General features: G+C 49.6%; 12 protein-coding genes across 12 annotated transcripts; 4 read left to right on the forward strand and 8 right to left on the reverse strand.

The window, feature by feature from the left end:
• Positions 1-1,672: 1,672 nt before the first annotated feature.
• UCRPA7_5971 (hypothetical protein) lies at positions 1,673-2,685 on the reverse strand (the record flags this gene model as incomplete). Its single annotated transcript, XM_007918514.1, has 3 exons — positions 1,673-1,927; positions 1,994-2,356; positions 2,413-2,685. 3 exons carry the CDS (start codon positions 2,683-2,685, stop codon positions 1,673-1,675), a joined length of 891 nt encoding a protein of 296 aa, XP_007916705.1.
• Positions 2,686-11,442: 8,757 nt separating this feature from the next.
• On the reverse strand, positions 11,443-12,225 carry UCRPA7_5972 (putative mfs monosaccharide protein; the record flags this gene model as incomplete). The annotated part of the gene is made up of 4 exons (XM_007918515.1): positions 11,443-11,601; positions 11,665-11,801; positions 11,867-12,049; positions 12,201-12,225. 4 exons carry the CDS (start codon positions 12,223-12,225, stop codon positions 11,443-11,445), a joined length of 504 nt encoding a protein of 167 aa, XP_007916706.1.
• A 5,067-nt stretch (positions 12,226-17,292) lies between these two features.
• On the reverse strand, positions 17,293-19,677 carry UCRPA7_5973 (putative glycoside hydrolase family 94 protein; the record flags this gene model as incomplete). The annotated part of the gene is made up of 2 exons (XM_007918516.1): positions 17,293-17,399; positions 17,967-19,677. 2 exons carry the CDS (start codon positions 19,675-19,677, stop codon positions 17,293-17,295), a joined length of 1,818 nt encoding a protein of 605 aa, XP_007916707.1.
• Positions 19,678-22,243: 2,566 nt separating this feature from the next.
• Positions 22,244-23,341, reverse strand: UCRPA7_5974 (putative phosphatidyl synthase protein; the record flags this gene model as incomplete). Its single annotated transcript, XM_007918517.1, has 1 exon — positions 22,244-23,341. One exon carries the CDS (start codon positions 23,339-23,341, stop codon positions 22,244-22,246), a length of 1,098 nt encoding a protein of 365 aa, XP_007916708.1.
• A 1,997-nt stretch (positions 23,342-25,338) lies between these two features.
• On the forward strand, positions 25,339-26,307 carry UCRPA7_5975 (putative glycerol dehydrogenase protein; the record flags this gene model as incomplete). The annotated part of the gene is made up of 1 exon (XM_007918518.1): positions 25,339-26,307. The coding sequence occupies one exon, from the start codon at positions 25,339-25,341 to the stop codon at positions 26,305-26,307; it is 969 nt and encodes a 322-aa protein (XP_007916709.1).
• Positions 26,308-31,582: 5,275 nt separating this feature from the next.
• On the reverse strand, positions 31,583-33,165 carry UCRPA7_5976 (putative sugar transporter protein; the record flags this gene model as incomplete). Its single annotated transcript, XM_007918519.1, has 3 exons — positions 31,583-31,774; positions 31,828-32,511; positions 32,692-33,165. 3 exons carry the CDS (start codon positions 33,163-33,165, stop codon positions 31,583-31,585), a joined length of 1,350 nt encoding a protein of 449 aa, XP_007916710.1.
• Positions 33,166-40,053: 6,888 nt separating this feature from the next.
• On the reverse strand, positions 40,054-43,257 carry UCRPA7_5977 (putative gentisate -dioxygenase protein; the record flags this gene model as incomplete). Its single annotated transcript, XM_007918520.1, has 8 exons — positions 40,054-40,499; positions 40,554-40,727; positions 40,778-41,214; positions 41,902-42,154; positions 42,211-42,511; positions 42,564-42,948; positions 43,011-43,075; positions 43,129-43,257. The coding sequence occupies 8 exons, from the start codon at positions 43,255-43,257 to the stop codon at positions 40,054-40,056; spliced, it is 2,190 nt and encodes a 729-aa protein (XP_007916711.1).
• A 1,047-nt stretch (positions 43,258-44,304) lies between these two features.
• On the forward strand, positions 44,305-45,276 carry UCRPA7_5978 (putative quinone oxidoreductase protein; the record flags this gene model as incomplete). The annotated part of the gene is made up of 1 exon (XM_007918521.1): positions 44,305-45,276. The coding sequence occupies one exon, from the start codon at positions 44,305-44,307 to the stop codon at positions 45,274-45,276; it is 972 nt and encodes a 323-aa protein (XP_007916712.1).
• A 74-nt stretch (positions 45,277-45,350) lies between these two features.
• Positions 45,351-45,806, reverse strand: UCRPA7_5979 (putative l-psp endoribonuclease family protein; the record flags this gene model as incomplete). Its single annotated transcript, XM_007918522.1, has 1 exon — positions 45,351-45,806. The coding sequence occupies one exon, from the start codon at positions 45,804-45,806 to the stop codon at positions 45,351-45,353; it is 456 nt and encodes a 151-aa protein (XP_007916713.1).
• A 632-nt stretch (positions 45,807-46,438) lies between these two features.
• On the reverse strand, positions 46,439-47,425 carry UCRPA7_5980 (putative lipase esterase protein; the record flags this gene model as incomplete). Its single annotated transcript, XM_007918523.1, has 2 exons — positions 46,439-47,046; positions 47,137-47,425. 2 exons carry the CDS (start codon positions 47,423-47,425, stop codon positions 46,439-46,441), a joined length of 897 nt encoding a protein of 298 aa, XP_007916714.1.
• Positions 47,426-47,950: 525 nt separating this feature from the next.
• On the forward strand, positions 47,951-48,980 carry UCRPA7_5981 (putative aldehyde dehydrogenase protein; the record flags this gene model as incomplete). Its single annotated transcript, XM_007918524.1, has 2 exons — positions 47,951-48,396; positions 48,461-48,980. The coding sequence occupies 2 exons, from the start codon at positions 47,951-47,953 to the stop codon at positions 48,978-48,980; spliced, it is 966 nt and encodes a 321-aa protein (XP_007916715.1).
• Positions 48,981-57,211: 8,231 nt separating this feature from the next.
• On the forward strand, positions 57,212-58,209 carry UCRPA7_5982 (hypothetical protein; the record flags this gene model as incomplete). The annotated part of the gene is made up of 5 exons (XM_007918525.1): positions 57,212-57,521; positions 57,578-57,685; positions 57,736-57,806; positions 57,856-58,057; positions 58,124-58,209. 5 exons carry the CDS (start codon positions 57,212-57,214, stop codon positions 58,207-58,209), a joined length of 777 nt encoding a protein of 258 aa, XP_007916716.1.
• Positions 58,210-70,552: the final 12,343 nt, after the last annotated feature.

Here is a 70,552-nt window from a genome sequence, read left to right on the forward strand (position 1 = left end):
GTTATGATGAGTACTGGTAGCTAATAGTATAATTCTACATCGCAGAAAACCCGAAGCGCCTTTATTCCCAACCATCAACTCATTGGTTCAGGAGACGCAATATTTCGCACAACGTTTCCCAATGACTTAGTAGCTGATGTAGAAGGCTTGCAACAGGATTCCACTCATTACGTAAGTTGACTGAAGATAGGATGTTGGACTTTATTGATTGTATTAATAGCAAAGTCCGAATTCTTGGTTCTTTGGTACTCGAACGGGTACGTTGGTCAGAAGGTTTGACATTAAGGGTCAAGGCTCTATACGCTGACCCTCTAACTCCATTCAGGTTCTGATGGATTTGCCGTCACATGTAGCTTCAGCGTTGACCAGTCGGACCCTAATTCTAAATTTGGTGACATCGTCTGGAACGGCCCTGCCGAAGTAGATGATATACGCGAGGTATTTGAGGTGAGCATCCCGATTTACCCAACCATCTCCCATCTACTAATTTTCGTGTTAAGGACTTTCCACCCGTCATATCGTCTATCATTAGCAGAATACCTGAGGGGTCTCTCAGGAGATACGCCAATGTTGCGGGGGCTGCTCTTGACCAGTGGACATTCCAAGACCGTGTGACGCTCCTGGGAGATGCGGCACACACTCACGGCGGCGCATATGCTGCCGGAGCCTCGCTTGCCATCGACGATGCCTACGCACTGTATCTTTCCATACGAGCCGTCTTTGCAGAAGCACTGCCTATCGATGAGCCAGTGCCACGAAACAAGATCCGTCGCGCTCTCCATCTCTACGAAGCCACTCGTAGGCCGCACGCCGCCAGAGTCCTCGAAAGCGTGCATGATGGCCGACAAAAGCAACTTGCTCGTTTGGAGGTAGCCAAAAACTCTGGTAAGCCAGAGAGTGACGAAGACTTCTCAGGAAGGATACGAGGAAGAGGCGACCCTGTGTGGCTGAATGAACATGATGTTGAAGCTACGTTCCGGAAGACTCTCCTGGAGAACAGCGCAACGAAGATTACTAATGGTTTCCATTAGAGGTAGCTATGTTCTCACGTTAGTTAACTTGAATCGACAAAGGTTTCACATCATCCTGATAGGGGATTCAAGTATCCTTAGTCCTAATCTTCAAAGCGGTTCTAGCCCGTTGCCAATAGGAGACACTCCAGACATCAGTAGGAATTGTAACAAGAGCCTGGAAGCTGTCAGAACTGAGAATCCGCATATCATGAATGGATGATTCAAAGTGATCTTATTATAGGGTTATAGGGTATCTAATTTAGGTTCATAACTCTTTGATCGACACACGTCACTTTTGTGCCTCGACTTCCGGAGAAAGCGGTATCAGTCGAGCAGTTGTACGTGCCTAGCCCACAGCAGCAACACAACTATGCTGCACCTCGAGAAAGCCACATGCCATATTCGTTGACAATGAAGAGGATACAGCAGCTACACGCTGAAGCCTTACATGTAGTCCTTCACGACACAATTTCATTGAGCTTTCCCAGTTGGAAGACCAACCTTCAGAGTCAGAAGTAGTGAAGTCGTGGGAGCATGCTGTGGACAGCGCGCCATTGTCGATATATGAGTCCGCGCAATGATGAGGTTTCTAGTCGGCCAATTCATTAATCGTGAAATCATCCCGCCGTAACCGTAACCAGCACGGCTTGCTCAATAATCTATCGGGTCGGTATGAACTTCTTCGAGTCTGACTCCTGCTCGGCAAACGATTCAGGAAAGGCGGCAATGCCAGCAACGATGCCAGCGACCATGAACAATAGCGAGATGATGGACCACAACACTCCCCAGCACTGGGATGAGCCGCCGTATCTCTTGGCGAATACGCTGGCATCGGAACTATTCACTTTCCGCAGAATCAGGTCGTCACAGATATCCCAAACACTGTAGAGCGACGACATGACGCCAATAAACAGCTATCGAATCAAGTAAGCAGGTATTCTAAAACAAGGATGGGATCTCTGTCCTAGAGAGATGCTTACTATCACGAATCTCAGCGGCTCAGCATGGTCGATGAACCAGAAGGCAACGATGAGGCCGACAGCGAGGCCGATGGTCAGGATCGTGAGCCAATCTTTGCGGCCCCACCACAACGTCAGTAGAAAACAGACACCGACCACAATGCTGGCGATCTTGCTTGCGACAATATCGAAGCCACAGAAGGTGAGTAGAGCGCCGATCAAGGACGAGCCCAAGTAGCCTGCGGGCAGAGTAATGCCGCTCCTGCCGCCTCGCATGTGCGTGACGCCGCCCTCGTGCGGGTCGAGCGAGATAGACTCGACTTTACCGCCGGTCAGCTTGCAGGCGAAGGCATGGCCGAACTCGTGGAATGCAATAACCAGCATCTGCCGGGATGGTCAGCTCTGCCAAGCTCGTGGATCTCAGTAGTTGCGGGTCTCACCTTGAAGGGCCATAGGATATAGCGAACGTAAGGAATGTTCCATAGTAATGCAATGACTACGATATAGACGGCAATCATGCCCAGGGTGACTTTCTGGGCGTCAGAGGAGACGGAGAGGCCCCGGCGCATCAGTGCGGCATGTGCAGTGTGCTTAGCGATGTCCGGACCGGCCTCAACCAGCGCCCGCCGCGCGGCGCGCAGGGCGAGCGCGGTAGGCGAGCGCGGGATGTCAAGGCTGCGGAGAGCGTTTGCTGTTGTGGCTACAGGCACCATGGTGTTTTGATTTGCGAGCGACTGGACGAACGATGCGATGATGTTGAAGGGGAAAAGAGCCGCAAGGAACTGGCTGGTGTCTTCAAGATAAAATGCCGATTATCTTCCGCCAGCCTCCAGCAACGATTGGCGGTTCGTCAGCCCACCCGCGCGGCGTGCCCTGTGTGCGGCTGGGGCGCTGACGCGTATCACAATCTGCAATATGCTTGGAATGCTGGTGGTCCCCTTTTGGTGGTCCCCTTTTTTCGGACCTGAAACACGTCGCCCGTGGGTCCACAACGGCATTGTTGTGGCGATGGCTGTGGTGGCTTAGCTATGACTTAGCCGCTATTTTTAGCTGCCGGTCGTCTCTTCTCAATCGCGACTGCCGAGGGATTCTCTTCTTAACCTCCACACTCCACGACTGCACTCGTGTCGAATGGCGCTATTCATTTTCACTACTTACGACTCCTGCCCAGGAGGCCGTAATGGAATCATCACAATAGGCGATATTTCGATCAATGATACCGAGTCTGGATCAAACGGTTAAAGGCTTGATTCCCGATGATGCGGTTGAGCTGTCACCCCCTTCACGATACATCCGCGATATTGCAAGACTTGGTTATTACAACTCTATGGGGACATTACCTAGCTCTATTCATTCGGAAAATGGCCAATGCTGAACACATGGACATTGTCATCATACTAGTACCTTTCGTTTACGCGAATGAATGTATTGAACACATTCTCCTCCAGAGGCACTCGGCATATCTCTACTAATCTAAACCCGAAAGCTCACAAGGAATTTTCTTCTAATGTCGACATTTAAAAGAAACGCATGCCGACCCAATGTAACCAGCTGACCACGATTGGTTATCAGAAGGCTCTTCAGCTTGGCATGATTGTCAGGAAAGATACCATCCTCATGACCACACAGAATTATCACAACAGATGAGCTCATAGTTTCGCTAAACACCTGCGATTTGTGCAACCAATCATGCAACAGTGGTGTATCACTCGCCTGAATTCATGCCCAACCATATGCTATCATCCCCTAGGCCTTGAGTGAAGCTACCCGAAGCCACCTTCAGCAATTCATGCTTATGATGATCAAGACACCATATCCGAAGTTTGCGATGACTAGCCCAATGGAGATTGCAACGAACATGTGAAGCAAAGAACAAAACTAGGCTAGTACCTGCTCTGCGACCCTGATCTTGAGCAACGTGACACTATTGCTCTATCTAGATCTTTGACAAACCACTTGAGATTTAGTATGCTCGAAAGCTACCCATGGATTTAGAAAGCTCTCCGTTGCTCATAAAGTTAGATACCATCGAACAGGCCGTCAGGAGCGACTTCAAGGGAGTATCAGAGGTGCCGGAAGTTACGGCTTCGCTTTGTGTCCAGAAATGAACGCATCATGCGTGTAATGAAACTGTATGACATGAGTTGGGAAATGCAACCTAGGATGATTTCAACATCAACCCACGCGAACCAGCATACCAATGACGAGGTGATGATATATGAAAGCCGAGAAATGGAGAGCGTGGGAGGGCCAACAAGAAACTTCGTCCATCCTTCAGTATCACCAATGGCAAGACTGCTTACATATCCAATCGCACGAGCACACTAACGGACAGAGAACCAGAGTCCGACGGAAGTTTCAGTGTCGTCATGCTCACTCGACGGAATCGCGTAACCATAGGCACTCCCACGCTTGATGCCCACGCCTCATCCACGCTGGTGGTGGTAGGTTGAGGCCACATGCGAGGATGAATGTATGCACCCCGCGAAATAGAGAAGTATCAAGAACCAGTCGCTTCTAGGTCCGGGGTCTAAATCCCCACGTGCGGACGTGGGCGCGCGCCGTCGGCATGCCGTCGTCGATGGGTACCTACCTACCTAGCTGCAAAATCCGGACGCCAGGGCGCTTCAGAGATTTCACGCAATACCCGACGTGGCACCGTAGACGCTGCCCAAGAGCCAACGTTCAGCAAATCAATTCCCCAGTTTTCCATCGTCGCATCGCACGGTGCCGTTGAACGGCAGCGTCCGTTATGATCTCATCTTGCGTTGCGCAGCTCCCACTTTTTCCGAGTGGCAAACGCCTCACAGTTCGCAGCTTACACGGATCGGCACTCGTCTCACTCACAACCGAGCCGCCCGGATCGACTGATTGGCCTGCTTCCAACCTGAAAGATCTCGCTCGGCAACGATTTGGGAAGGGACAGCCAGTTTGAGCGAAAACCTCGCATCAAAATCTGCTCGAATTGGGTTGCTTCCCATCCCTCCATCGCCCCTTCGGCTTCGCTGGGTCAATAGGATAAGGCGGCCGGTTGTCGTAATAAAGCAGGAACATCTGCAAGTGGACATGTGCTGCTTTTCTACTCGTCCGATTTCGCTTCTGTTTTTCTCTCATTGATCAGGTGCCGTGGGGGAATTTTTCACTTCATCCATTGCGTCGTTGAAAGAACAACTTACGACTTTTGCACGGATTCAGGCTCGTTGGGTTTTGTTGGGAAGACAGCTTCGAAACAGTGAAGGCATTCTATTTAACCTACAATATCTCCCTTTAGCGAGATATCATTTGGTTTCTTTTCAACCATTTACATAATTCTTGCGTGATTTTATTAAAGCTGAAGAGACATCAATATGCGCAGCAGACGAGACAGTAACTCAGATGTACAAGACTGGTTAGATGGGCAGTATGAGTATGTCGGCCCCGAATACGAGACGGCACAAGAGGCAAAACCACCACAATTCTCCCGTCATGTCGAACCGCCGTCTACTAGCGGGATACATGGTCGCATTGGTCGTGACGGCTTCAGAGAGATGCCGCCTGAGGGATCGGACACCTCGTCAATAGGCAAAGTCCATCCTCGTGACCGCTATCGACCTCCGACTCCACCGCCAGATACATTTGATCAACCACGAAGGACACGTCGACGCGAAAGAGAATACGAGCGGGAGCGGCCCCGGCCTAGGGAGAGAGACATTGCTCGAGACGAGCGTCGTCCTTCACCACACCGCAGAGACACCAGGCATCCCCCACCAGCTAGGCACGGCCGGCCACTCGAGCGTCCTCACTTGGCAACAGCGACAACCGCGCCTCCAGTCAGCAAGAGGGAGGAGAGTCCCTACCGTCGGCGTCGCCATCACACACCATCACCTACTCGGCATCGGCCCTCTCGACATCATATGTCACCCCCTCCACCAACCTCGCACACACCAAGGCGAGGCAAGAGCACCAAGGAGCCCACACGACCACCGATAACCCGTAGCAAGACGACGAAGGACAAATCTATGGCTTTCATCGAGAACCCTCGTTTTCAGAAAGCTGCAGCGGCAGCGCTTGAGGCTGGGGCGACAACTGCCTTTGGCCTTCGCGGACAGAAAGGTCCTTGGGGTGGAGAGAAGGGCGCAAAGGTTGCAACTGCGGCACTTGGTGCAGCAGCTCTAGATGCACTGAGAAAGAACGAGGCGGCAAAGGCGAAGCCAGTAGCCGAACCACCTCCGGTTGCCAGCAAGAGTGCAGGGGGTGTTGAAATGTTTGGCAATGCCGTTGGTGGGTATCTCGCAGACCAGCTTGCGAGAAGACGAAGCCAGAGAAAGACTAAATAATGGATTTCAAGCATGAACTGTACAAAGATTTGCATGATAGCATGTACTTTAGCTTGAAGGATACAAGGGAGAATGATAGACTCGTCCTTCAGAAGGAACATCGTTGACTTCTTTCTAATATTTTTAAGGGAGAGGATATAGACCTGTAATCAATAGCATGTATTATTCGCACGACATGTCTAGACCACTAGATTACAAATACTGTGCTCTCATTGAATGATAGCATTTCGAATGATCCTGTCAATAGTCGTATCATATTATACTTTAGTGAGCTTAGAAAATACTGCTGTGTTGTCACAAGTCACATATTGAAGGCTCTGAATCGTGGAAGCAACCAAGTCATATGCTATCATACGTTCGAACTTGTCCGCGTGAAACTCGACCAGTACAGAACAGCAGACTACCACAACTCACTGGGTAGCTTGACCTTGCCCCACATACCTTTAAGTCACTCCCATGCAGACTTGGCGAGGTCGAACATGGCTACACCTCCCCGATAAATTGCATAAAACACGCAAAACCAACAAGCTACCACCATTATAGTCATGAGTAACTTCAACCGCCAGTCTCCACCTTCATGAGAGGCAGAAGTGGCACTTCCAATATACCCTACCTGCCGTCTTCGCGAAGAATAGAAGCCTGACCAATCATCGGATGTATGGCCTGAGCTGCCTCGGGGCAACATAGTTCCATACTGAGGCTGGGTAGGCGGCGCCGATATTGTGGTGCGGAAATTTGGCTGAGATCTGGGCTCAGTCGAATACACTCTCTGACCTGAAATAGCAGCATGGAGGTTTCTCGTAGCCGGGTGACGACTTGCAGCCACCGGGAGCGTAGATACTTGGTTATTCGTTGTTGGAAAGTGTCTTGTACTTGTTACAACCTGACTTGGTAGGTGGGTTCGAGTTCGGTGAGCTCCACGTTCGGCAGAAGATTCCAATCGATGGAGAACCGAGATTGATGCACCAAGACGGATATTACCGCAGTAGTTTAGCATGTCAACGTAAGATGCCCCCGATAAACGATAGTCTTGACCTTTTCCATTACAATCGCGTAAAATGTTCAAAGGAACTGTTCGGCGATTCCCTGTGTTGATATACGACGGCTTGTCCAGATTCCGGCAATGAGCAGCTACGCTAAGCAGAATCCCATTGTCAGGATGCCTTTTGCAAGGTTTGATTGGCAGGTACTGTTGTCTAATAAAACTGGCCTCGGGATAAGCCTCCTGTAGACTTCTTCCTCCAAAAGATGTCACCTAAATATGAGATCGTAATTAGAACGAGGGCCTGCATATTCAGGGTATTCGAATCACACTTACCAGAAATATCTCAACTATTCCATCATATGTTGCCTCATTCGACAAAATGACGACGGGGTGATCGTAGCAGCGCTGTGGCAACCCGCAAACTGTATTGTCCTTGGACAGTGGCGGCAGCCATTTGATACAACCATTTAACGCTACATTCGCTGGATCGAGAATGGGTGCTTCTGGATTCGAACGGTTCCTGTTGTCTGGGATCTTGATTCTAGGCATTTTGTAATAGCCACGAACAAAATGACATGAACGTGAATGGTATGATCAATGAAGTAAAATCAATTGGAAATAATCTGTGCTACTTATGAGGCCGAACAGGGTCTGACTTGCTAGGCAACCCGCTTGATTCTGCCCAAGGCCGCAAAATGGGCCAATGGTACGATGCGATAAACTCTCGTGCGTTAGTACTGGTGAAAGCCTCACCGCGATGGTGCAACCAACAAAAAGGAGTTTCAGGCAACCAATGACCGGTTGGGCAACCAGGCGGCTTACCACGAGCTACCGGCCCCTTTGACTCGTTATCCCGATGCAACCAGTACACAATCAAGTATTTGATGTCTCAGAGCCAATAATCTTCTAGAAAGAAATAGTAATACATATTTTCTGTATTTAACAATGATACTCCCTACAACGTTCCTGTCTCCGCACGCACGGCCTCCACATTTGACTGGTGCGCAGGTGGTCACATCCAAAACCAACTGAGCCGCCCGCGCTGATCTCCGAAAAGAGAAGGGAGGGGGTTTCCCAATCACCACCTCTGACCCAAGGCATTATTGGTCAATGGTCGTGTAGGCTCTGCTTTGGCTGATAGCGATCAGCGAACAAGCGAACCCCAATGTGCAACCGCTTAATCGAACTTAAATAAAGAAACGCCCCGTCACGAGATTATTTACCACCCAAGAAGACAAAATTGAATAATGAACCTTCTAGGTTATTGTGTCTAGTGTTTTTATAGCTGTACAATGATTTTCAAATAAATTGTGCGCGTGATGCTAGGTTGGAGACGGATTTCGGAAAACAATTGTGTGGTACCGATTACCCTGACAGGAAAGACAACAGGTACCTATCTAGTCCCACTATGTATACGACTAATGAAACTCTCATGGGTTACGGATGTGGTCGGAGACACTTTGGTTCAATTAGGGTGATAAGAGGACTTAAACTATGAGGAAGAAGGATAAAAGCTGTGAAGACTACAAAGCCTTGCCTATGATTATTATACCATGATTCAACCAACAATGTAGTAACAATGGCTCATTGCCTTCAGTGTTGCATCATTGTTATCTATCAGCGGTTCAATGCACACTGCCAAGTAGTAACACGAAGATGCGCAGGAGATATCCAATGTACTCGTTCTTATGTACAATGAATTAAGGTTTCTTATGAATGAACAATTTAGTGGTACCAGCATATACCGGCTTCAGCCAGCTTGATATAGTGCCAGCGCATATACGTGCGGGTTGACCATACTTAAATTGAACGGCGTGACATAAAGATCCAAATCTGTGACCGCCAAAAACATGGTGCCGTTAATGGCCGGGTCCCCTTCATAGGTCGAAACGTTGGGCTGGATCGTGTAGGCAGTGTTTCCACTCACATTCAACAGAGGTGAGTATGTGACGTTGAGTTGTGTCACCCAACAAGCAAACTTAGGATCTCCTGCTGAAGTGGACGTAATGTAACTGTTGTTCGGACCGATAGGTTGACCTGGTGTATCCCATTCCAAGAAAACCTCACGCCCTGGATAAGAGAGAGGAACAGTTCGGTTATGGGTGATAGCAGGGCTACAATCTTCGCCCACCGTCTTGTTGAGGCATGCCTCGGATTGCGTTATATTGGCGGTGCTCAAGGTATTTGTCCAACCACCTGTTGTCTCATTCCATACATCCGAGCCATTAATGCGGGCTGGATTTGGCTGATTAATGATATGTAGAGCTGGGAAATTCTGCCAAATCAGACGAGTTTGATTGGCCGGACAAGAAGAGATATAAGGAGCAAGAAGCGTCCAGCCCCAAGATTGCGGAATCCCTGTTTCGAACCATACGGGCATAGGAAACAAGCCACTGAATTGACGAAATATCATCTGTTGCCGAGCCTCCGTCGAAATGGATTGTAAAAGCATTTGCCCAACTTCACGCGCGTTGAGATGGTTGAGAAATCCGTAGACGCCCGACTCCCCGAATCTCGTCAGCTTCTGATTGAAGTCAATGTATTCCCGCACATTGTTGACGGGATAATTGTAGGTGCATTGCACCGGTGCCTCAGCACCCAGCATGTTCGTAAGCAACGTTGCATGACCAACTTCTTGATCCGCCATAAATTCAATCAAAAAACGATCTTCTGCTGTGAGGCCGGCTTCTTCAAAGTCCTCAACGGAGAAGGTGGCAAGTCCCCAATGAAATAGATCAAGCTCGATCCATTCCTGATAGAGCGCCAGAGCCAGAGATTGGTAATCAAAATCGCTCTGCACTCGGTACACAGGGGCTGAACCATTCGTACCAAGGCCGCCAGAAGGAGTATATGGTGCTGGTTCTGGGGCATGTAATTTGCCATCGGCAGGGTATTTGTATGCATCAGGACCAGGAGGCAGGGCTGGAATGGATGCAGCAATCACGCTCGTGGATAAGGCGCCGGTAGTAGTTGGTGCTCCAATATATGTCGCGTGGGAGGTAATGTTAGTCACCGAGGCCACTGCAGGCGTCACAGCTGCTGCTGAAGAGACAGTTGTGTGAGCCTTGGAAACGAATGGTGCAGCTAGAGATGGGACTATCAGAGCCAAAACGCTGGCGCCGGTGTGTGCGGTAAACGGGACCATTGCTAATCTTCACGTAGAGCTAGCGAAATGCCAAGATGAAGGAAGTTGCAAAGAAATTTGAACATAAAGGAGCCTCATATCTATATTTGTATGCATCATTGGTTTTTCTTGTCAATCCCGATCAATGTCCTGAGGCTCCATGTGAAAATCTCAACCATGACTACATCTTGACGACATGAATCAAACCGGTCAAGGTACATTTTGCTTAGTCAATCTGCTTCATGGTCTGAGAATGGTGCAGATTCAACCGGAATGGTACAGAGACAGGAAATACCATGCACCTCTTTCGGCGCAAGTTTCTCGTAACGTAGGAATCGTGATGTTTACTTGTCTGCTTTTTGCAAGAACAGTGGGGCCATGTGGCTAATAGAGCGTTTAGGTGGGAGTGGTGACGCTTCGATATCACGGCTCGTGAATGGGTAATTTGTTGACCATGAAATCTCCTCGTACCAAATGCTCCGGAGTACTTCTCGAGTCAAGCAACGAACAAACCATACATTACGTCATCAACTGTCATAAAAGGCTTGCATCCGGGGCTTTGAGGAGCAGGACATTCGGCAAATCATCCTGAGTTGATACTTTAGTAGATGCTTATTAAGATAGTGGCTGCGACCAATCGGTGACGTGCGGCCTAGCATTGTACTGTACTTTCCAGGTTTGCGGTCATCGTTCCCGGGATAGGTTTGATTTTATCGCAAGTGATTACGCTCGAGTATTTACGCTCGAGTAAGAATCTATGCAGGAAGGACCCATTCTCGATATGCAACTCCAGCGTTTGGCAGCAATGCGAGAAGTCTTAATGATAACATACTTCACTTGTAACGATCCTCATTTATTAGAGTACAGTGGTAGTAAACGTTATTAGTCTTTCAGAACAGACTTCGCAACCAGCATACATGACCTCTCATACCAGTAGACTCCTTGACTCCGCTATGTAAGCTCAAGCGTTGAGACATGATACGCGAATGCCGCTGATTGCCGTGGATGCGTTGCCTAGAATGCTACATCGAAGGATAGATTGAGTTTACTTGAAAATAGCATCCGAGTCTAGCTCCTCCAAAGTCTTGTTGGCCGTTTCAGGCACCAGATAAAAGCTGAAAACCGCCCCAAGGGCACAGAATGCGGCGAAAAAGATGAACGTTCCGTACGTGATACTCTCGATCATTGGTGGTACGACAACGCCCTAACATCAAATTGCATTCGTTATTCGTTGTCGCTCCACGCACCATGGACATGATTTACTCACAATGATGAAGTTGCATAACCAACTGACGGCGACCGCAAATCCCACACCCTTTGCTCGATAGACATTAGTGAACACTTCTGAGGGCAATGTCCAGATTAGAGGTCCGTAGGTGAGACCGAAGACAATAACATAAATATCTGCTATTTGTCAGTTACATTGTCTATTTGACAGAACTGAAAAGCCAGTTTAATGAATAACTTACACACGAATGTTACGCAAGCCCAGCCGGCAGAGACGTGATCGGGCCAGGAATTGCCAAAGCTGCCATATAGGGCCGCCATGATGACATGAGCAATTCCCATACCGACAGCCCCCCAAATCGCCAGATTGCGGCGTCCGATATTGTCCATGAATATCATAGCGGGTACAACACCAATCAGCTGGCCTATATTGATCATACCAGCAAGAATATTGCTACTATGTGTATTTTGACCCAGGCTGGTAAAGAGAGTCGGAGCGTAGTAAACAAATGCATTGATCCCGCTGAACTGCGTGAAGAAGCAAATGCCACAAGCTACTATAGTTCGTTTCCATACCTTTGTCTTGAATAAATCCAGCCATTGTAGCAACTCGAGCTTATATCCTGTCGCGCCGGAGTGCTGCTCAGTGGCGAGCTCACGCTGAAAGGCCACTTCACCGAGTACTGATCGCCATTCAGCCTGAACACGGCTATCGGTCGATGGTAGGCGTCGTAAACGAGAAAGTGCTTGTAGTGAATCGTCATGGCGGTCGACCATGACAAGCCATCGTGGTGAATAAGGGAAGAAATGGATACAGATCCCAAGTACCGTTGCCGGGACCATCTGAAGTCCAAACGGCAAGCGGAAGGCGCTGCTGCCCGAAAGATATTGGGTGCCATATGTAACCCAGTAGGAAACAATAGCTCCAATAACGATGGTCAATTCCTCTAAAACAAGCAAAGACCCACGCATCTCCGGTGGTGAGATCTCGGAGATATATAGAGGAGCGCCCATTGCTAGGGTGCCAACCCCGATCCCTCCTATAGCACGACCAGCGACCAGTGTACCGTAATTTGGAGCCACTGTCTGAATAATGGCCCCAACATCGAAGAAAACCACCGCCATACTCAACGCCCACTTGCGAGATAATCTGTCTGCGACATAGGGATAGAAGAGACACCCGAGAAACCCACCAAGCAATAGCATTCCTGTCATAAATCCCGTGTTGAATCCAGAATGAGGATGTGATGGAGCAACTTCAGGATATTGGTCTCGAAACTGGGGCATCACGAGAATCAGGGAAATCACGCCTTGGTCATAACCATATGAGAACCCTCCCATTGATGCAAGAAGCGCAGCCCCAAAGACGTAGGGAGAGCTTAGGAAGGCTCTGGCGCCAGATTGCCCTTAGTGAACTTCCTCAGCCGCGAGTTGTGCAAATTTGAGGGTGCCATTGGAGTTAAGCTTCATTTCTTCATGGTGTTCAATGTCGTGGTCAACGTCTTTGTCGTTTCTTGGTCCCATTTCGTTCAGACTCTTTAACTATTTTGCAAAACTGGGGATTTTATTGAACTTCTTCTCTTGAAATGGGGGTATACAGGCTGTAAGTAGAACCACCAGGCCTTGAATAACTGCGAAGAAGTTTATACCCGAGATATCTAATGTTGATACTGCAAATGCAGGGGAGGAATCCTACTAGTAAGGGAAGCGTGTACCTTATTAATAGTCCTCCCAACGACGAGGAAATAACCCTCGGGATGAGAATTTGATGAAATATTAAGCCAATCAGCTTTATTCCTATCACTTTGCAGTCGACAGGGTATTCGATGGAGGAGAGGATCTACTACTTTCCCCACACACATCACAGCTCCACTAGGGTGTCTTTGGGTGGTGAAACTGATATTTATCAAGACATATCATCATAAATATCTACCGTAAGCTCGCACTTATTCGCCATGCCACCGCGCTCCAGTATCTGGTAATTTATCCTTCGGGTACTTCGTTTCTAGAACTCGAGAGTAGTAAATCAAGCTCAAAATGAGGAATGAACTAAACCATGCACATGATGCTAGGAAACAGCCAAATCCGGGGATTCCCCGCACTTGCGGGGGAGGCGGGGCAGAAGGGGTGGAGTATCCCGCGGATTATCTTGCTATATCAAGAAGTGAATCCCCCACCTTGATGTTATTGCCCCAGCGGTAATGCTCTTGGTTCGACATGAAACCTCGTAGCGGGTGCGAGTCTTGTCGTCAACGCCACAGGAAATGTGTGTACCCGCCTGGGGCCAGCGTATGTTACGGCTGCCAGGAGTCTGGCCGGCATTGTTCTCGCGCTCCAAGATTCATATTCACCACCAAGCACAATGACCGGCGAGCCACTGAGGTGAGTACGCACCCTCTTGTCCGGCCCAAAGAGGCCGAGAACTCGGGTTTGGGTTTGCCGCAGCAGTATGTTTTCCATCGCAAACATATGGCTAAACATTAATATAGCGAAGCAGACCGCTCTATACTGGCCCGTACCAATCAATCTCAAGTGGTGGCAGCTCTCTCGGTCTGAATGGCCGCGATGCAGCGCTTTTTATGCTCTATATACAGCGCCTAGCGCCAATGATGGACTCTTGTGATGAACTCCGACATTTCACTTTAGTAGTGCCACGGCTCGCTTTGCAAAATCCCATGCTTCTATATGGTGTCCTTGCCCTAGCAAGTCGGTATGATGCGCTTCATCACAATATAGCACCCGGCTTGGAGGCCACGTCACACAATAGTCGATGTTTAGAGTTGATGATTGGGACTCTAGCACAACCACCCGAAACTTGGGGTGCCGAACTGCTTGCTGCAGTTGTTATATCTCGGTCATACGAGGAGTGTGACTTCGAGACCGACTTAAATCATCACCACCTAACCGGTATAAGAAATCTCCTAGATCACAAAGCGATCTCGCTCCTAGCCTTGAAAGGGGGTTTAGCAGAAGCCGCTTGCTGGGTGCACCTAAGGCAAGTAGTGTATGCGTACTTAGTTCACCGTCGGCCAATTGACAGCCGTCTGGAGTTGTTTGAAGAGCTGCCAATATTCAAAGAAAACGATGACGTGGCCATTGCAAACCACATGGTGTATAATTTTGCTCGAGTATTGCGTTACTTTTCCAATCCGGAGCAGTTTACACAGTTTAGCAACTCAGAGCAATGGAAGGCAATGGAAAGGGAAGTAAGGGCATGGTATACTTCAAAGCCTGCTTCTTTCGAGCCGATATACAGTGTCGAGGTTGAGCCTGATGGCCCATATGATTTTCCTATTATGAACATGATATCCGCTGCATCTGGTGCGTATTGATACATCTCCTGAAAGGTTTAAACACTGATGCGCAGAGACAGTCATGGGACTACAATACTATCATGCTGCCATCATAATGTTCTCGATGAGACAACATGCAGCAGCAGGGTCATATTCTAGTCTCGAGAATGCAAAACTGAGAAAGAAGTTAGAGGTCATTGAAGTTTTCCCTAACTCTGCAGGCTCGTGTTGCCAATATCCGCTGACATACTATAGCGCTCAATCGCAGCAGCTCTCTTCGTATTGATGGGACTAGCTATTTCTAACGAGCATGTGGAAGATGCTTTTCTTCTCCCGACTCATATGTTATCTCTCTGTGAGTATCATTACTTGCTTCGCTTTGGAGCGGTATCTGACTTTTCATTCAAGGCGGTTTCTGCATGCAAAGTGTTGCTGAGCGAATCAAGACGCTCGACTTTCTTAAAAAGGTGAATAAGAAGGTGTATTGGGAAACACGTTCACTGACTACCTCACTCTCGGAATATTGGCGAGAGATTGATGATTTCTCAAGCAACACCTTATAGACCGTCGTTGAAACGGAAATGGGCAAGCCAACGCTGGTGTGATGTCAGAAACGAGATTAGTCGTCGTGCCCGGAATGCTTACTGTGTCAAATTTCCTAGCAGAGTTCACGTATCTGAGGTCGGTACCAAGCCGAATTTTCCCCTCCGGGTCATGATTAATGGTAGATGCGTGAATCTAGGGCCAAATTGTTAGTGGAACATTAATGTTGTCAATTTTGGTAAAACCTGATAACTTACCTGATGTGGTTTATGAAGAACAACATCTAATGCCATTTGGAATTAATAAGTTTCTCTGATACAGTAAAGATAGTAGAGCCAAAGGAAGGAAGAGAAATGGTTAAGGCTTGCGCGAGCTTTTGGGCCCACGTTCAAAACCAAAATAGGGTCATGTCTTAGAAAAGATGATAATATGACTTTGACCTCAAGGATTGCTTACCACCAGCTTCATAGGCGGTCACAAGCCATCTCCGACTATATCTATGACTGAAGTCTGCTGGTCCATCACAGAGAAACCCTGTCTCCATCATATTTTTGTTAAAAGCGTACTTCATTTCCTCTTCGGTCATGCCAGAAGCGGCTGCTTGCTTAGCAAAGTCGTTTTCGATCTCCTCCCCCAGCTCGTTACCGCCTTCGAGATATATGATCCCACCTCCGTTAATCGATATGTCTCCCAGAGGAACCCAGGCAGTAACTGAAGTTGGTTCCCCGTATCGTAGAAAAACCTGGTCATAGTGGACACCGATTGCCCTGTTTGTAGGGCAATTATTTCGCAAAAGCGTGCGTTTGAGGCCAAGTATGTCGTTGGCCCAGCCTGTGAATTCCGCTACGAAATTGCGCAACACCGGGTGATTCACAAATCCTTGTATCTTACCATCTTCAGACCCGATGTACCACTCATCAGTGTGAGCTTTTACCGACAGGTCTTCGAACTCTGCTGCTTTACTGGTAGTTCCCAGGCGTGCATTCTTGGCAGCACCGGCACCAATGTTCGGGTAATCTCCAGGTTCCGCCGATTTGTTGAAGATGCCCTGGACTGGTTTGGTACCAGGCTCAATAATGCCGGTTACAGACATAGCTTCAAAATATGATGCCCGTGCTGCGAGAACATCTTCTCGGGGAAGGAGTCCTTTCAGGAAGAGGTAGCCATCCTTATCATAGCGTTGCCGCAAGTCATCCATAGACTCGGAGGGATGTGAAGGTTTCAGCTCTCCGACTTGGTCACTCTTCAGTGGACCATCATTGACCAAAAGCTGGGGAGTTTGTTGCTGTGGAGAGAAGATTGTAGACGGCATTGTGCGAATGGTGGCTGTCAAAATCTGAGGAATGGATATTGAACTCTTTACGGTAGGAACGAATAGGGACTAACGATGGTTTTAGAGGTATCACAACATTGAAGATGTTATCGCATTTCAATTATGGAAATATGTGATGTTTTGCCAAAGTTGCCAAAGCGATAGGGTCTGTGGAGGCAAATTTGGGCATCGATGGTTTAAACAATTGGTGCTAGTTGATCCCGAGGGGTATTTCCCCTATCTGGTAAGTATTCCGCGGGGATGCAAATACTGACGCCAACCTAATCGATCCGTCGGCAACTGATAATAGTAGTCAATGAAACCCTACATAAACCTAGAGCAAGATCTTTCTCTAAATATGATAGAAGTATCGTTTGAGCGCGTTCATGCACCTCTTAACTCACTTTACCATGTGGAGAAACCCCATGTGGCTGGGAGACCTTCTATCAATGACTATTGTGCATAAGGAAACCAGCCGAATTACTTATATGACATCTTCTCGATGGTTAACTTTTGACTTTTAGTTGAAAATCTTTTCTACAAAGAAAACCCCTACGTAATTAGTTGCCTGGTGGCAATTCCAATCGGCATGTGCCATCCGGTCACTGCTCTCCAACGTCTTCTCACCTGAGAGGCGCAGATCTTATGGTACTTGAACAAATAGTTCATAACTTAGTCCTGCTTTGATATTTGTTATGTGCGCTTGGGGAAGTATTTGACCATCGTGTTTAACAACTATCTTTTCGACATTCGCACGACGAACATCAATGTTGAAAGTTGCTCCACGGAACAACCTTGTGATTTTCATATTGTTCCATGCTGATGGCAATTGAGGTTGTATCCTTAGACCAGCTGCATCGCCACGAAGGCCGCAAAGACCTTCGATGAAACATCGATATGCCCACGGTACTGTTCCAGTATTGAAAAGGTGGCTGGAACGGCCAGCAGTCCGAGGATACTCATGCCACGCACCCCGGTAATAGTTGGGAATATACACTGGTAGCTGACCACGCTGCAGATAGTCAGCCTCGGATGGTCCAGGGAGCAATTGACGAAGGAACTTATAAGCTCTGTCGCTTTCTCCAATTGTATATAGACTGTAAATGTAGAAAACTGATGCATGGTTGTAGACAGCACCGTTTTCGGCAGACCCGGGGTGCTTTTGCGTGACACGGCCAACGTCCTCTCGCATACCTTTAAATGCTGGGGCAAACATGACGACACCGTATGGAGTGCTCAGTTGTTCATCGACTTGTGGTAATATCTTCGCACGTTGTTCGGCACTGGCGCCGCCGCCTAGAATGGACCAGGCCTGTGGATTTAACCAAATACGACCCTCGGGATCTTTCTTGATTCCAAATGTAACACCGTCGTCTGTAATTCCACGCGCGAACCAGTCGCCATCCCATAAGTGGCCGTTGGCAGCAGAGTTGACTTCCTTAGCACTGGCTCGGTATTGTAGTGCCAGCTCACTCTTCCCTTCTTGCTCGCACACAGCAGCCCACAAATTCAAAGCGTATGCAGTTGCCAGAGTGAGCCACCCGGAGACACCTTTGCCCTTGTAGCCGACCATGTTCATAGGATCGCACCAATCTCCTTGGGCAATATAGCTGAGGCCCCGCTCATCGCGTTGTGTCAAAAGGAAATCCATAGCTCGGCTGAGGCGTTCAAAAACGGTCAGGGTATCCCCACTCTTACTACGGACCTGCTCCTTGAGAAGAGCATAGTCGGCAGTCTCGGCGAGGTAGACTTCTAGGGCCACAGGAAGCCAGACACAATGATCTGTATGTGGAATCTGATTCACATACTTGAGCTCTGCCCCCTCTATAAGCAGGATGCCATCTGGCATTGCACCGTTAGGCCTTTGTTGCGCCAATGCTGTTAGGAAAGCATGGCGCGTGTATTTTGGGTTAATGAAGCTCATGCCCATGTGATCTTGCATATAATTGCGCGTCTGCGGATCAGTTGTCAGACGGTTGACATCGCCATGGTAGAAAGCCTGTCGCGGTAACCAGTTGTTCACGAAGTTGTCTAATTCCTTGTCTGGGGTCTGAATCCGCAGGCATCCTTGTCCTTGCGCCATGTAGCGTGCGTAGTCTTGGGCAGAGCTCTCGAAGCCTTGTTTGCTAAGATATCTCTCTTTCATAGTGTGGATCTCCGAATCATTCAACGCTGGGCCAAACAAGAATCGGAACTCACGCTCCTCGTCTGTTTTTAACGAAGAATGATACAATACAACCGCTGCGGGAGTTTCATATCTAGCATCGTGGCGACCTAAATCCAATTGGTGCAGGGCGGTTGGCGCGTGCAAACCACCCTCACCCTCGAACGCCTCTTGCACAGTCTCCCAAGAATCGGGCGGTGTCTCACACAAGAAATACGTTTTGTCTTTCAGGAGCTTGTTCCTGAAATAATCCTCGGTCTTTTGATAAGGTGTGATGCTGCTCGCTACTATACCGCCCAAATCCTCGCGATATTCGGCCGATTGGTTCATCCATGACATGTAGCCAATCGGAAAGTAAGGACAGACACCGATCTTGCGAGGGCGACCAGAGATATTTGTCACCTTCAGAGTCCAAAGCTCGGCTACATCCTCAGTTGGCAAGCTTAACTTCAACTCAACCCGGATGCCTAGATGCTCCGTAATCCAGACGATGTCACTTTTTCCGACAGAGAAGACGAACCGGTCCACCGGGGCGCGCACCGGCTCATAGGGAGCAGAAAACAATTGGCCAGTTTCCTCGTCTTTTACATATACGAAGCGGCCTGGGTGGTGGGCATAGTAATTCTGCTCTGGCTGCATGAACGTCTTGGCCTCTAGATTCGGAGCATGAGCGTACTTGGCTGGCTCCGGCTGCATGAACTGCGCAGTAGCATAACCACGGCAGGTTATTTGAATCATCATCTTTTGATTCCATAAGAAACCTCCGGCCTTTGGCATGGCCGTTGGGCTAGTGAGGTCGTAGCGGTCACCATCGTGAGTAGGGTGTAGCATTGTGCTATGGCGAACGTCTCGTCGGACGTTTGAAAAGCTTTCACCAGCTTGTTTGAACTGATCTGAATAATTCCTGACAGTTATTTAAGGTGAGAAGATGCATCACCGCCTCCTCTTGGCTGTTGATTCCTGTCCATACGACTTAGGTAAGGTGCCGGTCGGAAGGTCCACTTCTGTCATCTGGCAAAATACGGTTAAATGCCCCGGGCTCTTAGGCTCTTTTTGGCATCCTTGGTTGGGCCAATTCCAGCAAACTCCTGGGATCACTGGGATTGTCAACGACCGGAATACATGGCAGATAAAGCACCGGGCACCGAACGGCTTCCGTGGCCGGAAATTGGCATCGGTCTTTCCTGGACTCTCATGAAGCAAGGAGTCCTAGAGCTCCCGGGGTGAAGATCTAGTGCTGATCCGGCCCGGCTCCTCAACCCCGTCTCCGTAGCCCTTCCGAATGAGAAACGCGGGGTTTTTGTGTCAGTTGCTTTTGGCTGTTGGCGGCGTGGAGGATCAAAGGCTAGCGCCTAAACCTTTTCACTTCTTAACATCTACGTTGATGTTAGCCGGCGCTCTTCAGGCAGTCACCATACGGCTCAATGCATTTACAAAGTACTACTCCTGACTGGGTATTTTGTCGACGAGCGGACGATTACATGATATTTGTAGCAGGGACATTTTGCATGGTAACCTTTAACAATAGGTCATCAGCTAAAGTCCGTGTGGGAGGCGAGTATTCGAGAGTCAAGAAACTCACGACACATATCTATATCAGGAAGCAATCATGAAGTTCTCACCCGTCAGACTCCTCGCATCTCCAAGCGGTGTGATCTCAAGGTCCATTCACGGTTCGTCATTGTGCAGAGCGGACTCGGCACTAACCGAATCCGCTTATTCCTTGCACTTATGCTCAATAGCCTTTGCCCACACACACCACTACGATGAAGCTCCAGCTATTCCGAAAGTGCGGAAGCCCGCCCTCAGCCGCGGCAGACAAATGCTTGACCTATGTCAGAGTCAATCACGAGATACGGTCAGACTGTCAGCCATGCGTATATTACCATTGATATTGAGAGCGGGGTGCCGCCGCGACCGCAGATCGTAGCTGAAGTGAAGTGATCGGCACCGCCTTGAGCACCGAGCTGGTGTCAGCCTGGGGAATGCCTCTGCATAACCATCCACATTCAGCACTAGCTTGCAGCGGATCATCTTCCTGTACTGCTCCTTTCAGTGTACAACACCACGTCGCCGCATAATCTCGTATTACGTCTTGGCAGGTCCAGTCCGAGCCCATTCCTAAGCTTTCACAATTAAAGTCTGATGTCTAGAACGAAGAATTCTTCAATTGTTCGAACCTGGTTTCTCATGTTCAAGCTCTAGTTGCTGAAGGAAAGTAGTTCAGGATGCTCGGTCTCGTTGTTCCCGCCATTCTCTCAGCAGCCACGCTAGCGTCTGCATGTACTATACCCGGAGGAACATTGTCGAACAACATATCGCAAGGCTTTGCAATTCAAGTCCAGAATAAGGATCATCCTGAAATCCACAATCGATTGATGAATTTGTGGGAGGCAGGAGGTGGAGATAAGCATTTATATCTTAGCCCAGCTGGAGATGCAGCCAGTGACCTGACCCTCGTGAACGGAGTGATCACTAGAGGCATCATCCATGCTGTCATTAATGGAGAGGTGCGGGAGAGAGACATCCTTGACAATCGTGATGCTAACTATGAGTGCAGTATACACCGGAGGATAACACGACCAAGACATTTATGACGGAGCGAGGAGATCCCAAGGCTTATTATGACGTGAAGTACGGATGCAATCCAGACACAGATGCCGTCCAGACTCAATTGTCATTCAAAGCGCGGGACACTCTTCTGGGCGGTTTTATATGTGTTCGTACGGCATCTGGAGACAGATACGAGTTTCGGTATTCTCCTCCTGGAAATCAAGGTGAGCTTGCAAAACTGGCCATACAGCTCTACAAAATACACGACAGCTAAAATACTTGACAACAGTCGTCAACGCTGCACGGCCATGTATACCCATCACTATGGCTGTAATCCACCCTTGACAGCGCGACTAGTTTATTCGGATGAGAATGCTATGGGGCTGTTAAATTCTATCACGAAGCAACGACTATTTTGCATTTTGTAAGCATTCAAGGCATTGAAGGCATGCAAAAATGGCGAGCTACGAAGTAAATCTTAATCATTAGTGCAATATACTATCAAAATCTCTAGGAGCTTGAGTCATGATTACAATGTGCATCCAGGCAAGGAAGTGATAGAGGCAATAACTTGAGTTCCAAGGGCCATCAATAGAGCCACAAGTCTATTTCTATAAGGTATCAAAATGTCTAATCCCAGTGGATAGGCTTCTATACGCTCTATCATCACCGGTCTCTATGTCATTTCATGTCGTAATATGTCAGGATCTATGGTCCGAAATAACGCCGAAATCATGCGTATGCTATGCTGCCGTTAAACTTCGATGGCAGAAGCAACAGTCGCGTCGTGCTTGATAGGGTTGACTCCCTCGTCCCAGCCGAAGACAAAGTCCCTGCCCAGTTCCTTGCGGATAGCGGTCTGCACCGCTTCTAACACATTCTTAAAGACTCCAAAGTTGGCGGGATTCTCTTCGTCGTTCTCACCCCCTTGGAAAACACCGGTTCGCACAAGGCACGTGTTCCAGCCGTACATGTTGCCTCCAATGATGTCGCTGGCCGGGTTGTCGCCCACCATGTAAATGTTCGACGGGACCCGCTCGTCGTTATGAATCTGCTCCATCCAGGAGGCCATCACCTCATCAGCATACTTGTATGTAGCCAGCTCGGGCTTGCCGTATACTACTCGCTCCAGTTCCACGCCAGTGAGCGACTTGTACATGGCTTCCAGGCCAATGCGGAAAGCGCCCTGAGACATGCGGGGGATCGGATGCTCAGTGGGGCAGAGCATGTCGCCCTGGGAGAAGTAAATGGGGATGCGCTGGGACACCGGGTCTTTGGCCACAGTTCCCAGCCGGCCGTCTTCGCTTCGTAGCAGATCCATGATGATTTGCATGTCTGTGGCGTAGTCACGGCTATCAGAGAAGACCATGATGGCGTCAATGTTCACCTTGGTGAAATCGCGAGGGCGAGATGATGCCCGCTCCTCGTCGGTGAAGACTCGATAGGGAGCAATGGTCGGATCGGAGGCAACGATGTCGTTGGGAACGACAATGTCGCGGAATCCATACTGCTCTGCAACCTCACGGCAGCGATATCCTTCACCTCCAACCACAAGGACTGTGTTATAATACTCTGCCAGCGCTCGCATGGGAGTGTGTGACTGGATGAACTGCTCCGTGGAGATGGGTGCGCCCAAGATAGCGGATAGCTGATTAACTCGAGCCTGCTCGGGCTTGCCAGATCCATTTGTCAGGAAAATATGTGGGATTTTGATGCCCAGTTCGTTATCGCCATTGAGAATTTCCAGGGTCCGCTTGCCCTCAGGAATGAGACGGTCACCGTGGACAAGCACTCCATCGATATCGAAAACAAATGCCATATCCTTGGCGGCTTTGACCTTTGAGCCTGACATATCTTGAACCTGAGATACCAGGAGATCTCTGGTGGAGCGGATGGTGGGGAGGTCAGGCCTCGCAGCAGCGCCATCTTCAGCTCGGGTGACTGAGCTCAGTCGAGATTGCCGCTTGGATTTCGGAATCGGAAGGGAGGTGCCAAACGAGTTTCTGGAAGATCTTCTGTCCCTCATGGATGGAGAAATGGAAAGGTTGTGCATGTACGGTGATACATCGGCGTGTGATGACCGAGTAGCAGGGACTTCCACCGATCCAGGGTGGTCTTGACTCGGAGATGATGGGATAGGCATGAAGCCGGTGCCTATTTCATGAGAACCAACTTGATGGAGGCCATTGCTGGTCACTTTGTTGAGAGGTGGTGACTGGGGCACACCGACGCCAAAGTCTTCGTCCGCGTATGGAGCCATTTCAGCTGCTTTCTCGATGATGGAACTTCAAGACTGCATGTAAAGATCCAGAGTAATACGTGGAAAAGGCAGCGTATGCGTGGGGTATGGGTGAACGCTGGAAGGCCCTGCACTTTAGGAGCGAGTCCGTCTTATATATCACATCCGCCGCTCCCGCAAGAGCATCCCGCAACCATTGCGGTCCGCTCAAACTCTACGTTCCGCGTCTTCCCGCAGTTAACACGTGAAGATGATGAAGTCGTGGTACGTGTGTAGGACTTTTGTCGTGTACCAAAGTCAACGTCTCCAGACTTACATCATAGCGGATCCTGAATATGGACACGCCGAGATGGCTCCGGGCCTGACATTGATAGCGATATCTCTGGTGGCCAATCTCTATAGGGCATAGATGCCGCCGTCAGACCCTGAATGTCAGTCTCAAACGCGCTAGGCCACACCGTCAGAACGGCAGCTACTCTGTTGTTATTCTCGACGGCTTGTTGGGAGAAAGAGTGGGCATTGCTGGACCCTGATTTACCTGACTAAGGCGGCAGAACAGCGCCGCCCTGTGAGATTTCCCTAGTGTATATCCACGCTGTGGAGACATTCTCTGACTTTTCGCCTATCTTCGCCGCCCGAAGTCAGCTTGGGGGGGCAAGATGGAACGTGTCGAGTCAACCAGTGTCGACGTGGCCTTGATGGGCAGAGGAGTCCGCAATGATGCATTGTTCTGATATCAACTGATAAGAAAGGCTCCGGTCAATTCTCCGTCAAATAGAGCGAGAGGAGATCTTGGAGTTGGTGCGGCTCAAAACTAAGCCCTGCATTACAGGGGCTCTCGGTCAAGGTGCCGACAGCGCCAGGCCTCTGCTAGAACGCCCTGTTAGGTCTTTAGGGCACTTCACCATTGCAACACAGCAAGATCCGCGGGCCGCCAAGGGCTGGTGTCCGAGATGCCGCGATCTACGCTGGCTCTGCCATTCACGTCATCCTGGACCCGCTAGGCGCCACAGTTTACTGGAGCTTTTCACCATTAAGCTCCGCTCGCAGGCGCTATCTGACTCGGTCACTAGAAAACACGTTTTCACTCTGCCAAGGCAGCAACTCTCAGGTACAGTACCGCACAGTACACCGCACGTATCGAGTAAGCGGCTTTGAGACAGAGACTGTTCCTGAGGCCACCGATGATAAGGCGGCAAATGCGGCATAAAACTCTGAAGAACAAGATTGTTCCTGACGATCCAGGAGACGTGGCGCTTTGCCCCGGTTTTCAAGATGCGCGAGTCGCTAGGACTAACATGAACGAGTTTTTTTGTTCGATGACCTCATTGGTTGTCTGAGAATAGCACTGCTATGTTCAGCAGTGCAGTCTCCAAAATACGCTTTACGGGCGGCGACTTGCCTGACTTATAGAAAGAGATTGGAGTGGACAAGCTTCGGTTAAAGCACCAAGAAAAGAAGAAATCACGCCCAGACGGTTGTACCACCAATATCTAATCCAAGAGGCACACAGTTACACAGACTACCAGCCCGACACACTTCAAAACTCAAGACTATCCTTGGCCTTCTAATTTGCTTGCTTTTGTCAACGGACAGACAAACTGAGCACGATGGCCTCGAACAAGACTTACACTCTCTCAAACGGCGTCAAAATCCCAGCTCTGGGGTTTGGCACCTTCGCTAACGAGGGCGCTAAGGGCGAAACCTACATCGCAGTGACCAAGGCCCTCGAAGTCGGTTACAGGAGCCTGGACTGCGCATGGTTTTACAAGAATGAGGCAGAAATTGGCGAGGCGCTGCGCGACTTCCTTACCAGCCACCCCGATGTCAAGCGCGAAGATATTTTCATCTGCACAAAGGTCTGGAACCACCTACACGAGCCTGAAGACGTGAGGTGGAGCGCCGAGGATTCCCGCAAAAAGCTCGGCGTCGACTATATCGACCTGTTCCTTATGCACTGGCCGATTGCCGCTGAGAAAAATGAGGACTACAGCGTCAAGATTGGTCCAGATGGCAAATACGTCATCAACAAAGAGTTGACAGCAAACCCTGAACCCACCTGGAGAGCTATGGAACGCCTCGTTGAAGATGGTATCGTGAGGTCGATCGGTGTATCGAATTTCACGGTCCCAGGCCTGCAACAACTACTCAAGTTCGCGCACATCAAACCAGTCGCCAACCAGATTGAGATCCATCCTTTCCTGCCCAACACTGAGCTGGTTGACTTCTGCTTCAAGAATGCCATCATGCCCGTGGCATACTCTCCTCTCGGCTCGCAGGATCAGGTGCCGACCACCGGGGAGCGCGTGCGAGACAATCCTACTCTAAAGGCGGTTGCGGAGAAGACTGGCCACACACTTGCGCAGGTGCTTCTAGCCTGGGGCATGCGACGAGGATACGTGGTGTTGCCCAAGAGCTCAAACCCCGCAAGAATCGAGAGCAACTTCCAGGTGCCAGAGCTAAAGGAAGATGATTTCAAGGCAATCGAGGCTGTGGCAAAGGGCCGACATTTCCGATTTGTCAATATGAAAGACACGTTCGGATACGATGTTTGGGCAGATGAGGCTGTTTCGGCGTAGAGGAGTTCTAGGAGATGGAGGGAAATGATACCATGTTTCTAAAGAGTCTGATAGGATCATTAGAGACCATTGAGCAAGAAAGAATTTCACGAGCAATCAGCTTTTATTTCTGTTTCTCAACGCCGCTTCGTGAGCACTCCAAATTAGACATACTCGTACAGAATATGACCCGATAGCCAATTTTGGGTGAGAATACATCTGATTTGTCCCAAATCAACGCCCCATTTTCCTCATCATCTAGCTTCACACCAATATTATGCCTAATTGACGAGGTGCAAAGTAGTAGTTTCATAGGCCGACAGATTGTAGCTTGTCCTCCCAGTAACAAATTGAATGATGCACGTGAGTCTGCCTCTACTATTTGAGTTTCTATCACACATCCTTCGAAAACTCGTTCCTAGGTTTGATCAACCGGCTCAGGTCGCCAACAGGTAGTTGGAATGGGAAGCTCAAAGCAGCGAGCATAATAGCCGCGAAGATCCACCAGCCAAAGATACAGGTCGCAAATGCACAGGCTCCTGCTGCCTGGATTTCCGTTTGTTAGCTATCTTTTGGTGAAAGAACACTTGCAACAAATATAGGGTGGCGATACTCACCACAACCATGTTGCCTGCCCGTCCTGCATTTCCAGTATAGTCGGCAGCCAGCAGCCAGTATGCAACCGTAAGGAATATGAAGGTAAGAAGCAGGGTTAGAAATATCATTACGAAGCAAACATTTGTTCTGAGTGAGCAGACGAGAAAGATGAGACACATCATTCCCATCCAGATGGTGAAGAAACCTATGGCAACATTGTATCAGCAGGGTTGATATCTTGTGTCAGTAACGGCAGTCGATACACACCAAAGCTAGCGTTGAATCCTTGAGTTGTTAAACCGGCGGCAGAGGAGTCGGCATCAGGAGCATAAGACGCATAAGCCGCAAATGCTGGCGTCAGAGTGGCACCGAAAGAGAGAAAGAAGGCGGCGAATGTACAGAAAACCACGGATGGGAATGTGTTGCCGAGAATCCATTCTAGAAGTCCTCCGAGAAGTTGGAGTAGTCCACCGAAGAAGTAGTATGTGCCGCTACGAGTAGTAAGTGATTAGTTGGTCGTACGCTTTGGCTCAGATTGAAGAATCACTTACACTCCTGCCGCTCCGTTACCTCCAGCGCCTCGCCATCCCATTAAGTCGCAGGATAACGGAGTCAGGGCAATCAAAAAGCCAACAAGTGCACTGTCGCCCATCAGAAGCTATTTTGTATATCCGAGCAATGAATCTGCCTACATTGGTGTCGGGTTACCAAAGGTCTTTCTTAGATCTCCTTTGACGGCATTCTGTGGTGAGAGGTAAAGCTTTTCGAAAAGCTCGGCAGACATTGAAATGGCACCAGCAGTCCGTATTCGTTGAAGAGTATCATCCATCTTGCCATTGTGATCGTAATCATTGTTGAGGCTAGCGTTTGTGTTCGACATATTGAGGGTGTTTGCAGAGAGTATCTCGAGGATGAGAAAATTTGCAGCTTCGATTTGGTTGACGGAGTTCACGGAAGGGGACGGCAACAAATTTCAATGAGAGGTAGCTCTGCTGGATAGAACATCCCCGCCCGCAAGGACCAGTGTCCGGTAGTTCGATGTCATTGTTCATGATGGTGAGAGTGACAGCAAGTGCCGTAACCCAGCCACCCACCCATTGCCGCTTGGCCGGATGGATCCCTAGTAAGGGGTGCTGGGCTCGGGCATGGCGTTGGTCGAATTTCCTTCTGCGCAGTGACTGACTGCAGCTTGTGAGGTAGCTCAGACCCTCGCCCCTGATTAGCTCAAGCATCTTGAGAGTAGCTGTCTTAGATGGGCTGATCTAGCCGGGTTATCGGATCGGACACATGAGCATTCTCATCTCCGTGAAGCTAACTCTGCAGCAAGCCACTGATGTCCTTGGATCCTCCTAGTGTCCTTTTCTCTCGTTCATTCCCTTCCCCACAGTCTGCGTCCCATGCGGGGAAAGAAGCGGAGTAAAGGTAGAAGAGTGGACCATTCATGCGAGAATGCGATCGAATAAGACACAGGAATGATGATACTGACTGCTTCTACTGCTTGGAACTTTGCGAAGGGGGCCACCCTCGTTGTGAACGGAATGGATGCCTGCTCACCAATGAACATCCGCTCGCTACAGGACATATGGACAGAGAACAGCGGCGGGGTCCGTTGGTATACTCAATTGGCCAATGGACAAGAACTTAGTGATTGGGGGCACAGAATGTCGAGTTTTATTTCTTCTCGAGGGCATGGGTTGGCGGAACCGAGATAAGCCATCTCGTTCCACACATCCCAAGTTTCAAATTACCTACTGGTTGATGGAGACGCGCACAAGGGTCGTGGTGCAAAAGTACCATGCGAGTTTTGCGTGTTATATTCCTTATTCTCGTGTGTGGAGGGTCGGATTCTCAGGCTTGATGCTGTGTGGTGCAGCGTCAAAACATTGTGCACGTCCCACGGCCCAAAGGGAACGGGGGAACGGATGCCGTAGGCTGGCGTTGCTAGTTTCCGATGCTGCAGGCGCTAACATTCAGCGGGGCGATTTCACTTCCGATGTGACACAAGCTGGAATCTGACCTCAATCTGATTGGACGGCCAGAACCCCGTCCATGAATCGGTCAACTGTCTGCTATGGCTTGATGTCAAAGAGATTATAAGGCAAGCCGGTCGAGCTGAAGCTTTGAATTCGGTCCAAACCTTGAGAATCTTACTTTGGATCTTGAACATCTCGACTTGAAAGCAGCAGGGGTTTGTGACCATTGTTATATGGTCTCGTCCACAATATATCAAAAGCAGACACACTCTGTCCCGAGTGGAACGCACCCATACACCGGATCTCAGACAAGGAATGAGAGCTGAAAGAGTGTTTTCCAAGTTCTCTCAATTCGAAAAGGCTCGAATTTTGACTCGTTCAAGTATGATAAACTTTCTGATCCAGACTCGCCGTCTTTCCTGGTGAAGAAGCATTAGAAGACATGTGCAAATTTCATTCTTACAACTTAAAAGCATTCTGTAGAATAAGCATCTTAATGACTTTTGCTGAACACAAGTACAAAGCCACCATTGTATGATGTCAATGGCCGGACTCGGTTACATGTGTCTTGGCGTGTTCAATTTTCTTCCCATATTATCGGTAGTCTCACAACAGCCTGGCCTCACGCCTCAAGATAACTCCAGTCCCTCTAGTAAGAAAATACTCAATAGTTTGGGCGTACAAAAGATGTTCAACTTGTGCACCACCGATCCTTCGGTGTCCTTGTCTCATAAGGGGGACGACCTCGAGACCGCTACAAGCCATGGAACTCCGACACTGCCTTCGAATTTTTGTCAGAATTGTACCTTTGATTTAATCTCCCAAATTTTGAAATCTGATAACTTTTGGTAGAATCCTGGGTGATAAAGGTTATTGCCATGTTTCCACGAATGATTACGTTCTTAATAGCATATGGTTTCATAGCTACAATTGCTTTCAAATTTGGGACGTCTTACCTATCATTACCAAAAGACATATTCGGGAGCTACGAGAAGCGCAATGCACAGAGCTCCTGCGAGCATGATCCTATCCCTCACGTCCAACCCAAGGCAGGGACCTGGCTGGGTTGGGGAGCTGATGTTTACAATAACCGATGGGCGAGCGACGATTCAACGATCAGTAGCGCAAGTGTATCATCTCTACGACCAGTCTGTGAGCTACAGTATAGTCTTGGAGTCAGTGCTGCTCCACTAGTCGAGAACAACATGGCATACTATCCCACACATGACGGCCTGCTCGTGGCTCTTCATTTTACAAGCTGTGTCGTGACATGGCAGGTGAATATAACTGATATCATCGCTAAATATAAGCCAGTCCCCGCGAATTTGGAGGTCGTTATACGCAAAATGTCCCGCACCACTCCAGTTACAGACGGCGATAATCTCTATGTGGGAACACAGGCAAACGCTCTCCTGTTGGCCATTCACAAGCACAGTGGGAAACTACTCGATGTGTTGCAAATTAGCGAGCATCCTGCAGCTATTTTGACCCAGTCTCCAACTTTCTACAAAGGGATCATCTTGATCGGGGTTTCGAGTTTAGAGGAACTACTTCAACTTTTTGATCCGGACTATCCTTGTTGCACCTTCACTGGCAGCATGAACGCAGTAATCATGACACCAGACGGTCTAGAACTTCTTTGGACTCAGAAAATGGCTCCAACAGCATTAGGATGGAGTGGGTCTTCAATATGGGGGTCACAGCCAGCAATCGATCCAATCCGCAGGCAGGTGTTCATAGCTACTGGGAATACCTATCGAGCACCAAACTCGTTCTCAGAATGTCAGAACCAGACGGCGAACATAGATGGCTTGGGATCAAATGCGTGCCTACCTAGTGACGTCTACCAGGAGTCGATCCTCGCCCTCGACCTTGAATCAGGCAGAATAAACTGGGTCAAGCAGGTCAATCCGGTTGACGTATGGAATGTTGCGTGTCCTAATCCTGTTGGAAATGCTACCAAAGACAGGGCAGAGCTATGTCCAGATCCCGGACCCGATTTTGATTTTGCAATGGCTCCGACTTTTGTTCGCGGCTCAAAACACACACCTCACCAGTTGGATATGATAGTCGTTGGCCAAAAGTCAGGTGCCCTCTATGCCCTGAATGCAATGAGCGGAAGTGTTTTGTGGCAGACAATTACCTCACCCGGAGGTCTCACGGGCGGCCTGTCATGGGGCATTGCAGTCGACGATTCAACTGTATATTACACTGCGATCAACAGCCTTCAAGTGAAGTATATTCTTCCTGGTGGGGAAGCATCAATCCAAAATAGCGCATTCGGGGCGGCAAGTCTAGTAGACGGGCACATCATTTGGCAGGCCGCGGCACCGCATGGTAAAATGAGTCGGGTACCGCCTACCGTTGTCAATGATATCGTTCTTACTGGAGTAACAGGAGAGTATACAGATGCTCTCGGGAACATGTCGCAGTCTGGCACTCTCATAGCTCTTGATAAACGTTCCGGAGCACTCATTCGTGAGTACCCATTAGGAGGTTGGTTTGGAGGCGGGATCGCCGTGGTTTACAATTATGTCATGTTTGGAACGGGTTATAGTAGCCTCTACCCCAGCTCTGGGTCGTTCCACGTCTGGAATTTCGACAGGTAAAGGTGCAGGGTCATTGTTCTGGTACAAAGGCTTACTAACTCAGACCGGTAGCCAACCCTGCGAGCTCTGCATCTACCTAATTCTAAGACTACCGTGCCCTCTCGTCAAAATTGAAGTTCATATTTCCCGTCCTGCCGTGCTTGGAGGTCCTGTTTGGAGCTTGCTCTGTAGATTCATTTCGATATCATGCTTACGCGTGTTCTCATCTACCACACCAAATAGAACATCCATTTCCTCAAGCGAAAGATTCTTTGTCTCTGGCAGCAGCAAGGCGAAGATGCAGCCACAGATGTTCAAGGTGCCAAATATCTAAGCAGGGTTAGCCGAATCGAGGGATCTAGGATCGACCAGTATCGACTTACCATCCATGTTTTCCAGCCAATGTTCAGGACTGTAGTCGGCGTGATCTTGGAGACGACAAAGTTCCAAAGCCAGATATTCGCTGCACCAATAGCCATTCCGTAATCTCGGATTCTCGTGGGGAAGATCTCTCCAATGTACACCCACTGCAAGGGACCCCAGGATACGGAGTAGGCAACGACAAACAGGTAGATGAGTGCCATCATTCCTTGCGCAGACGACGACCCAGCACCATTTCCAGGTGCTGTAGGGGGATGCGTGGCCAGTACACCCCCCAGTCCGAACAGAAACGTGCCCATGAAAAATGCACCACCAGCCATCAGAGTCTTTCGGCTGAAAAATTGCACACCGCCTAGGATGAATAGAATTGTAGAGGCAAACTTGATGCAGGTAAAGACACCAGAAGCCATGAGAGCGGCATTCTGGCCGACGTAGCCAATCTGAGCAAAGACCGTAGGTCCATAGTAGAGAATTGCATTGTGGCCACACCACATGGCAAAAAGACCGACTCCTAGTGCCCACAGCAGTCGAATGAAGTTGTGTAGCTCGAAGACTTCACGGATGCTCCGGCCCTGGGTGGCAGCGACTTCTTCCTGGATCTGTGCGCGAATCTCCGCCATCTCATCCGCGATTTCGGCAGAGTTAGCTGGTGCGCCACGAAGGTAGGCCAGAGTGTTGCTAGCTTCCTGGTATCGATCTTGCTTAGCGAGCCATCGGGGCGATTCGGGAATAAAGAACGACGATATAATGACCAAGGCTGCGAGAATGATCTGTAGCGACAGTGGTATCCGCCATTGCTTGGATTCCACCGGCAGATGAACAGAGCATCCGTACGTCGTCCAGTAAGCTAACATGCCTCCACTCACGAGGAACATCTCGAAAAGAGACATCATAGGACCACGGAGCTCCTTAGGGGCGCATTCGGCCACGAAGACTGGCGCCACGTTGGAGATCATGCCAACTCCTAGACCTGCGACCACCCGCCCGCCATAGATCATACCCAGCGATGGTCCTTGAGCTGCGGTCTGCAAGATACCGCCGAGAAGAAAGAAGACACCAGCGATGGCAAGCAGCACTTTGCGGCCGACGAATTTGCTAGCCAAGGGTGGAGCCAAGGCACCGAAGAAGGCGCCTGCGTTGAGCAACGTAACGACGTTGGAGGAAGCATTGGCATAGACAGACTTAGAAGCCAGAAGATTGAAGTCTTTTTTGAAGCTGCCGAGAGCGACAACGCCGCCAGCAACACCTGTGTCGAAACCGAATAGACACGCGCCTATATTGACCGCGGCCGAGACGCCGACGGCAGCCTTATGCTTTTTCACTGTCTCAAAGATCGACATCGTGGGCTGTGTTGTCATCGCTGATTGAGAAGGATGCTGAAAAAACTAAATCGAGGACAATGACCACATCACCGTATCCATCGGGCTGGGATCGCGATGTAGATTAAATGCACAGATTTACACATTTGTCAACTCTCCATATCATGGGCCTTAGACTACATTGGCATCGTGGATAAAAAGACCCACTGATATCTTTGGAGCGCATGGTAATTAGTCCTTGACAGCTCGCCGCAAGATAACAGGTTGAGAGCCAGCGCGCTTGGAATGATAGCGGATCGTTCTCCGGGTCGCACCAATCCCAAAACCAATCATTAGTGCTGTCTACTCCCCATGGAGAAATGATTTCCCTTCCGGAACACCTTCAGATTCATCTCATACGCAAGGAGGCTGACATATTCTTGCGTATGTCTTATCTCCAAGGCAGTGGCTCGACTGGACAGTCGCGTAAGGGGCAAGGGGAAATGGGACCTGATTCGCCCCAGCTGAATGGCGCCGTAGCTTCACCCCGGCTCCGGCCCGTGATAAGGATATGTTGCGGGGCTTGAGGAAAATGGGTTAACGAGATCTCCGAGCTTGATTGGTCGGAAGACATCCGGAGGGTTGATAGAGGATAAGCACTGACACGCGAGCACCACTACTGGCTGGGCCGAATGTAATCTGGCTGCTGGCAAGAGCAACATCTCAATTACTAGCAGCTGACTGAAAGCTTGCATTCAGCTTGAGTAGGTAGACGAGGCCAATGGACTATCGCAGCTGACCCAGTTCTCCTAATTCGAAGTGTAGAGGTGCAAGCAGTTGGGAGGAATCCATCATGTCCTCCTCTACAAGGTTGCCTACGGACATCGAGCGGTGCGTCGGCGCGAAGATCCTTACAATATCCAACATCATTATCACGAACCATGGAAGAACATCAATCATACGCGCTCAACGTGCATTTAACACAAGCTCATCGGGGATTCTCAATCGAGCCGCAAACTTTGCACCGCCTGCACTCCTCGTTCTCTTGCCAGTTTCGAATCAATGGCTTTAGTTGCGTGCCTAAATCCTCACAGTGGAACACCTCCTCCCGGATGATGGTGAGCTCCTCGTGATTCCCCTTTGTGCAATACCACCGCAGTTTGTCTACTGAATCGACTGGTCGCTTGCGCTCCATCACAAGACCTGTGGTATCTGCAAAACGGATGGGATTGTGCGGCGTGTTGCCTGCACAAAGACGGACTTTTAGTGGAGGAGGCGCTAAATATTATGCGTGAACATACCTGGTAGAAGGAACATTTCGCCTTCCTTGATATGCACGTCCCTGAAGGCCCCGTTTTCGACGATCCTGAGAAGCATCGCGCCCTTGAGTTGGTAGAACCATTCCTCCGTTTCGTTCACTAATTTACAGCTCAGCTACAATATTAGAATTATAAGCGCTGTAGTAGCTACACACCGTGGAAGTCATTCCTCTCGTTTGGGCCGCCAACGACCATTAAAATAAAGTCATTGCCGCTGTACAAGCAATAATTGTTGACTGGTGGTTGAAGCTTCTCTGAATTCGCTCCTAGCCAGGAGGCGAATGCGAGTGGCGGCGGGATGGTACCTGAAGCTGTAATCTCCGCCATGGTAGGCGCTGTATTTTACAATCGAATATTGTTAGTGGGCGGCCCTTGAATTGAGAACGAAGACGCGCTCTCTCCCACGTCTGCGCGTAATGGTTTGTCTATTTACGAAACTTCAAGTCGTTTCTTTTGGGCATAATAGCCGCTTACTTGTCATTACTTCTCCTTCAATCAGTTCCTTGATTGCCATGCATACTGTGGTGTTCATGTGACGCTCATATGCGGAAGCTAAGGTGCGGAAGGCGGAAGATAGAAAGGGGTCCGAGGGTTCGGTCCGGGACCCGGATGTTGAACTTCCCCCGCAAATCTCGTTCGGATGTGTTCACTTATACGGATCCGCATCCTATCCAAGCCAACCACTACTACCGACTTGGCAGGAGATGCCTCCAATACGTGGAGAGACGTCACCGTGCTTACACCGAGCTTTGGTGGAAATGCATTGTTTCGGATGCGAAATGCTCGCGTTTCTTGAATGCTTCAATTTTACAGGGGGCGGACTGTGACATGTGACGGTCATCCTTTCCTACATAACAATTCTTGCACTTCAATTGCCAGTAGTAGGACCACAAGTCACCCCTTCACAGAACTCGACACAATGCGATCACCGCACTCGAGAGACACGAGCAACGGCTGCGGTTGTTGCTGTCATGCCGACCGTCTGGCAACCACACCGCCCCTGACGCCAGGACCTACCGATGACGGCTCATCTCTATACCGTATCGACATTCACACACATATTATGCCATCTTCTTTCCCAGATCTGAGTTCTTTCCACACAGACTCCCCTTCCAATCCGTGGCCAAACCTGAGGCCGTCCAAAAATGGCGAGCCAGGGCAGATAGACATGTTTATTGGGGACACGTTTTTCCGCACAGTGGAGCCTAACTGCATCGATGCCGAGGAACGCATCAGGGAGATGGACAAGGCCGGAGTCGATGTTCAGGTGCTCAGTACAGTCCCGATTCTCTTCTTCTATGACGAACCTGCGGAGCCCGTTACAATTATGGCCAAAGCCCTGAACGACCACATCGCGGAGGTGTGTACTAAGCATCCAGACAGATTTGTCGGCTTAGCCACCGTGCCGCTCCAGGATATTTCAGCATCTGTAGAAGAGTTGAAGAGGGCAGAGCAGCTGGGACTAAAGGGGGTCGAAATTGGGACGACTATTGGAGACGTGAACCTGGATGATCCTGTTCTGGAACCTTTCTGGAATGCCTGCGAGGAGTTGAACATGCCCGTTTTTGTGCATCCACTAGGATACTCGTTGTGCAAAGAGAACAAGAAGAGATGGACTAAGTACTGGAGCTCCTGGCTCGTTGGTATGCCATCTGAGACGGCACTGTCAATCCTCGCCATCACTTCGTCTGGAGTACTGCTCAGACATCCCGATCTAAGACTGTGTTTTGCCCATGCAGGAGGTGCCTTCCCTGCTCTCTTGGGCAGAATCCAGCACGGATATGACTGTCGTCCTGATCTAGTGGCTATAGATGCGGGAGGCGTTAGTCCCACGGAGCACACCACGAAGGGCGGCTTCTGGGTTGATTCATTGGTGCATGATCCTGATCTGCTCGAGTTCTTATGCAAAAAGATTGGCACAGACAGGATCGCCATGGGTAGCGATTATCCCTTCCCTCTCGGTGGTAAGTGTCCTCTCGTCATTTTGGACTTGGACGCCTGCTAACACGGCAAACGATAGAGGTTCCAGTTGCAGGAAAGATGCTGTGTACTAATGACAAGTTATCGAAATTTCTAAACTGGGACGAAAGGGCTAACATGCTTGCTGGAAATGCAATTCGACTCTTCAATATGGGTCGGAATTTCGAACAAGCCTTTCAAGAGAGACTGAAGGCGTTCAAATTTGGCGACATGAGACACCATGATTAATTTGAGTCCCAACGGAAATCTCTATGTCGGATAGTTTATGATTAATGATGTCAATGTCTCGGAAACGTTTGGTTGAAAATAGCCTTGTATATTACAGTATCTGTGAACTTTAGAAGAATGAGTTTTGCAAGCCATTGGCATCTGTAGAGAAGAATCCCATCCCTGATGTGCTGAAGTCCATGTCAGAAAGATTGCCGACATAGGGATTGTGGATATGGAAACTCGGACTGATAGCCCCCAAGAAATTGCCAATCGTGTCGTCAAAGTATGTGTCTTCGAGCTGTGGAGTCGGGAAAGGCTGCTGGGCCCCTGGAGATTCTAACCCAGTGTCCATGCCAACAAGGGAGAATTGAGCATTGGATGACTGTAAAGGGGTGCTTTTCGCCTTGTCTTTATCCCTAGATTGTAGGGAGGACGAAGATGTCAGCGTCTCGGGAGTTGGCATCTCTGGAGCAGTCAGCCTCATTCGCTTTGCTTCTCTCCCTCCCAATTTTGACACACTGGCAAGGCGCTTCTTAAGTGTGGATCTGCTGGTAAAGCGGGTATCGTGGTCGCAGTTGAATGGACAGTTGCCTCCACGATGGCCCTGCAGGACGTAGAATAATGTAAAATCGAGATATTCTTCCACAGTCACACGACATTTCCGAGCCCCTTTCCAAAAGCCTTCCAGACTGCGAAGCTCCTGCATAGCTTGCTCCACGTCTCTTAGAGCGGAGTACACAAACTGAGGCTCCTCCGACCGCCGAATGCATTGTAGGAGGACAATGGCACTGACAAAAACGTATTGGCCGTGAAAGACGACGTAGTGGCTCCGAGGAACGCTTTGAAAGAACTCGCATGTCTCCCGTATACAATCGGTTGCTGCTTTGGCGCTTTTGAGCTGTGCTTGAGATTCTGCCAAAGGACTGGGTCGATGGGGATTGCTCATGAAGACTCTGTGAAGAAGCATTACAGCAGAGAAGAATGATGACAACGCAACGTGTTTCTCCGCCAACAGTTTGCCCGTCTTCGCGGTCTTGATCTGAGGCGGAACCATATCCTTAGCCCAAGTCTGTAGCGACTCATTTGCTTCGCGCACTCGAGTCCGCAGTTCGTCAATCTTGCCCTCGTTCCTCCAGGCATCGGCATTCTTGACCGAGTTGACAAGTTTCAAGATTTGTCCAATAATGCGATGCAGGTGGATCATGCCTGTAAACCCGGCCAACTCGTTCTCTTGGGCATCGTCATTCATGAGCGACGGTACCTCCGTATCGCAATCTTGGTCATCGATGCACAAAGGCCTGCCGAGGGCAGTACAGAGCTGCCGTTCAAGGATATACAAACACCACCAGATGTACCTCCGCTTATTGCGCTCTTCCATAGGTAATCGAAGTCTTTCAGGAGAACGATGCAGGCCCAAGTCTTGAGCATTACGGATTGCTCGACCGACCGAGATCCATGCCTCGGCCTGGGAACCCGTCTGTGCCAGATACATGCTGAGCAAGCCTAGGGCGACAACAATGTCTTGGCTCCTCCCCTTGCGCTCGAGCTTTCCGCGAAACGGCATGTTTACATACTGCATTGCCTCGTTGTAGAAAGAGGCGCCTAGATGCGCTGATCGCCATTTCGGATCTATGTTATCTAAGGCATTATGGTTGGGAGGCAGTAGTGGAGCTGAGACAGCGAGTAGAGCGTAGAAGATTGCCGCATATCCAGGGTCTCTCTCTGGCTGAGCTATCAACGTGCCATGTATCTGCCTAACATCACGCTCCGTTGTAATTGGGAATAGAAATGCCAACTCCTTCGCATAAATGCTGATCAATGCTTCTACCAAAACCGGTGGAGGTAAGTCATTCGTCGACATGAGGCACGATGGTGATGCTGCGGGCCCGTCGAAGTGTGTGGCTTCCGGGCTGGCGAAAAATGGCTCTTCAGGTTCGTAGCCCTTTTCCTCCAGGAGATGATTGATATGCCGACGAAGGCCAACGCAGTGATCCACGACAGAGGCAGTCGACCCGAGGCCGACATATCTCAACTGACCGTAAGTATCGGCGTCCAACTCGCCGAAGCCATCAGCATAACAGCTGCCACCATCAGCGACTTGATCCGGCTCTTCCATTGATCTTTCATGATCCGCTTCTATATCTAATATCAGCTCGGCTTGGTCGTCGTTCCTGGTATGATCGGCGTTTGTGGGGACCGGAACGTTTACTTCAGCTGCATCGGCTTCCGCAGCATCTAGCAGCTGCTGTATCTTGTTCGCGTTAGGGTTAGGACATGTTATCTGTACAGTCGTTTCGGCTCCGGGAGCAACGAAACTTGGTGATGATCCAGTGGGTATGTCTGGTGGGCTTGCGCAGGTCGGTGAGCCATTGGGTGGGCGTCTTGCAGTGCCAAACTGCTCAATCAGCGAACGAAGCATCTGCTCCATAGATTCAACGCGCGCAGAGAGCTTTTCTACATGGCTACGACAGGATTAGCCATGAGAGAACTTAGGTACGTACTCAATGAGAGATCGCAAACCTGGTGTCAAAGGTGGGAGTATTACGAATACCCGAGTCGCCGTATTCGCAATTGATGCTGAACGAAGTGCATCTGGCGCAAGGTTCGGCCCCATTGCATTTCACCTGATTTGAACTGTTAGTCAAATTGATTAGCTACACATGTAATTGATGATACCTTTTTGACTCGGCATTCAATGCATGCGCGTCTCACTCTCTGCCTTTCATTTGTATGGTGTCCATGCGATTCTCGGGGTAGACTTGCAGCCGGATTTCGAGGCGCCAGCGGCCTGGGAGCCTGTGGCATGGCTTCGGCGTACGATCCGGGCCCTGACATGGTCGTGATTGAGAGAGGAAACACAATGACAGTTCCTCAGAAGCCCGCGAACGATCCTTCGGGCAAGAGACAACTGAATTGTCTTTTCCTATAGAAACGAAGACGGTAATTTGTGAAGTGTGGTTCAAAGAAAAATGACGAATAGAAGTCCCCCGGTCCGGGACAAAGTCAGGTCGCAAATTTAGCGCAAATCTCATAAGTAACCTTGCACCATCAGCGCAGTCCAGCGGGGTAAATCAAAGAGAAACCAGCGCTATGAGGCCTTATCAGCAAGCCAAGGACGCCTGACACTGCAGTGCCAAATTCAGATGTGACTGGTGACGTGACCTCAGTTTACGCAAAAGGAAAGTATTCTGTGCATTTGAATCGATCCAGTTCAATGGCATTGCTTTCGCTTCCTGATGTTCAATCCAATGTTCTATGAGAATTCGTAGCTGAAGATATGCTTGACGGCTTTGGACAGGGCGCCCGGCGGACACCGACGTGAGCAAAGATAACCGTGGCGATTAAACTAGTGCTGTGTTTTGATGACAAGCTAGATTACAGCGTCCCGACATTTTGTTTCTGTTTATCCATCTGCCTCTGTTTACTCTTTCGACCTCCAAAAGCCTAGAGTCACCTGCATCGGCTTGTCTGAGAAGTTGAACAAGTACGCATCTTCGCCCTCAGCAAAGATCTGGTACCTGTTCCACGGAGGAATGCAGAAGCTGTCTCCCTTGCCCCATCGCAATGTGCTGACCTCGCCCTTTGGCGAAGTGACTTCTGTGTATCCTTGGCCGGCATGTACCTGGAAGATGTTGCCCGCCGTCTCTTGTACCGCCTTGCCCTTCTTGCCAGCGGCGATCCGATGCGCATAAGCGCCAACTGTGGTTGACACCGGTCTGCCGTTAGGAAGTAAATACTCGACAGTGGAGTAGTCTCCTCCTTGGGCATCGAGCCGCGCCTGAGTCTTGATCCAAGGGAACTTCATGTCGGCAGCCTCAGCATCAGACACGACCTTTGACTCATGAGTGTCGACGCCGTACACTTCCTCTGTCTTGTGTCAGCCAACTGTCTTTTTCCTTATCACGCGTCTGAGGGACTTACCGTAATGCTCCGTGAAATCAACGGGAAGATGCTTAAAGAGCGGGATATTCAATCCGTCGAGCCAGATCACATTGTTGGTGCCCTCATTGCCATGATCGTGCCAATTCCAGGAAGGCGTAATGATAAGGTCTCCAGGCTTCATGAACATCTTCTTGCCAGAGATCGCCGTGTATCCTAGATTTCCATTAGTGCCTGACCTAGAAGGACGAATCCTTGAAACGTACCTGCATCGCCTTCGATCAAGAACCGCACTGCAAATGGTGTATGGCGATGGCACACGGCCTTTTCACCAGGTAGGATGAGCTGATGAGCGGCAAGTATAGCATCTAGGGTGAACGGGGGCTGTTTTGGGCCAGGGTTGATCATGAGGACCGCCCTCCTCTCCGCCTCCCTCGCATCGACGAGCTCTGCCGCGCGAAGCAGAAGGCTCTTCGTATCGTCGTACTTCCAAACGGCGGGGATGTGCCTGCTGTGAGGTTCCAGAGAGGTCGGTGGTCCACCAGTGTTCCACAAGGGAACAAGCTCCTTATCACGAATGGCCTTCTCCAACCCAGCTTTATCATCCACCGAGATCTTCAGCTTGCTATAGAAGCCTTGTCTCGATGTCTCAACGGGCAATTCAGCAATTGAAGGAGCCATTTTGAATTGATCTTCGTGAGCTCTGGTTAAGAATAGCTCTAGTTAAGAATCACTTTGGTGGGTTGACAGTGAAGCCTAGGATAGAAGGTGGTAGATATAATCAGAGTGAAGCTCTAGAGATCTGTCCAGCAAACAAATCAGAAAACTTCAACCCTCGGACGAGAACGTAAAACCGAGCCAGGGACAGTACAATGATTCAAATGTCATTGAATGATTCACGGCTGGTACGTGAGGTTGGAACGAGATCCCCCGGGGTTTATCTAAGAGTATGGACTTTGATTGGTCAAATGAGCCGGCCCGGTATCCGGAACGGCCAAACACACCAGCTTTGGTCAGGGGTTCATATCACTCAACAGCCTCTATCTCAGAGTCGGGGGCGAATACAAGCGGCGCTTGTACTCATGGCCAACTGTGTCACCAGGATTAGAAATCGTCTTTTGCCTTAGCGGTCTCATGGTTATAGAGGGATAGCAGATCATAGCAACTAGGAAGACTGCGCCTGGCTTCGCTCTTGAGGTAATAAAGCATGAACATTAATTTCTGCACGTACAATTGTATCAAATCATTGGGAAGTCAACCTTTGTTGATTTTCAATTTGATTCAGGATAACATAGCTTTTATGCTTCTAATACATGGGTCTATTGGGCTACTCTAACTTGACGACTTCAACTGATATTGTCTCTCAAAAAACCCGAACTTGCAGGCTTACAAAAATGGGGATCGCAAGGCCGTCTCGGGCGCTGATCTTGCACCGATGACTGGGGAGTCTTCCGTGAGCTGGTCCCACTCGTGTGCAACCAAGGCCGCTGCACGACTCTTCAGAACCGCCGTATGGGTTCGAGGCCTCATCTCACCCTCGTATTGATCAATCGCCAACTTCTGATTGATCTCCCCCTTGTGAATCTTCTTAAGCTGATCCACTAGCAAAGCAGCATCTAGGATTCCGTGATTTGCTCCCTCGCCTGTAGATGTAGGGTCAGCGTGGGTGTGTCGGATACCTGAAACTGCAATAACGTACCTCGATACATGGTCATCGCGTGAGCACTATCACCAGCCAGAGTGACGCGACCACCCTTGTTGTCCCAGTCTCTGCACGGGAAGTCACCAAGCCTCAGGGGGGTTGTGAAATCAAGATCATCCGGGATATCCATAACGATGCTTCGCAGTGGCTCGGCGAATCCAGCGGCTCGTTTCTTCATCATGGCAATGCGCTCCGGGTTCGTCTTGGGTATGGCATCCTTGACTGGATCTTTCATGATCCACGAGATGATCACTAGCGCATCATAGTTAATCCTCCCGTCAGGCTCCTCGTTGACTTCCTGGAGCACCGTCAGCGATATATGTAAACGTATCGTGTTTTGTTGAGCTTACCTGGATGCTATACCAAAGGTAGTCCGCCGTCTTTGGGTGCAGCCCCTGAAACAGCAGGGGATCGAGCTTCCGGATCGGCTCTCCTTGGTCTGCGGTGAAGTGCCTAATGACACCCACAAGATGAACGGGCAAGAGTGTCAGAGCATGGTCGTCAGGCAAAAGGTGCTTTCTGACGTTGCTGTTGTTGCCATCTGCGCCAATGAGAATCGTTCCATCCGCGAACGTGCCGTCCGCAAAGTGCGCCCTGACGCCGCCCTCGATGTCCTCGACTCTGGTCAGTTTCTTGCCCTCTTGCACGTTGACGCCGTCTGCTAGCACGTTCCTCAGCTTCTGGCGGTGTAATCGAAGACGTCTCTTGGATGGCGGGATCTTGTAGAGGGTTTCCCTGGACACGCGTATGTGTAAGTCAATGCCTTCACCTTCACTCGCTCGTGTACATCAACTCACGCAGTCTCGCAGTTCAGGAACAAGAAGTTTCCAGCGTCCTTCTTCAGTGTTCGATCTACTACGGCCTATTCACAGTTAGGATCTGGGCACGGAAGCATTTTGCACCTTTCAAACTCACGCCTGGTAGTTTGGCAGCCCTCTCGGGTCCAATGGTCCTTTCTAGAGCATCCAAGCACCAATGAAGAGTCAAGGCCCATCCTTGGCTGCGGCTTCCTATCAGGCCATTAGGTCTCCTCAATTCTAGCATTTCTGAGTGGTTGGCCAACCTTCCGTATCCCTCTCAAACAGCGTGTACGGAATACCATTCTCCCGGCATCCCTGGGCAATTGTCAGACCAACAATTCCGCCTCCAGCAATCAGTACATGCATCGGCCTCTCGGTCGACGAAGTCGGCGGCGCAGATGAGAATTGGGAGCCCATGTCTGACCGAATCGAGCCTTGCTTAGGAGGATTGGATCGCAAGATACAAGAAGGTAATATTTGAACGACGCGCAAAACCTACGTCGCTTTGACCTCAGCTCTTTTCAAAAGCAAACCGCGTCGCGAGTCTCAAGCTCCAAGCATGAGGCCAGCGATGCTCATTTGATAGGTGCTGTGATTGCTTCTTCTACGGCGATCACCCCCACCACAAACCTGCCATTCCGGGCCGGCCGCTTCCACCCGCACACACCACACCACACAGGAACTTAACGTTATCGTCGACCTCTGCCAGATTGACTAGCTGCGGGAGGTTATCAATAAGTCGGCCTTCACTGGAGGGTAGGCCGGACCGGCGCATCCGGCCAATCTCTTGTCTTCCCACGCAAGGGGCGCCCAGGAACAGGAGGGAACCCCTAATCGCATGCGGATCTACTCAGGCTCCCCACCCAGAACCCACTGGTCAAGCAGCATGATGTGCATTACCCGAGGTTTTGGGTTCGATGACAAAGCCAGTGCGAAGACGCTCGCTGCTGGACTAAACGCCAAGCCGACGGAACGCCAACATGCTTAGCAAAGCATGAGGATGAGCTTTCGTAAGGTGGACACCGTGGGACTTCTGTCCCCAAGACCCCAAGACTAGATCCGAAAGCCCAGGGCAAGCAGCATTAGAGGCCGACAAGCTCCATCCGTCAAGCGCTATGGCGTTTGCGCGATCCACCAGCACCGGCTGGTGGCCGTCTGCGCATGCTCTGGGCTCGTTGCGGTCATGTCATGACAAAACGAGGAGTTGCAGTTGTATTATTCTCAAGGTCGATACAGTTCAATAACGTCTCGTTACTTTCCTTCTATACTTGAAATCAAGCAGTCTTTCACAATGAGAGCCGTCCAGTTCAGTGAGACCGGAGCTTCGAGTGTCCTCCAAGTCGTCGACATCCCCAAGCCTATCGCCAAGCCCCACGAGGTGCTCATCAAGGTCGAGTACGCAGGCGTCAACTTCGTCGACACGTACTTGCGCTCCGGGCTCTACGCAACGGCCCTGCCGTCGACCGTGGGCCGCGAGGGCGCCGGAGTCCTCGAGCAGGTCGGCAGCGCTGTTCCTCCGGAGTACGGCCTGCAAGCCGGTGACAAGGTCGCGGTGTTCGCGCCGGGCTCGACCGCCGAGTACATGACGGCGGACGCGAAGACGGTGCTCAAGCTGCCGGCGAACGTCTCGACGCGCGAGGGTGCCGCCATCGTGCTGCAGGGCCTGACGGCGTGGACGCTGGCCCGTGACGCGCACGATCTCAAGGCCGGCGAGGTGGCGCTCGTGCAGGCGGCGGCAGGAGGCACGGGCGGGCTGCTGGTGCAGATGTGCAAGGCACTCGGGGCGACGGTCATTGGGACGACGTCGACGCCTGAGAAGGTCGAGGTTGCAAAGGGGCACGGATGTGACTACGTAATTAATTATTCGACACACAATGTCGAGGAGGAAGTCCTGAAGATTACAGAGGGACAGGGCTGCCATGCTGTGTTCTCGGGCATTGGCAAGGATACTTTCCAGACAGACATGAGCCTCACTAGGAGGAAGGGCACGTTCGTCACGTTTGGCAACTCGAGCGGCGCCATTGATGCCGTCAAGCCGCTGGATCTGAGCAAGAAGAACATCAAATTGGTGCGGCCGACGCTGGCCAACTACATTACCACTCGGGAAGAGTTTGTGACGAGAAGCACAGAGCTCATGGACCTGGTGGCAAAGGGGACGGTCAAGGTCAACATTGGCGGCGAGTACAGCTTGGCCGAGGTGGCCATGGCACAGGATGATTTGGTGAGCAAGAAGACGGTGGGCAAGCTCGTTGTCAAGATATAGACCAGTGCACAAAAAATGAAAAGACACCGCAAGCTTTTTGGCATGTAATTCATAATGGATTACTCTCTGATATCTCATTGCTTTTCCGGATACAGAGCTGTGCACTTGATCTCGACATTCAGCCTCTCGTTCGGCAGCGCCGCGACCTGGACACATGTCCTTGCAGGCGCCTTTGTCCTGTCGGGCCAGATCTTGTTCCACTCCTCATTCATGCCCCCGTAGTCCTTCATGTCCGTCAGGAAGACTGTAGCGTCCAGGATGCTCTCCAGGCCTGCGGCTCCCTCTGTTGCCCCCTTGAGGATGGTGTCAATGTTCTTGAGCACGGCGGCTGTCTGCTCCCGGACGTTGAGTGTGTGTTTTCCCTCGGCGTCCGTGACACAGCCGGCGTAGGTGCCGTCGGCGCGGCGTGATGAGGTTCCTGAGACGAGGATGGTCTTTGGGTTGCCAGGGACAATTCTTGCGTGCGGGTAGTTGGCAAGGCCTTGGGCGCCGCCCGTGAGGAGGAAGGCTTCGCCGTTGGGAGATGCCATTGCGGGTGAGCTCCGGGGATTGAAGCGAGAGGCGGTATGTTAGGGGGATGGTAACGTTATACCGAGCCGTATGCGCAGGCCGTTTTCACTTGGTCAGTATCCCCAATTGTCGCGAGTTTTATTCAATTGAGATGCTCAATCGAAACTCCTCGTGGATCACAACTACCGGTACTAAACAGGCCGCTCTACCGTGCTTCAGCGTTTGGATACCTAGCTATTCCGATCATCGACCTATAGCTCTATCACTTAGCTTAGATAGCTTCGTGGGTACCTGGGTAGTCTCTAAGCCGCAGCGGCATCGGCTGCGTACAGGCGAGAGTTGCTGTTGCTGCACGATCGGATGCGCCGACCGAGCGGATGTTGCGTTCGGGTAGCGGAAGCCGCACTAGCTACGCCCCTAAACCCCCACCTGTGTTTTGATTACGTAGGGACCTTCATGGGCAGGATGACCCCGCCAAAGTACCCCTCCTCATCCTCAGTGATCTGCCCCTCGCTGTCAAGAATCTCCTAGGTGAGGCATCCTGGAAAATTGGCGATTACTGCATAGTACTTCTGCTCGAAAGGCTCCTTTTGCCTGGTTCAATCGGTATTTTAGGTATGATAGAAATGAAGATATATACCTACACCTACGCCTATTCAGTAGCAAATTCGAGGATCCGCTTAGCGACTAGACTTCCAGGCAGGCCAATCTCGAGCGTGTTGGAGATGTGGTTGTGGCCCCGCATGACCTCGAACAGCGGCAATCGTCGGAACTTCTTCCTGTGCTCGTCCACAAACGCCAAGTTGCCGTCCACAATCTCGTTCGAGTCCAGCTCCGCGACCATTAGCAGCAGATTCAGGCCCTGCAGGTCTTCCTCTTTGGCCTCTCTAAACACTGACACCGCTGTCTTGCCCATCACCTCCTCCTCCGTCTCTGTGGCGTGGTACAGGAACATGTTCTGACGCCGCCGCTCCTGGCGCAGGTCGTAGGACATGGGCGGGCTCAGCAGCATCAACGCCTTCAGACTCAGCTCCGCCTTCTTCATGAGCCCGCTGAAGGCTGCGTTTGCGAGGTGTGCTCCTCCCGCCGACTGCCCTACTGCCGTGATCTTGCTGCTGTCGCCGCCGTACTGGCCGGCATGGTCCTGCACCCACTTGAGCGCTGCCGTCGTGTCCTCGCCGCCCGAGGGGTAGCGGGCTTCCGGCAGGAGGCGATATGTTCCGAGGAAGCACACGCATCCGTTGCTGGCGAAGAAGTTTCCTGGCGGTGGCGGTGGTGGTCAGCAAAGGCCACTGTCTGTCTGTCTCCTTGATTTCGAGCGTATTCCAAGTCAAGTCTCACCAATATTACCGTGCATCGACGGCGTAATGTCATTGTCGCCCGATGTAAAGCCGCCTCCGTGGAAGAACACCACCACCGGCAGCGGTTTGGGTTTGTCTGACGATGCCGTGGGCTTGTAGACATCTAACCGGTGCCGAGAATGTGTCCCATACTTGATGCCCTTTTCCACTGACACTGAATCCGTGAATTGTGATGCTTGTGCTGCGTGAAGCGGCTCGTAGAGCTCGTTCATGTCCTTGTTCGTCTGCAGCGACCAGACATTCCCATGTTTAGCAATGCTCGCCTTGATTGCCTCCATTGCCAGCGCGTCGTTCGATTCTCTCGATATCCACGGACACAATACCTACAGTAGGTACGAGCGAGTACCGTATTCCCCCCTATATCTGGGCGTAGAGCACCTCGACGACCGCCCAAGGCCCCTGTCCTCTCAGGTCAAGGATAGCTAGAACAGGAGCCAGCTCCCCACCAACTGTACTCGAGTGATCGCTGCACTGTGTGTTCTCTTGGTGGTGCTCGGCAAGGGGCCTGGAAGTTCGGATCGAGCGATTCGGCCAATCACTCATCTTCCCACATCCGATTCCGTCAGCTGTCCGCTCTGACTTACAGTACGCTACAGTGCTTAAACACCCCCCCCTGTCGCAACACCTTCCGAGCGGTCATCTCCACGACTCTCGGCTGCCATGCCGGCCGGTACTCACATGGAATGAAATATCACGACGCCCAAAGGAGCTCTGTTGACGACGCCTCATCTCGAGACTTGCTGAGCCGCCCCGGTTTCAGTCACAAGCAGCAATATTGTGCTCTGCAGCACAGTCGCTCCAACATGGGCTCTGTATCCGCCGACGGGCGCTCCCCGACCCTGGAGCAGGTGTGGGCATGCGACACCATAGAAAAGGCAGAAGCACTCATCAAATCGCAACAGGCGCAAGAGAGGCCGGGATTTACGCTAGACAACTATGTTGCAAACTCGTTTGATCGGTTTTCGGGGGGTGGCAAAAGCCTGCCGGCAATCAACCCAAAGACGGGCAAGGTTTTTGCGCAGGTGCCAGTGAGCAGCGCGGGCGAGGTCGAGAAGGCACTGCAGGCCGCCACGGCAGCGTTCAAGTCATGGAGCAAGACGCCCGCACCGGTGAGGTCGAAGTATCTACAACGGGTGTCGCAGTTGATCCAGGAGAACAAAGAGCTGTTTGCGGTATGGGAAAGCATAGACCAGGGAAAGACGCTGGCGAGAGCGCGGGTGGAAGTAGACCGGGCGGTATCAAACTTCAGGTAGGACACCTTCACGCCAGGCATGGACGTTCTAGTAATCAGCCCAGCGCTGACCAGATAACAGCTACTTCTCAACATTCATCCTACATCAAGAAACAAAAGCCCGCATGATTGACGGAGTGGCACTCACTTACGAGCACCGCTCCCCGGCTGGCGTCTTCGCGCTCATCTCCCCGTGGAACATGCCTCTTTACCTCCTAACCTGGAAGATAGCGCCCTGCCTCGCCTTCGGGTGCACAGCGGTTGCGAAGCCGTCCGAGGTCACCTCGATGTCGGCATTCCTGCTATGTGAGGTACTCAGGCAGGCCGAGATACCATCTGGCGTCATCAACATTGTATTTGGGGATGGGCCAACAACGGGGTCGGCGCTGGTGAAAAGCCCACTTGTCAAAGGTGTGTCGTTTACGGGAGGCACCGCAACAGGCGTACAGATCAGGAGAGACACGGCGGATCAGATATATAAGCACCTCTCGCTCGAACTAGGAGGGAAGAACCCTACGCTGGTATTCGATGACGTGGATATGGACAAGGCGGTGCAAACGGCGGCAACCGCTGCGTTCGAGAACCAGGGCGAGGCATGTTGATCTCCCTGTCCGCGATTTGTCCGTACTGATGATTGTGCCCTAGATCTGCCTGTGTGGCTCTCGCATCTATGTACAATCTTCGATATACGACAGATTTGTCGCCGCTTTCACGTCATATGTGACTGCTAACTTCAAGCTTGGCGAGAGAGTTGGCGCCGTCGTCTCACTACCACACTATCGGAAGATCCGATCCTATCTACAGCTAGCGGAAGAAGAGAAGGCTACGTTTCTCACGGGAGCAACCCCGCCAGAAGATCCGAAGGAAGGGTTATGGATCGAGCCCGTAATATTGACAGGCGTTTCGACGTCCTCACGGATCATGCGAGAGGAGATTTTCGGACCGGTAGTAACTATCGCAAAGTTCGATACAGAGGAGGAAGCCATCGACCTTGCAAATGACAACCCTAATGGTTTGGCAGCCGTATTGCTGACTAAAGACGGGGCGAGGATACGGCGGGTGGGAGAACAGATCGAGGCCGGCCTGGTGTGGGTGAACTGCTGGCTTGTAAGAGAGCTTGGCACTCCATTTGGCGGGATGAAGAACTCTGGAACTGGACGTGAAGGTGGGGAGTACAGCAGAGAGGTCTTCACGGTGGTTAGGACACTGCACATACCTGTATAGGGTGAATTATGGTGTAACTATAAGATATCATACGCTTGGTGTGATCAGACTTTCGATTGTCATAAGGACTCGATCGGCAGTGCACCCACCCTACATGGCAACTGCCAGCAGTTGCATATACACCAAGGTTGATCGGATTAATTGTATCACTTTTGCAACTTCCCTCTGAGAATGCGAGCTCAGACCTATCGACATGGAAAACGTAATCGAGCTTTGCTTTTCTGATCATCGTTCTTCGAGACGTTTCTCTGCCTGCACTTGTGAAGCCACACCCGCTGCCACAAATGACCCCATGCACATGGCCATCGAGACAGCTCTCATTGGAGTTGCCACGTCGCCAGCGGCAAATACACCACTAACGCTAGTCTCGTTAAATGGCGGATTGACTTTGACCTCGCCTTGTGGTCCAATATCAAGGCCCAGCTGAGAAACGAATGGCCCATTCAGCTCCGCCAGAGGAGCATGCGACTATTTAACTTAGTTTTAGTACTTTGCAAGCGATTAAGGGCTAGAACGTACAATGAAGCTTTCTGTCTTCTGTGTGCCATCCTCAAGTGTGACAACTACATCTGCCGAGTCAGAATCCGGGGATGCCATGGCCATTTTCTTGATCTTCCGTGATTCGACCGTAATCATACTTGATGGCGGCTTCAGCGCAGTTGTGATATTTGCCGCTGTGCTTTCGTCGCCATTTGTATAGATTGTCAGGGTTTTGGCGAGCTGTAGGGCCATGTTACCAACATGCAACGCCATGGTTGGATTGGACATCAGGTCGATTGCAAGGAGGCCAGCAGATTCGCCCCCTCGCTCTTCGAAACCGTGACAAAAGAGACAGTGGAAGATGCCGCGCGCCCAACAATCACCAAAACCTTCGATGTTTGGCATGATATCCTTGATACCGCTTGCTAGTACAAGCTTCTTTCCCTGGAAAACGTTGCCCTCCTCATCGCGAGCAGAGAATTGGCCGTTGTCGAGCTTCTTAACCTCTGTTATGTTGGCAGATTGAAACTGTACAGTATCATATCGTCGTAACAAATCAGCCCGCGCCTTGGCTCTAAATTCAGCTGGATCAGCATGATCAAAACCAGGCACATTATGCATGTGATGAGTGCGAGCATTTCGGTAAACCCCAGAGTCAAAAACCAGGGCTGTGTGTAGTTGTCGAACGAGGCCTGTGGCTACGGCGAGGCCCGCCGGGCCACCGCCGATAATTAGAACATCGTATAATTTGTTTGCCATTGTGAGCAACTGCAGATAGCTATATTCTTACTCGTTTGGGAGTGCTTCAACTATTCTGTGCGTCAAGGACGCTCTTTATACTTGTGTAAGACATCACTCGGCAGCTTTTCGGACACTTTCCGAGTTATGAACCCCACAAAACGTCATCCCCGAGTTGAAGTGTCTTGGTCCTAGACGCAACCACTCAAGCACCCGAGACTTAGAATAATGATCCGAACCAGCCTATGGGATACCAAATGATTGTGTTAGAAGCGTCCACTGGCATGGATTAGCTAGATTTGAGTACATGTTTACAGGAGTTCGAGAAGCTCACACAAGCCGTTTTTGATTCATGTACAACGATGTGAGAGCCCCCAAACTCGGTCTGTGAGGTTGTACACGCTCATCTGCTATCTACTACAATCGATCTCAGCTACTGATCACGTTTGACAAAGACATTTCATTCTAATTGAACGATGTGAATCCGTTTGATAACTACGCGAGGCCCGTTAAGCACCACCCTTTACAACCTTGATAGACAGAATTCTAAAAGCCCTCTGGCTTTACTATGAGTACGCCATTTACGTCCACGCAGCGACCCTTGAAGTCGCATGTTGATGGGGCTGGAAAGGAGCCACATTGGTTCTGATCGGTATAAGCAGACTCCCAAAGTGTGGCCTTAAGACACCTTGGCTTGCCAGTCCTGGACTCGCCGAAACAAGGTCCTTCATCGTCTGTCTCGTCGGATGCGATCTGGTTCAGGGCATAGTACCCAAAGCCATCGCTCGATTGCAATGTATTGACTAATGACAGATCGGGTCAGTATTGTCTCTATTGGGATTGTGGAATAATATGAAAGAAAAAGAAACCATCACTAAACATCTCGAGAGCATGTTTTACTATTGTGTTGGGCTATCCGGCTCGAATACTAGAGACATGCTTGTGGATCGGGAAGGAAGCCATCAAGGTGCTTACTATATTCGATCTTGCCGCAGTCACCAGTCATCCGCACCCCCCATTTATTACCACTCAAGTCGCTCGCGCCGGACCATTTTATTGTTTTGTCGGTCTGCTTCTGATCATTGGTTCCCACAAGGTACAGAAGTAGCTGGCCATTATGAGAGAGTGTAATCTCATAGTAGGTTTTGAAATCAGGAACCGTGTTCCTCGAGGCACCGCAGTGTACCTGGACACAACCTGTTGCCTCAGTAGAGATGGGCTCCCCGTACTCGTCGTAAGTCACCGCGCGAGCAATCATGGCCTTGCCACCCAACGCGGTCGAGTCGTAGACCCTGGGCCATGGTATCGATCTGGAAAAGGTAAGAGCAGCATGAAGTGCAGCCAGAATGTAGAAAGAGAAGTTGGGCTGCATTGTTGTGTAGCTACTGATTGCTTTGATTTGAAGCAGCTGCGACTAGCTCTCTGCTGTTTATTGCCTCGTGGTTAAAATAATTGCGAAAGTCGAGGTGAGCAATGTATAGAGAAAGAAAGATTTTGAACAAATCAATACACTTCAAGTTCTTAAGTCGCCTGGACTGGGACGATATGTATTTTGTACTGGCAAGTGATCATAGTGCCAAGCGACTCCCGAAATGTATGGCAGCTTAGATTCTCATCTTCCGCCGCCCTCGAAGGGCCAATTTCCGCCATGACATAGGTGCAGCTATTTTTAAGTCACATAGTTCATAAGTTGGGGAGTTCCTGCATATATCAAAGCAACCAGGGCAAGTCATGACTTTGTGTTGCCCCTAGTCGATTAGGATCAGCCGCAGGAGGCGGCCGCCGCTTGTAGTGAACCCCTTGCTCGCCCAACAACAGTTGACCTAGAATAATAGTCAAGCGTCAAAGGATCCAATCACTACATCTCAGAGATCTTATCGAAAAGTCGTTTGGCTGCCCATGTTCAAATGAATCGAGAAAGACATCTGGTAGTGGCGGCGTTAGGCTATTGCCGCTAGAGGCCGCTTATCTATGCCTCCCTTCTCCGTACAGTGACAGGATAAACAATAATAGAAATTGGAAATTTCAAAGTCCCTGCCGAATGAGTAGACTGGAAACGCAGCTTACGCCAAGCAAAGCTGGGCATTGCTGAGGCCAAATGTTAAAAGATAAAAGCGACCCCTTTCCGCGTTCCTAGACCATACCTCGTTCAAAGAACGACATTTCTCGAAAAAGTCTTTTGTCTAAACTCCATACGCTCTTGATATTAGACGCAATCCTCATGGAGTCAATTCGCCAAGCACAAATTGATACCTCCTACCCGGGTGCCGCCACGACACGCGACTGGCAGTCGACCTCACAACTCGGCACAGAGAGTTGCTCAAAAGGCGGCTGCTCAAGCTGCAAACAAGGGTGGAGTGGTGACATACCGCATTCGCCTCAGTCTTCGAATTCTTTCCTTCCTCGTTTCGGCAGCCATGGTTGGGGTCCTAGGACAGTCTTTGTATGCTTATAAATGGACTGAAAAGAACCCTGACACCGAGAGACATTTTATTGCAATCCGTTTGTGGGCTGAGCAGTATACTATTCGACCAATGCATTTACTTCTTGGCGCTGCTTGTGTTTCAACACTTTTGAGTGGAATTCTATGTGTTGCAAGTGTGTCTAAGGCTGTAAGTACTAACATCGTATTTCTAACTAATTGATGCTGATAAAGGTTTCCATAGATTCGACGGTTAACAGACGTAGGGAACGGGTTCGCGCTTACAATTTCCTCTGTTTGTCTTGTATTATGGGTAGCAGCTGTTGTCTACTATGGAGTCAACCACTTGAAAGGGAGCCAGCAATTCTCCCCGTACGTCAAGGATGTGTGCAGTGCCCAGGGCAAGCAATGGCCCAGTATGCGAAAGCTGTGCCTCGGAATGAGGTTCGGCTTCTACGGAGGGATCTCGTTCGCAGCATTGGAGCTCCTGTCAATACTCGTGACAGTGTATGGTATTGTCATAACGAAGAGGGCTGGGAAGACCTACTTCAAGATCCGAGAGAAGTCTGGTGACGATGCAGCCCCCTTGATGACATGAATTAGTCTGTTTGGTAACGAGAGCAGCAACAGAATTTGGGTCATTAAGCTTGTCAATAAGACCAGGCGCCCGTCTTTGTCATGATAGGAGCAAGGACATCTGTCTAAAACTACTTCCTCTTCACTTCATCTTTACTGAACCGCAAAGCGCTCTGTCGTGATTACATATGTAACGGACCAAACTTTGAAATTGACTTTGACAGGGCCACATTCCACGGGCCACACTCCCAGTAAGCACGGCACACTTGTCCACATGGCCGGCTGTTCTGTCACATTTATGAGGCACCATTTCCGGGAAAAGAATGACCATTGACATTCGCGTTCAGATTTAGCCGACACGTGCTTCGCTCATTCTAACGCCGATCTGCAGGGAGGCAATACATTCGGCATTTGGGGAGTACCACTCTTCAGGGTAATTCTTATAGTTTAAGGGCACTATTGCATGAAGTCCTTGAAAAAGTCCAGTGGTTGGCTACTATTGCAGACAAGTTGCATTGTTTCAATAGCATACAGTTCTAAGCTACCTACATTCCCCCGCACCCTCAAATTGTATGCTCCGAGAAATTGCCAAAACGATCATATCGGATGGTTATTGCGACCTCAGTGTCTGGTCCGTGATATGCATAGCACAAGCTGCACTTTCCATTGGCTCCAGGGATGTCTAGGCATTCCATGCCGCCGACTTCATATGTGCATTCTGCAGCATTCATCAATGCCACGCGACGTCGGCAGTACAGCATCAGTACTTACGTCCCTCCGAGGCAGCTTCCCCGGATTTCTGGTAAATAGGGACAAGATTTCGCAGGACGAAACTCAACATGTTAATCAGAATATGATAAGATCTGAGCGAGCCCCCATATTTATGGGCATCTCTACACTTCCGACCTGTTGCAACACCAACGGACATGCTGGTGATTTTTCAAAGTCATATTCACCCATCTACCAAAGTCAAAGAGTAGAGAATGACCCACACGCAGAACGGGACAGATCCTGGGACGAGTGCAGACTCCACACTCCCATCAAATACAACAATATGGGGACCACTGCCGCTCGATGATCGGAGATCTCTCCAGCCAGATATCATCTCATGTGCAGTGGCCACCTGGATGATTGCGTCTTTCTTTGTAGCTCTTAGATTCTATGCCAGGGGCCGATTGATACATGTCCTGGGTCCTTCCGACTGGTGTATCATCCCATCTCTTGTATGTTTCGTTCATTCCATCGAGAATGCAATCTAGTCAACTAATCGGAGAATAGCTTTTCTCGGCTGGTGTGACAGCAAGTGCTATTGAGCGTTAGTTGGATAACTATGACGATATGAGAGTCAACTGACCTAACTTAGAAACTGTCCGTGGTGAGGGCAAGCACTCGTGGCAAATGGATCCTGCCCAGCTACTCCCTATGCAAAGGGCAGGCTGGTATGGGATACTGTTTTACTCATTGACACTGGCGTTCACGAAAATCTCCATTTTATTTTTGTATCGCCGTATCTTCACGACCTATTGGGCTCGCCGAGCAAATAGTTTGCTGCTCTGGATCGTTGTAATAATTGGTCTCTGGATTACTGCTTCTGTTGCAACAGCGTGTGTGCCCTTGGAGGCATTCTGGAATTGGAACCTCGCGATGACCACCAAAGTGTATTGCCATAGCTTGAATGTTTGGTGGACGAATTCGGCATTGAATATTGTCACAGACCTCGCCATCGTTCTTCTTCCCATGCCGGTTCTCACCAAACTGCAACTGCCGCGAAGGCAGAAATATGCCCTTGTTGGAGTGTTTGCTCTTGGCTTCTTGTCAGTTGATTAAAGAAAATGACCTAAGAGACTACTAGAAACTGACTGGAAGCAGTGTCTGTATTGTCTCAATCCTGCGGGTTGTTGAGCTCGTTCGAGTTGAATCGGACCCGGCAGTAGATGCAACCTATTCCGGCGCATACCTCACATACTGGACTACGGTGGAGATCAATGCAGCTATCTCATGTGCTTGTATCATGACTTTAAAGCCGCTCGTTGTTCATCACTTCCCACGCTTACTTACACCAGCCTCATACCTTCGACGATACACAAGAGGCGGCAACAGCCCCGGAGGAAGACCATCGACCGGAGCCTCTCATAGGCCAAGCCGGCTAGGTTTGCGATATGGAAGCTGGATTTCATTACACGGAAGAAAGGCCTTAGCCCGACTACCATCGCTCGAGGATGAGAAAGCAGGAGGACATCACGGGGTCAGGCTAGTCGACCTCGAAGCTCAGAGGAGTGACAGCGTCTCCACGGCCCCGAAAGAAGAGGACAAGTCGCCCACTGGAACGAGCCTAAAGTCGCCGCCAGCAGCCCACCTGCGATTATCTATACAAGTGACGAAGTCTATAATGGTCACTTCCGAACGTCTCGGGAGCCCGTCATCCTCTAAAAGATGGTTTTCTCCTGGGGATAACAGCGTTGGTCACGGTACGCAAAGTCAAAGAAATGACGGATCTGTATCTGATAGAAGCCCTGTTGGGACTTGGAGCTCAGAGGAGAGGATCAGACATGCTGAATAGTCAAAGGGGCCACAAGCTAGCGTTCGGCCAATTCCAAGGTCTTTGGAGCTAATTGCCGACGAGAGAGATAATTAAACTATTCGATGATGATAGCAGCATCGAAGTATCTATACCAAAGCCAGTTCGACTCGAAGTTGATGGCCAAATTTTTGTGTGTTGCTTTATTAGGATGTTGTGCCGCCTTCAGAGCACTTCGCTTACAATTGAGATCCCCAGTTTGGAGCGGTTTCGTGTAGGGCGCTAAGTGGATGTGGCCAGTTACTCCTGGTGTCTCAGCGCCCTGAAACACAGAAATGAAACTAAAGCGAGGATGCCACACGCAACCCGGTCATTTGCACGAACTTTGAAAATCACAACACTGGAAATCTTCGGACTGCTACTGCTGAGATCAAGAGCATTCGTTCATCAAGTCTAGCGAGTATAGATGACGAGCTCGCGGGAAAGAGAATTGAAGATGGGTTGCTCGCCAAGAGAAGATTCTCACTTGATGGTTCTTGGCGTCATGGGTCATATCCGGGGTGCTCAAGATGTGGATTCGCGTGCCCTGGGCTTTGTCTCAGCATCCCTGTAGTGCAGTCTGCAGGCCCATTGCGCGACAAATAGCGAGCCACCGACGGCAGGTCAATGAGAGTATCAACGGGGGGATGAAAAAAGTCCAGACGACAATGCGCTTGATAGCTGTCTGGGTAGTTTTTGCCGGGCGTTTCTTTTAAGAGCTCAATAAAACCAATGAACCTCCAACCCAAGCAATCTTATTGATTCAAAGTGCTAAACAAGTTCAAATATTTCATTAATCGAGCATCGACATTAGACTATTGTTTGGATACACTAAAATGGAGTCTAAACAGCCTACATACGAGAACGTATCGCTTTCCGATGATCACGAAGAAATGATGTCAAACACCGAAGTTGATGAGTCCTTGATGGGGGACGAGAAGGAATGGCAGACAACAGGCATGCGCAGGCGGTCGAGGAGGAAAGCTATCTCATCCGTCCTTGACAAATATCGGTGGCACCTCGATGGCTTCCTATTGTTCGTTATTGCGGCACTGGCAGCAGTACTTCTGCTGCAGGCTCGGCGGAGAGCAGACCCATCGAGTCGGTGGCAAGTCGGTGGTGACTATACGGGAAATGGACCGAAATGTTTGTTGAAAACCCAAGTTTCCCCTGGCAGAGCACAGGCAGCTAACACAAAAAAGTCGACACCAAGGTCGTAAAGTGGGAGGCTAACATGGCATTTTCCCCTTTGAACTCGTCCGAGTTCTTCGAAGACAAGACACTGGCTCTGTGGAAAACCTTGATGCCCGGTATGTTGGATGCTCTACCTCTTCTTGAGGCTCAGCTAACGAAACGCAAGCGGGTACCGGGTACGGTTACAAAGGACAGACATTCTTTACGACGTCTATGACACATCAATTACACTGCCTCGTGAGTACCACATAGCGGAACTTTAGATATTGTCACTAATTTGTGGAAGTATATGATGGCACGAATATTCTCCGGCGTGGAGGCAAATATGACCGCTGTTCTACCGGGCGATTACCACTTTCATTTCAACCACTGCGTTGATTATCTGCGACAGGCTGTCATGTGCTCAGCGGATCTGTCAATGGAACCCCACGAGCCGTCCGATTCAGATGAGCTGGGCCCGCTGGATGGTGGTTGGAACGGTCATCATGGTAAGTCACAGCTACCTCAACTTCTGATACCACTTGACATCTTTTCAAGCACTGATAAATGATTAGTCTGCAAAGATTACGGCCAAGTCATAAATTACCTAGAACGTCAGATTGTAGATGGGGTGCGGGTCGTGCTAGATATCGATGATTAAGGAAGCCTTGCTTCTGTAGAGCCCACTTATCTAATCATACACTTAACACTTTTTCTACGTGAGATTTCAGTCAATATGGTCTGACTTGCGAACTCCATTATGTAGAGGAGTTTTGCTGTCGGTGAGGCTTGCGCAAATGGACTATCGTGCACTACAACGGCCTAGCTCTAGGGGTTTAGCCGGCACCGTGTCCGCTGATATGTTCTAGACTTCTAACTATATCGCTTACTAGATTCGGCAATTCCTGGCGCTAATCCCGACTCGCCTAAAGATTCAATAGTTCACTGCGGAATTGCCATGAAGAATTGCAGGATAAGAAATATCGGTTGAATATGTGTCCAATGCAGGTTAGGTACTCCACGTGTGCTCTAGCACGTTTTGGTCTTGGCTGAATCATAGCTAGGGTTGGCCTACCTCGATTGTCAACCAATCTGCTGCGTGACCAAACCATTGATTTGCTCAGCTAGTGAAGACTAGTTATTCATTTCGTCGGTAGCTATTAAGCTTATAATGCGAGATATCCATAGTCTCAATAGCCAAGCAGGGATTTTAGCTCCACTGCCAAGTGGACTCCTAGGCCCTGCGGCGATTTGTAGCCATATATAAATGTACTGCCGTCAATTGTTGCGTCCTAGGTGTGGGTCGTCAGGTTGGGATCAACGGGCTGTATACACGATGAGAAGAGGCATTGCAGCTGGGCTTGTAGCCATCTGTGGGGCTCACCTTGCCTCGGCAGCAGCTCTTGTTGAGCGAGCTTGTGCCGGTAACAACATCAACAGACTGTTCAAGTCGGAAAAGAACTTGCCAGATGCTGTAGTATTTTGTAGTGCTTACCTTAATATCCCGGCTCTAACCGTGTCTTCATCTGTCACACCTGCAGTGTAAGTCACTTGTTGTCCTGGCTACACCATAGATTCTCACACGGCTCTATCACAGAAAGACTGTCTGGCAAACAAGCACGTCGACCACATTAACAACCTTGACCGAACATGCCATAATCACAACAACATCCATCTCTCCAGTCTTTACGCAGAACTTCCAGGGCCAGCAGAAAAGAGACATTTCCACTCCAGCCTTCTTGTCCGACAAGACATATTCACCCTCTCAGATCTCAAGTGCCTGCGGATGCATTACGATCGAACAGGCTGTCACTACCCAATACATCACTCTGCCAACAATCACACAGTCGGCGACAACAGTCGTACAGGCTGTTTCAACTGCTACAGAAATCGAGACATCCACCGCTATCATTGCCGTACCGACAACGATCAGCGCACCGTATGTGATCGCTGTGAGCGATTATGAGACCGGTGTCTCGTACGGATACCTAACTCAGTCTTGGCAGACTTGGCCAGGTGACAAGCAGTATGCTTGGAAATTTGACTATAACGTCACGGAGAAGGCTTTGCGCTATTGGAGCTCAGGTTACTACTGCTCAATCAGATATGACAGTGGTAGTTTCTTGCAAACGGCAGACTGGTGGTTTGCACTTACCAACAACAAGCCAGTGCAGTTCGACGTCAACGGCACTACTGGAGTTTTAAGCTATCAAGGCAGCGACAAGTTCATATGTGGGGGACCTTCAGGACAGATGACTGTTGTTGAATCTTCGGAGTGGGCTTCACCCCAGGTCCCTTGTCGCATTGCATTTGCAAACCTTTAGATGTTCTAGAGAGTACTTGCAAATAGACACACACGAACAATCAAACACTGTGTTGATACGCAAAGGCGCCGTGGTCATTCATGTCATGCGCTAGATACTTGCTATGATCAGATTGATATCTGAGTTATGCTAAGGTTCAGTCTCATCAATGACACAGCATGACATAGGCAATCTATAATCTTATTCTGCGGAAGAATTATGAACGGCCATAAGGAGTTTTGTTCTTCCATGAGTTCCATCGACGACTCCGCATCTCCAAAGATGCCTGAAGTCTTTCCTCTGCGCTTCGGAGCGCAGTGTTTTGTTTCCAATCTGTGTGACCATGAAGATTCTGCACTGCAGCCCGGGCAATGTATAAGTAGATCGGGGGCAATGATTCTATGACTCGAGGGGTTATGGTATCGTGGGAATCGGCTATGTCAACAACCATCTGTGTAACCGTTTCGAGTGCTGCGCGGGAGCTTCCATGCCACTCATCCAATGATTTGAACTTGGCGGTAACTTTTCCATGTATCTGACTGAGGATATGACTGTGTAATATGAATAGCGCACTGATCGGGTCTATTAGACAGGCCATACCGATGCTGGAGAGCGCTTCATAGAATGCCAATTATGGGCGAATAATGTACTGACCGTATAGCGAGAGCGATCGCACCACAGAAAAACCCCCCCATGACTTCGTGACACTGCTGCATGACTACAGCCAAGAACTTTTGAAGAGCAGCATCAAGTGCGTCTAATTTGACCAACCGAGAGTCGACGCTTTTTGTTGAAAGAGCCTTGAGTACTTCGTCTAGAAGGAATGCTGCTTGTGCCACGCGCCCAAAGCCTCCAATCTTGGGAGAAGTGAGGCACGAGACTGTGAGGTCAGGTAATGTGTCATATAATACACCTTCTTCTTGAGTTAGGTCCTCAAGTTCGAACGGAAGTCGGGCCTCTTTGTCGGAAATGACGGTCACCAATGGTTGCTCAGAACAAATGACATCGCAGAAGAAGGTTCTGTTGCACAGATTTGCATTAGCATGGCCATCGTGCAAATTTGTCCTTGGATTTTTCAACGTTAGATTTATCATGGTAATTGTCAAGGACGTACCTCTCCCAGATAATCATACCCCACCATGTATTTATCGCTTCTCTGTTCTTCAGCGCCAAGCCTGAACCTTTTCTGGAACCAATTTTCACGGACTTGTTTGATGTTGACGGTTTGTGGCAATGACGCTGCATGCCGAGTCTGTAGGCCATGCGAGCACAGCATGCCATAAATGCAAAAGCGTCGTCCGGATGGCCCTGTGCATACTCGTAGATGGCTAACCAAACGCCGGCCTGCACGAGATGTAAGGATGGTGGGAAAGCCACCTGTACCTGGGAAAATAACGATCGCGCGGTAAGGTGCAAAGACTGTTGATCGACAGACAGTGTAGTAGTTGGATATGTACTCTGCTGAGCAGATTCGTGAGGCAAAGTTATAAGACAGATGCGGAGTAACAAGAGTGAGAAGTCGGCCGCCGGGGCAGCTCCAAGCGTGATAAGTTTATTGCAAAAGCTTGTGCGAGATATAATAGGTAAGTGATGATGGAATCCCTGGAAATATCGGGCGCTGATATCATCAACGAATTGCCCAGTACTACGGATGAGACCATGAACTTGGAGGTATAGGCTGGACTCCAAGGATGATGGCTCTAGTGGTATCGTGCTTGAGAAAGCTACCGGGGAGATGAGACTCGTATGTAGAGATGCTCCGTGACTAGAACCATGTCGGGCATTTTTGGTAGATCCGACGCGAGATACGGGTGGCTGGGTACCATATGCGCAATTTAATCCCTTTCTATCCGGTCCATGAATGGAACGCTCCTGTACTATCCAGGTGGTTCTATGGGACTTACCGAAAACAGTACCCACAACGGGGCAGCACCTTGTCACATTTCTTCTTGCGAGACTTGCACATGATGCATACTTGGGCAGCATGAGAATGGCTGCGGTTGATCGTCGGCATCACGGAAGGCGGCGTGGAGCGTGGCTCGGGTAACTGCCTGCGTCATTAAAGAGTTTGATGTAAGCCAGAACAAGGCGAAGAGATCGTTCGGGAACAACGAAGAAAGACGATGGCTGCAATGCCATGCGAGATTAAGGTGAGTCTCGAAAATTGGGGATTTGCCCCCAGATTCAAAGTGACAAAGCGTCAATCCTAAGATGTCAAGATGTCAACTTGACAAATCAACTTCCGAACGTTGGGCGATTCGTCGGCCGACAGCGCTGGAGTTGGCTCTTCGCTCTGTCGGCCGCCACTAAGCCGCATTTGACCTAGTACGCCAGCCCGGTTGAGCTGCGACCAATGGGATGTTAGAGGGTACCCCTTTCGAGGCGGGGACAACACGATCATCGTTGAAGCGCTTGATATATCTGATGTGAGGTGTCCAAATGATTTAGTAAAAGAAATATCGGGGTTGGCATACCGTCACGCATGCATATCAAAGATTGAATTACGAAACGTAGATCCAGAGCATGGGCGCTCAGCCAATCCACCTGGATGATAGCAAAGTGGCTCTTGATTACAAACCTTGCTAGGACAATAAATAGATGATGGTCTTGTCTGCTCAAACTCTTTTGAACCTACAATATCCGGTAGAATTAGGCACCTGCCAAACGAAGTTTTCAAAAAGAGGACACTATCGTCCGGAAGGATAACACCCGGCCTAGTGAGCTGTTCATACCATACCATACCAGTAAATCTAAAGGTCGTGTCTTTAATTCATCAGCTACATCTTACAATTCCTTCTCCATGGCTAAGATATCGAAAGCTAAAGATAGCCAAAAGGTGACAGATGACACACTGGCTCGTTCTGCAACGGAAGAAATGGAAGAAAGAGGGAACAACATCGACCAGCCTAAGTTGCCTCCCGAAGAAGGCGTTCAGGGTTGGCTCTGTGTTATCGGCGCTTTCATCTGCCTCTTCTGCAGCTTCGGGTTTTTGAATGCGTGCGTCGCCACATTCCAAGTTTTACATATTCAATGCTAATTGCGAGCAATATAGCATTGGTGTATTCCAGACCACATATCAACAGACCTCCCTCAAGAACTACTCACCGTCCGAAATTGCGTGGATTTTCGCGGTCCAGCTGGCTCTGATGTGGGCTCCAGGGCCACTCTTTGGACGACTCATCGATACCTACGGTCCAGGACCTGTGCTCTATCCATGTGCTTTCATGTGTGTCTTCTCTTTATGTATGACAAGCCTCGCCGACCAATACTACCAAATATTCCTAGCACAGGGCTTTGGATTTGGAATTGGTGCCGGGGGTGTGTTTACGGCGGCTATTGTTTGCGTCGGTCAATGGTTCGTTCGCAGACGGGGACTCGCCACAGGCATTGCAACCGCAGGTAGCAGTGTTGGTGGCGTAATCTTCCCTATCTTCTTGGACAGAATCATGAAAAATGCTGGCTTCTATGGGGCCATCCGATATACGGCTCTTCTTATAGGAATTCTCCTACTCGCCTCATGCTTCATGATTCGGGCACGCCTCCCTCGCAAGAAATGGGATCCTAGCATGAAGTGGTTCGACATGAGCCTATTTAAGCAGAAACACTTTGCATTCTACACATTGGGATCTTTCCTGGGAATGTGGGGTGTATGGGCTCCCTTGGACTTCATTTCTAGCATGGCGCAGAATGTTGGGTTCTCACCAACTCTGTCGCTGTATTTGATTTCTATCATTAAGTACTATTATCTCCTCCCTTCCCTTCTCGGAAGACTAAATCCATCATTCAACTAGCCTGATGACTGATCTCAATCTTATAACTTGTAGCGCAACATCCATCCCAGGTCGAATTCTTCCACCCCATCTTGGAGACAGAATTGGCCATTTCAATATGCTTACTGCGTCTTGTTTCTTGACTGGGGCTTCTATAATTGCATTGTGGCTACCATTTAACTACCACCCATCCCACGCCGGTATCATCGTCTTTGCTTTGGTGTACGGATTTGTTAGTGGGTCATTTGTCTCCTTATTGATGCCGTGTGCGGCGAAAGCGGGGAGTCTCGACACACTAGGCCAAAGATTTGGAACTTTTCAAATGTCAATCTCATTCAGGTAAGTCAAAACCAGGCCATGCCGTTCTCAAATTCATTGATTGCATCGTCACGCATCATTTTCTAACTGATGAGGATTGTCTAGTTGCTTGACAGGATTGCCAATAATGGGTGCTATTTTGAATCACCAGGGAGATGTCGAATATTCTGGCATGCAACTCTTTGCTGGTGTGTCCTGCCTATTAGGCACTGGCTTGCTATTGGCAGCGACCTACTTCCTATCTCGCCTGCATAAGACATGGAAGATGTGATGTGAGAGGTAAACACCATATCCTGTGCGGCAGCAGTGTCAGGGCTGGTTCGTAGAGGGAAACTACAGATCTAGGTCGAAGTCTGGCGCTTCGGAGTTGTGAGTCAATCACGGAGGATTAATGCAGTTGTTCCGGATGATTGTCATGCCCTATGCAACAGGTAGCAGGCAGATTAAATTGCAGCAAACGTTTCATTTCAAACGTGCGTACACGACTTCACAAAATTCTGAGTTCTCGGGCGATTCCAATGCTTTACATCTCCTAGTCTAGATTTGCAAACCTAGCAGCCTATCATTTCCACTAAAAAGTTTAAGCAGTGTATTAGAGAAGCCAACGAACTGAGATGTTTAATCGCAAAGAGATAGCCATAGAATCGCCCGTTTGGCCTGTTTGATCAAGAGCAATATCGAAGAACTTCGGATCACAATGCCGAGAAAACTTGACTTCCGCACCTCTGTCTCGATAGGAGCGCTGTGTGGCGTGGCATGACGAGAAGGTGGGATGTGTCTTAGTTGGAATCGGTGCAGATCCTTGTAAACCTAATGACAAATGATGATGTGGAATCATCTGGCGGTCATAGAATGAGGACAGAATTGGTGTGGGTATTGAATAGGAGGTACATGCATTGTGGCGGAAGACTAATGTGGAAGATTCCTCGCCATTACCACTAAGCAGCAATAAATTCAGTGCTTCCGGTGACAGCAGTACATTCAATCTGTGACACAGAATATTTCGAAAGAGAGTAGTAGGAGGGGTGTATAAAGGCACCTTGTCCGGACAGGGAACTTATCATCGTGTCAAGCGCCGTTCTATCTTGGCAAGTTCCCACATAATCTACCAAGCCAGCATCAAGTATTTAGCAGTTCCTATGGCGGCACATAAGATCATATTCCCAGAACTTCTTCGGAACTGGCCTTGGGAACGCAGGTTCAACCAGAGAGATTATAATGAAGTTGCGCCGACAAGCCGAGAATGGATTGGGAGCTTTAAGTTGTTCGATTCCAAGTCACAAGCGGCTTTCGAGCGTTGCGACTTTCGTTAGTTCACCTTATATCCCTATCGCAGAATTGTAAGACAAGAGCTCAACATGGCCCATATAGCAAAGCTCTCAATGCTCGGGTATCCCGACTTTGATTCTGGTGCGTCTTATTCCAGAAGTTCTAAGCCCCTCTAATCCTATTCAATCAAGCCCGATCGCGAACATGTTGTGATCTAATGGCATTTCTGTATGTCTTTGACGAATTCACGGATGTCGAAGATGAGGATACCACCCGAAAAATGGGAGAGATACTAATGGATGGCCTGCGGTATCCCGACAAAGTACGCCCAGAAGGAGAGAATGTACTCGGGGAAATAGCTCGCCAGTATGTATTGAATCAGTCTCCCGTCTCCATTTTAATGATATCGAAAGGCTGAATACAACTAAACTAGATTCTGGGCTCTCGGGCGGGTTACAGCGAGTTCTAAAGCCCAGCAGCACTTCTTAGAGGGTGTACAATCCTGGGTCGATGCTGTGGCTGCGCAATCGGCGGATCGCGAGAACGATCGGGTGCGATCTATCGATGAGTATTTGCAGCTTCGTTACCATACGAGCGCCGTGCGCCCTACCTTTGCGATGCTCGAGCTTGAGCTCGATATTCCCGACGATGTGTACTCGCATCCGGCACTAGAGAAGCTACGAGATTGTGCCCTTTTCTCCATATCTATATCTAATGTGGGTTATGACCTTCGTAACGTACTCCTTGTGGTGTGCCTCTAGCACATACTGATAAATCATCAGGATATTTACTCCTATCACATCGAGCGTATTCGTGGCCACGCCCTCCATAACCTTGTTACCCTTACGATGCTTCACGCGGAGGCAGGTCCACAGGAGGCTGTCAACATGATTGGTCGTTGGCATGATGACATTCTGCAGGACTTCCTTGACACTTATGCAAAGTTGCCTTCATGGGGCGGCGAGGTTGATCGGCAAGTGCATCAATATGTAGAAGGGTTGGCACAATGGGTGAGAGGTGCAGATGATTGGAGCTTTGAGGGCCCTCGTTATTTCGGAAACCGGGGTTTGGAGGTACAAAAGACCCGGGAGATCTACTGGCTTCCGCTAGTGGAGGCTGGGTTGTCACAGTTTGGAGAGACTTGTCCAGAGATTGATGCAGACAAGGACTCAATTGCCGCATTGCAGATCCATAAAGGCTCAGCCAACCTTAGGCCTCAGGACGAGTGATGTTGCACTGGTCCCTTATCATCAGGCGGCTCATATATGAGTTATTTTCTCTAAGTAGTCTTACTCAGCGCCACACCACCTCCTATCGAGCTTCATGCACACAAATGCTGAGTGGCTTTTATAGTAGGCAATTTCTTTTTTGCTTTTTGCTTCGTGGCGCCTTTCTTTCGAAAGATCTTCACTGAAAGTCGCAAAGCCACAAGTCTGTCAAAAGATGTCGGAAACATTCCCGGTCTGATTCCGTCTAAAAAGATACATGAGGCATTCCAAGGAAGTGACAGTGTTTCTCGCGATCAACCGACAACTCCACCTAGATTATTGTGGACAATGCAGCCTGGTCATAACGAAGCGGTTTAATTGGGTCGGACTATGAAGGACATATGAGAATTAAGTGATCGTATCCATTATGTCACTACACAAATGCATTAGGGCTTATCATAGCATTGAGCGCTAGCAATAACCCATTTACGATGATGGCACTGTCCAGGATAGCTGGTATCGGATGCTGGCCTTATGTACTTAGAGCCAGGATAGTAAGGCAGATCTATTATCCGATTGTACAGAGGTGTGCATGATGATACAATCTCGTCGATAACCTCAAGGTTAATCATCCATGGTAGTGAATGATTTCTGATAAAGATAGAGAATGTTGACTTCCTATTTGTCATTAAAAGATGGGAAGATATCGATCATCAAACCTCTTATAACTCATTACGTCAATTAAGAAGTTACCAGATGACGAATCGAGGTTCACGAGTTTTATAAGGAATCGTACGGTCTATCATTGTTGGCAACATAGATCTAGAATCGGATCTGCAGGCTTGGTGTTGATTCTAGAGGCATAAACGTCCAGTGATCTCGAACCCCGAGATTGATTTGGGACCCTATATCTTGTGTTATAAGCTCACTTGGTATTTGCGCTGTACCTAGATGTAAGGAAACCCGCTTGGCGATAGCAACATATGGGTCATTGAGACATGTCTTCTAAACTGTCGAGCCTTCCATAAATATCCCCCCTCCCTTGTCAGTGGTACATTGTGAGTCCGAGCCCGTTGCGCGGAAATAGTGTTGCATGTGGCAGGAGTTATTTTACCGTGTGATGATCTAGTAATCACAGGGACTAGAAGGAAAAAGGCTGATGTTAGGCTTAGTAAAACATCACTCTTGCTTTAGCTGGGTACATGGCCAATTTGAGGAAGTGCAAATGGGTCGTAAAGGCACTCTTCATGATACCGCGTGGATAATCTTTCCCGAACCCCACAGTCATTATGCGACAACACAGACACACCCGCTACACAAATGGGGTAGCCTCTAGCCCCCGAAGCCTTCCTCTTGGCTATCTGGGGAATCTGGGGTAAAGTAGTAGCAAAAAAGAGCATTATCTTTAGGTACACTACTATTACTGGTTTTATTTCTTCCGAGGCTCAAGATTGTTGTTTACCCTCTAGGCTGAAAAGTGAGAAGACAGGGCGACAATGACGAAGACCACTGTTTACAATGTTTTGGTAGGGATGACTGTGGCTATGGGGAGTTTTACCTACGGTTTTGGTTTGTTCGACCTATTTTTTGTCGATGCCTGCATTCGAAATTGTCCTATTGGCTATTGTTAGAGTTTGTATGCTGATATGTGTATTGCGGACTTTAGGTTTCGCGACATTTGCAACAAGTATTGGCCAGCCCGGCTTCTACGAATATTTCAAACTCCAAACGGAAGGGCCTGGCGCCGCATACACTAATCACATCCTTGGTGCCGTGAACGCTCTCTTCTTCTTCGGTGCTATCGTTGGTGCCCTGATGGCAGGACCTATCTCTGATCGATGGGGCCGGCGTGTTGGTCTCATTTCATCCTCGCTGGCCGCCATAATTGGTGGTGCTCTTGCTGCTGGATCTGTTCATGTCGCCATGCTAGTAGTTGTACGAGTCTTGCAGGGCGCTGGTCTTGGGGGCCTGGCTACTTTGACGCCCGTGTACCTTGCCGAAGCATCTACACCGTCTAAGCGAGGACTACTGGGAGGCCTTCATGGGTTTTTCCTTGTTAGTGGGTATAATATCTCTGCTTGGGTTGGTTATGGCGCATCTTTTTCGACCAATCTTACTTTTGGATGGCGAGGACCTATCGCCTTCACATGCATACCAGCTCTCCTGCTACTCTTTGGGTGTCTCTGGGTCCCCGAAAGTCCTCGATGGCTGCTAATGAAGGGTCGGACCGACGAGGCGTGGGCGAACTTGAGTCGACTGCACCGCGACGTCGATGATCCGGACCAACTGGCCGCAAATGAGGAATTTTTTCAAATGCGAAAACAGATTGAGCTTGAGAAAAACAACCCTAACGGTTATTGGGCGATCCTGTCAACCCCGTCATATGCCAAAAGGGCATTTCTCTCTTGCTTCATTCAATTTGCGGCTAATGGAACCGGCGGACTGGTGATCAACTATTATAGTGTCATTATCTACCAGAACCTAGGGTTGACAGGCCATACACCACTGCTTCTCTATGCTTTCTATACACTAGTTGGAGCGCTTGGTAACCTTGGCTCACTTTTGACCCTTGACTGGACCGGTCGGCGTCCTGTAAGTAACACGTTTTGGCCCTCCCTTTTTTTTTTCTTAGTATTCGACCTAGGAGTCCATTCTTTCCCATGGTATGGAGGAACACAATGTTTCTATTCTCCGGACTCACTTTTTCCGCTGGCAATATTGAAACTAACTTGACTCACAGGCTCTGCTGACAGGGTTTTGCGGTTGTCTCATCGGTATGTGTCTGGAAACTGCCAGTAAGTAATATTCCGGGATCCTTTACCACCCATGAATCCACAGTCCGATTTCTTAAGCAAAAATGACACCCAAACAATAAGGAAGTGTCTATCTCGGATATAAAGGAGTCTATGACTTACACTAGTATTTATAGTGGTGGCCGAATTCGTCGTTGGGGACCATCCAAATCCAGCGGGACAAAAGTCGCCGTATTCGCGATTTTCCTGTGAGTATCCAATAGCAAGAGTTGTCAATCTCCTTGTTACTAATGATGGCAAGGTTTGTTTTTGCGTACGGCTTCTTCCTGGATGCTGCTTCTTTCGTCTACAGTAGTGAGGTTTACCCTACCAACATCCGCTCTCGTGGAGTGGCATTGTCTATGGCCACCTACTGCATGGCATGCATCACGTTTGTGACGCCTGGAGCTACTGCTATTGCTACCATCTCTGTAAGAGATTTTACATTTTCCAAATAGAAGCAATGTCCCTTATCTGCAGTTGAAGTCCGAAATTGCTTTCAGGACCAAGGAAAATCCGATTGGTCTTTTCATTAGTCTTTCAGAGCCTAAAAAGTCACGTAAACTGACTTCATATGTTCTAGTGGCGTTACTTCTTGGTCTTCGTGTGTTTGACCGTAGTGAGCATTGTCGTCGTGTATCTCTACTTTCCAGAGACAAAGGGGAAATCTCTCGAAGAGCTCGCAGAGATATTTGGTGATCCAGTCGCTGTAAAACTCACTGATGCAACTGACACTGAGCGCCACAATATAGATATACAAATTCAGAAGGAGAAGGCAGAGCACTTGGAGACCGTCGCGTAGTGTGCACCAGCCATGCGCGGTGGCTTGGACGGAAAGTACGCAGTTCAATATTAGATCATTTACAATGACTTCCACAACCGATTTGCAAGACATTGAGTAGAAGAATAAAATACATATCGTGTACAGCGTAAGTGAGGCATTAATTGAGTGAAGGAGAACAAGATGGCTGTTTGCAAGATTCTTCCACTCATGGATGTCACGAACAAGAAAACAAAGGTATTCTCCTAGCTGTAACCTTGCAAATCTATTGTAACTCTTCAATATCAGTAGCTTTCATAACAGCCTTCATGCCTTCGTCGCAGAATGCCGGCGCTATTCGGTAGTAGTGATTCCACCCGCTAAATTCCATTGCCTCACCCCAGAGAATCCCCTTCTTCTCTGACTGTATGCTGTCAATTCTCGTCTTTCTTACCGTTGTTTCATCTTTCCCATCCACTAATATCAATACACCCTGCACAATCTTGTCCACTGGAGTGAAGTATTCTTCGGGAAAGTTTTGCCACTCCCTCTGTGTCAGAAGATTCGTTTTGACCACGCCAGGG

Source organism: Phaeoacremonium minimum (genome assembly GCF_000392275.1).
Source record: "Phaeoacremonium minimum UCRPA7 unplaced genomic scaffold PA7_03_scaffold_447, whole genome shotgun sequence".
NCBI lineage: Eukaryota > Fungi > Ascomycota > Sordariomycetes > Togniniales > Togniniaceae > Phaeoacremonium > Phaeoacremonium minimum.